Source organism: Xenopus tropicalis, chromosome 7 (assembly GCF_000004195.4).
Source record: "Xenopus tropicalis strain Nigerian chromosome 7, UCB_Xtro_10.0, whole genome shotgun sequence".
In the NCBI taxonomy this organism is placed as follows: Eukaryota; Metazoa; Chordata; class Amphibia; order Anura; family Pipidae; genus Xenopus; species Xenopus tropicalis.
In genome coordinates this window covers 74085044-74157132 of record NC_030683.2, presented here as the reverse complement: position 1 = coordinate 74157132, position 72089 = coordinate 74085044, and the positions used below count along the sequence as shown (strand labels likewise).

The window sequence follows — 72089 nt, the reverse complement described above, 5'->3', positions numbered from 1 at the left end:
GTGTTTAAAGGACCAGTAACACCAAAATATGAAAATGTATCAATGTAATTTGAATATAATGCACGGTTACCCTGCACTAGTAAAAGTTGTGTGTAATACCCTGCTGTGTAGCCAAAGGGCCAGCCATTCAAGCTGGAAAATGGGAGAAAAGGCACAGGTTACATAGCAGATAGCAGAAAAGTTCTGTAGACTACAATTGTATTTATTTGTTATCTGTAACCTATGCCTTTTCTCCTATTGAAGCTTGAATGGCTGGCCCCGTGGCTACACAGCAGGGTATTTTCTAAACTATACTAGTGTTTCTAACACAAACACACAACAGGCACACACAGGACAGCAGTACATTATACATTAATTACTTTGATACATTTTCATTTTTTGGTGTTACTGTTCATTTAAGTTTCACTTGAAACTGGGGGAAATAGAAAACAATGAGGGGATTAACTTCCCCCTTAAAAATGTGTTAAAAAGAAAACAATGAATTGATTAACTTCTCCTTGAAACTGGGTGAAACAGAAAACAATGAGGAGATTAACTTCCCCTTAAAAATGTGTAAAGGATAGGCTGTCACTGATTATTCTATTCGTCTACTATTCTAAGCCTTCATGGTACTCAATGGTACTCGACAGATCAAACCTGCCAAATGTTTTTTTGTACAAAAAAAATTAACTACACATTAATAAATCAGGAATTATGGGGTTATTTTCAAAAATCAAGTACTGGCAAAAACCCAATTTGTAAAGCTCAAAAATATAAAAAACAGAAAAAAAGACTTTTTCTCAAAATTGGTTAGTAATTGTGCCTCCTAGTGTCTGGCCGAAGCAAATCCAAATCCTTAAAATCACATGACTTTTGGTAACATGATTACAGAATTAACCCTTCCATAGCCTAATTTGCTTCGGTATTCAACTGAATCTTTCACTCAGCTGAACCCAAAAATAACAGATTCGGTGCATCCCTACTTCTTGGTCCTTTAACAAGATGGTTTGTCTGACTTGTGTTTTTACTCATTTCACCTGCCTTATCCCCTTGGCCTGACCTTGACTATGATACTCTTTCATCCAAATTTGTACCTTGCTGTAAAATATGATCTCTTAAGTGCACTAGGTTCTCTGTCAGTGCAGAAACAAAATGTTTGGGAGCCCTAAAAGTTAAAAGAGAACTTCACCCAAACACAGCTTAAACTTTTTGAAAAGTAAATATAATTCCAAGCAACTTCACAATACACATCAATTAAAAAATAAGCAGCCTTTTCATGATTTTTAATGTAATATGGTTTGGAACAGTCACCTAAGCCTAGCCCCCTGTGATATCTCTGACTACTTTGTGACTTAAATATGTCCGCAGCCTGCCTTCAGCATGCATCCTCCAAATTTCACAACTACCTGCACATGTGATGTCAGTAAGAAAAGTAACATCACAGTGCAATGCATTGTGGGTTATGTAGTCCCTGCAAGTTATTTGTAAATTGTGGAGAAGTTGTTACGATTTGTAACATCAATGTTAGTCTCTCCTCCCCTGCCAGAATTTTAAATTATGCAGACATAGAACTGTTATGCAGCTGGATTTCAGCATATAAAATGTTTTTTATTCATACTTTTTGAAGGAACAGTTTACAATGATAGGTATATTAGGGGTTTCTGTGTTGTGTGGGGCTCTTTAACAAATTTTGGTTAGGAAGCCATAGTTTCTCTTTTTCCTGGTCTCTGGAAGGCTAGGACTACCTCTAGTTGTCTCTAGGGTTCTACTGACAATAGAATCATTACACTGCCCCAACCGAAAGCTGGCTTGACAATCCAACTCCATTTTCCCCTTCATGTACCTTGGATACAGACCAAAGCCATGGCATTGTCTTAAAAATATGATCACAAGCCTGGAATAAATTCTCTCCATTGTTAGCTGCAGAAGTCTAAAGTGCCCTTGTCTATATTACACAGTAAGTAGGTACTGTGTGTTAGCTGAAAAGTGGACATACTACATATTGACTTGAATCTTCAATAAGGTATGAAGTCCAGCTATTTTAGATCTTCTCATCCAGAATATGGATATGTTAAAAGGTTTAAAATAATTTTAACTAATGAAAGGGTAAGATGTAGGCAGCATCACTGGTGTAAATCAGACCTATTGACAAAAATATCAGATAAAATGGCATGGAAATACATGGCTGCATTTAAATTGATCATTTATTTCTAGATACTTATTATCTATGGCTCCTATGTATCTCCCTTATACACCAAGATGTAATGCCTTATAAGCCTTTCAGGACTTTTTACAAAAACATTTTAGTCAGTATATATTCAGGTTTTATATATTGTGGTCACTGTGGCTCACTGCTAAAACATAAACAACAGTAGTCTCCAAACTACAGTTGCCTGATTGCTGTGTGATTTCTTCTATTGTTCCATTTTGACATTTCACTGTTTAATTTTGAAGGGAAGATAAATTGCTCTGTTTGATTTTCCTACAATGTGATGTGATCTCTTTCACAGACCCTCTCTGGTTGCCATGCTAATGCAGTTTCCATGGTTACCAAGATCCAGCATTTCCAAGGGTGTGAATAGACTTGAATGATTCTGTAAGTATGGTGGGAACAAAGATATATAAATAGCATTAAAGGGGTTGTTCATTTTCAATGTGCAAATCTTATGAAATCTCTAACAATGATCTCAATGTGTTAGAAAATCTGTTTTCGTAAAAAAAAGAAAAGGTCCAATGTAAAAGCTACTTTTTATATCTGTTAAATCAGTCATCCTTCTGTCTCTCTAATCAGTTTTCTGAAGGGATGGGAGTGGCTTTTTTTTGAACCTGACACATTGAGAACTTATATACTTAGATCATCACTCGCAGGCTTTGCCCTTACTTGTTTCCTATTGGACATTAATACTATCCTCCCTCTAGTAATTATGTTGGGTTGAAAATCCCAACATACTATTCTTTGACTTCAGCTTATTCTTCCGCTTTTTCTTCGTCTACCTCTTCTTATTCTAAGCGCCCCCCATTTTCTAACCGCTACTCCTCCGACAGTTTTAGGTCACTAAATATCGCATTAGGGGCCTTTCCTCGGGGGGACTTTTAGGACAACCTAAGCTTTTAAAATATGGTAGAATTTTTGTGTAATTCCAATTCTGTAACAAGATTTGGCTTCTAAATGTCTAAAAAATGAAAAAAAAAAATATTTTCCATAATATAAACACATACACCAGAAACAAAAATTATTTTATGCATGAAAATACAACTGATTTGGAAAGTCCCATGTCTCCTGAACGTGCTAATACCAAATATATATAGTTTTATGGAGATTTCTCACTTGTATAGGTCAAAAACTCCCTGCAGTACACTACCAAATTTCCAAAAATACAAAAATGATGAAAACATCAAAATTCCACTAACAGAAAGTTTATCCCAGAAAATTATATATTTTTAGAAAGAACAGATTCTGGGGAATCCAGAATAGGTAGAACTGCCTGTCTACTCCAAACTACTAAGTTGCAATGTTTTCCTAAAGTTATTGGTTTTTATCAAAATTTGTGAAATTTTTTAAAAATCGCTTCAAAGCTTTCAGTCTATAGTATCTTATCTCCTACAGGTCATAAAGTAACCAGATAAAACACCCTAAATATGAACGCCAGGGGTCCACTAAACAATTTGATGCCCAATATGTATAGCTTTACCTAAGTATGTGGCATGTAGGGGCCCCAATGGGAACATACCCCCATATGATCTATCATTTCTGTCATTTCAGCTTCTGCAAAATCAACACATTTACATCATTATATGTGGGATAACGCTAGTAAAAAGTACATTCCTCCGATAAAGTCATATATTTTTGGAAAGTACACATTCCCCCGAATCTAAAATGGTAACCCATGTCTTTCTACTCCAAAGTACCAAGCCGCAAAGCTTTCCTAAAGTTGGCAATTTTGATGAAATTTCCAAAAATCCTCTCAAAGCTTTCAGTTTGCAGCATCTTATCTCCCACATAGCATTAGGTACCAAGATAAAACACCCTAAATATGAACCCCAGAGGTCTACTGAACAGTTTGATGCCCACTGTACACAGTTTTACCAAAGCACATGGCACTTAGAGACCCCCCAAATATACCTTGTGCACACTAATTTTATGCTTACCTTAACCTAATTTATAAACACATGGCAGTTTTATAAGGGGTAGAAGCTGCAGAAATGTAGCATGACCCCTAAAAACCATATATTTTTAAAAAATACACATTCTGACAAATCCAACATGGGTTAAGAAGACTTTCTGCACCAAAGTACCAATCTGGAAAGCTTTCCTAAAGTTAATGGTTTTTATGACTTTACTGAAAAAGGCCTAAAATTGTTGCAATTTGCCATATTTATCTTACAACATTTCTTACGTATGTAGGGGTTTACCAAAAATGGGCCCTTAGGACAGAAACCCCTAGGACAGGCCACAGGGTGGTGCTGGGTAACAGGGACACTGGGATGACTGGGTTCTAAATAGTTAACAGGGAGTATACCTGTAGTTCGGGTTATGGCCACAGGGTGGTGCATAGGCCCATATAAGGGGTTGCAGCCATGTGCTGTGGGGCAGACATTTTGGGGACTGCTCCAGGTAGGAGTACCCCAGGTACAGCTTAGATAGAAGTTTGGTAATAGATCGCTCCAGGAGTGATATGTAGTACACCAGAGGTTAGAATGGGCAGACATCGCCCCTCCAGGAGTGGTAGTGAGGTTAAGACCTCCCAGCTTACATCTGCTGGAGTGCAGGGCCACAAGTGGCTAGGTAGGTGGAACAGGTCACCGCTAGTCCAGGAGCCCGGCTTTGAGGGTGCTTAGGCGAGAGTACCGGTGTGGGTCCCTGTGGTGATGCTTCTAGCGTGAGTACCGGGGAGGGCTCCAAGAGGGGGTGCCTCCTGGCGCGAGTACCGGGGAGATCACCTAGAAGGGAGCACGTGGCGTGAGTACCGTAATTGATCCAACGGAAAAAAGGGTCTCAATGAGTAGTAAGGAGAAATGCCCTGCATGCTGTATCAATAATATATGTGCCACTCCTGGAGAGGACTCTGCCTAATAAACCATTGCATTCATTTAACATACAATACTGTGTCTGCTGTGAATATCTGCCAAACCCAGAGGACCACTAACAAGCTGGTAAGGATTAACCCCAGGGTGGGGTATATCACCAGGAGTACGTGGGTCCCAAGAGGGGCATAGCAAGCTGATCGTTTTCCCAGGGGGTGGATTATAGTTCCACAACACCATCCCTGGGTGGAGGCACGCCATTAAAGGGAGGAATCCCTGTAAACCCCCATAGTAAGCGGGGGCTCAGGACTCCTGTAGCGCCAAGTACAAGTAAAACAGCAGGTAGTGCCACAAGTATTTATGAAGTGGGCTACGCGGATAATGACACATCACCCTAAATATGAATGTCAGCGGTCTACTAAACAGTTTGATGCCCAATATGCAAAGATTTACCAAAGTATGCGGTGTACAGAGGCACCCAGATGAAAATAGTGCATAGGAATTTTCTCAGCTGCCAACTCAATTTCTGCAAAAAAAGCCCAATGACCGTGTATTATGTGCCGTAAGACCCCCTAACTGTACAGAAGAACCCAGAAAACCATATATTTTTGGAAAGTACACATTCTGACAAATCCAACATGGGTAAAGAGTCCTTTCTAAATCAAAGTACCAATCTGCAAAGCTTTCCTAAAGTTAGTGGTTTTTATGACATTTCAGAAAATCGCATAAAAATGTTGCAGTTTGCCACATTTATCTCACACAATGTCTTGCGTACAAAGGCAAATCACCCTAAATAGGAACACTTAAGGTCTACTGAACAGTTTGATGCCCAATATGCATAGATATACCAAAGTCTGCGGTATGTACTGACCCCAAAATTAAAATAGCGCATATGGATTTCTCGCCTGCTAACTCAGCTTTTGCACACAGAGCCCCCTGTCAGCGTATTATGTGCAGTAACACCCCCTAACTATACAGAGACCCCCAGAAAACCATATATTTTTGGAAAGTACACATTCTGATGAATTCAAAATAGGTAAAGTCATTTTTCTACACCAAAGTTACACATGGCAAAGCTATGCTAAAAACTGATCAGGAACACTTATACAGGGATAAAAATGCAATAAAACCACAAAAATTTGTGTAATTAGTGGTCAGAATATCTAAGGCAATAGTCACGCTGTCAAAATAAACAGTATTTAGGGAAAAGAAACTAAAAACAAAGTGGTAAAAAAAAAAAAAGTGTTTGTGTACACATGTTTGTACATGTGTAAAAGTTGTGTGACAGTGTGTAAGTGTGTATATGAGTTTATATAAGTGTATATAGGTGTAGATAAGTGTGCAAAATGAAAAAAAAACTGCAAAATTGTGTGCTGTATGTGTGTGTAAATGTATGTAAGTGTGTGTAAGTGTGTATAAGTGTGTATAAATGCAAAATAAAACAGCCTTACCTGCCCTGAAGATTGCCTGGTCCTGGCGCTGCAGTCCACTTGCAGGAAATCCCCCTATGCAGTGGGCCGGCGCTGGGGGGGGGAGGCAGGAAGTGAGACCAAGCAGCAGACGCGATGCTGCTTGGGGGTCGGCCCTGCAACGATTGCTTTGCAGAGCTGACATGACAGCCCCCCTGGCTGGTTGCCCAGGGGTCTGTCATCTCTAAAAACTCTCTGCCGAATCGGCACTTGCCGCTTCTGCAGAGAGTAACCTTATCTGCCAAACAACGTACGGGGTTGGCAGATATAGCCTTTTACTGCAACGCCATACGTCGTTGGCAGTGAAAGGGTTAAAGGTAAAGAAAAGTGGGTGGAACCACCAACAGCCAATCTGTTTCCACCCATTAAATTTCATTGGTTTATATTTAAACTGATGCCACTATTTAAGTATTAAATCCAGGGTTGTTAAACATTGTAAAGTTAGAAAAAGTGGGCAGAGCCACCAACAGCTAATCACATTTTACCTATTTACTTTCAATGGTAAAATGCTGTCAGTCCCACAATTTGTACACCCCAAACTTTGAAGAGTTGGTCACTGGGGGATTGCAGTTTAAATTGGAAAAGTGGGTTGGGCCACTAACAGTCAAACAGATTTCATCCATTGAATTTGATTGGTTTAAATTTAAATGCTGTCATTCAAAAGGTTAAACATTTTGCAAAAAAAAAAAAATCACAAAATTTTAAACTTTCGTACGAATCAAATAACTTTCAGGAGTTTATGTGAGTTTCTAAAAACAGAAAATCCAATTTTTAGTAAATCTGCCCCTTAATCTCCAAATTAGACATTTCTATTGTGAATAGCATGTAAGTTAGTGTAAGAAAGGACTTCATTTGCCTAAAATGTTTTACTTCCTTAATATGACAAACACATTAATGAGCAGAGTGCATATAGATGGGTCTCTAAGGTCTGTCTCTTTGTGTCTCTCTCAGCTTCAGGTGAAACTAACACTTTAATATATTTTACATACATACATACAACAATACTGGCATGGAGTTCAGATAAGAAGCCTGATTTATGTGATACATGATGCAATATATTGACCAAATGGTTTTTACTTGCAATTCAGTTTTCACCCAAAAATCCAACATGCACACTAAAGTTAAGATTAATCAATGTTCAAATTTCAGTTTTTACAAGTATTTTTATTAATCAAAAAATAGGCTATGGAGATAGCCCACATGAATGTAACCAGCAGGTACATTAGTGTATTTTATATGCACTTAAAAAGTAAAAACCAGATATATAATGGAAAATGTCCTGGATAGATGAGAACAACTTGGTCACTGAGGGACATAGTCAGGGAGGGCATTCATTATGATAAACAGGGCAAATAGCAATGAGAAAACATAATGTAACCGTGCACGGAATATACAAACTATAATTATATAATCTCTTCTCATATAGATTGTAAGATCTCCCTCTACTGTTGCCTAAAGGGGTGGTTAAACTTCAGGTTAACTTTTAGAATGTTATTGAATAGACTATTCTTAGCAACTTTTCATTTGGTCTTCATTTTGTATTTGTATAGTTCTTAAATTATATTCCTTCCTCTTCTGACTCTTTTCACCTTTCAAATGGGGGTCACTGACCCCAGTAGCTAAAAACTATGCTAGGCTACAATTTTATTGTCATTGTTACTTGGTATTATTCTGTTTAGGACCTTCTTTAATCATATTCCTATCTCTATTCCAAACCACTGCCTGGTTGCTGGGTTAAAGTGTACCCTAGCAACCAGATAGCTACTGAAATTCCAAACCAGTTAGCTCCTGAACATAAAGCTAAACATTCAAAGAGCACAAATAGTAAAAAATGAAGACCAATTTCAAATTGTCTTAGAATAGCATTCTCTACATTATACAGGTATGGGATCTGTTTTACAGAAATCCATTATCCAGTAAGTTCCAATTAAAAAAGGCCATCTCTCATAGACTCAATTTGAATCAAATAATTCCAATTTTAAAAACTGATTTCCTTTTAATCTGTAATAATAAAATAAAACCTTGTACTTAATTCCAACTAAGATATACAGTAATTAATCCTTACTGGCCATAAAACAATAATAGAGTGGTGAATTACCCCTTTAACACTTTGCAGGTGCAACAGAACGTACAGCCTGTCTGTCTGTCCATCTATGGTTCCTGATAGAACTGACCATTGTGTTTGTTAAAGTGTCAGCACTTTATTAATAAAGGCTAATAATAGAATGGATATTTAAACTTAGAAAATTAAATTTAAAAAATGCACATTTTCTGCTAGACAAGGGCTTATATGATATCTCTTCAATAGAAAGTGCATACGAATAAATACATAAGTATAAATGTTTCCTATATCTCACATAAAGGAGAACTTAAATTCCCACATCATGATGTGTATAGACATTTTCAGATTATAAATAATTATTGAAAATTATAATTCTTAAAAATAATTATGTTTGTACAGGTATAGGAGCCGTTATCCGGAAACCCGTTATGCAGAAAGGAAAGGCTATCTCCTAAAGACTCCATTATAAGCAAATAATTCTAATTTTTAAAAATGATTTCCTCTTTATCCGTATAAATAAAACAGTATCTTGTACTTGTTTCCAACTAACATATAATTAATCCTTATTGGATGTAAAACAATCCTATAGGGTTTAATTAATGTTTAAATTATTTTTTGGCAGAATTAGGGGATGGAGATCTAAATTATGGAAAGACCCCTTATCTGGAAATCCCCAGGTTCTGAGCATTCTGGATAACAGGCACCATATCTGTATATCCAAACACTTACATAAACATGATTTTTCCTGCAGACCTCTTTAGAAGGGAACTTTTTACAAGTCTTGTCTTCTAGGTTATTCCTAATGCTGCTGTCATAATACAGGCTCTTGAGCTAAAATGCAACTGTCTTTCTACTAAAGGAGGCACAAAAACCTGAGTCAAAAATCTCACAAACTCCAGGGAAGGGACATATACCAATGACTTCTACATGACCTTGACTGGTTCTAGGTACCACCTAGGTTCTAGGTTCCACCAACCTTTCCCTATCTCTCTAATAACCAAACAGAGCCGATCAATGTCATACAACAATGGAACATTTATTGTATATTTGTTAGTGTTCTATTTGATGGTTGACTTCTATTTGATTTAGATCAGATGCACTTACATACTGTGGCAAGTGTTTTCTGAATTCCATATTTCTTTCCTTTGTTGTAGAAGAGGCTATTGTGGGGCCCAAGGATGACAAATGGGCCCCTATGCCTCTACCCTACCCCCCTACGGCTGCCCTGTAGTAGAATTAAGTCTAAAACAATTGGACATTTCTGAGTTTATCTTGGAAACATTTCAACTCATCCGAGTGGCTTCTTCAGTTTAACCCTTTCACTGCCAGCTATTTTGAACAAAGCGGAACTTCTACTTCCAGACAATTTTTGAACATTTTACACTGTTTCACTTTAGGGGCCTTTCCTTGGGGGGACTTTTAGTTTACCCAGGAAAACAATATATCGTTTTTTTCAGGACAACCTAAGCTTTTAAAATATGGTAGAATTTTTGTGTAATTCCAATTTTGTAACAAGATATAGGCTTCTAAATTTCTAAAAAATGAAAAAAATTTATATTTTCCATAATATAAACACACATACCAGAAACAAAAATTATTTTATGCATGAAAATACACCTGATTTGGAAAGTCCCATGTCTCTTGAACGTGCCAATACCAAATATATATAGTTTTATGGAGATTTCTCACTTGTATAGGTCACAAACTCCCAGCAGTACACTACCAAATTTCCAAAGCACTGCTCCAGAAAGCTGCATACTTTAGATTTTAAGGCCAAAAATTCCGCTAACAGAAAGTTTATCCCAGAAAATTTTACATTTTTAGAAAGAAGAGATTCTGGGGAATCCAGAATAGGCACAACTGTCTGTCTACTCCAAACTATCAAGTCGCAATGCTTTCCTAAAGTTATTGGTTTTTATCAAAATTTGTGAAATTTTTTTAAAATCGCTTCAAAGCTTCCAGTCTATAGTATCTTATCTCCTACAGGTCATAAAGTAACCAAATAAAACACCCTAAATATGAATGCCAGGGGTCCACTGAACAGTTTGATGCCCAATATGTATATGTTTAGCTAAGTATGTGGCATGTAGGGGCCCCAATGTGAACATACACCCATATGTACTGTCATTTCTGTCATTTCAGCTTCTGCAAAATCAACATTTACATCATTACATGTGGGATAATGCTAGTAAAAAGTACATTCACCCCAGAAAGCCATATATTTTTGGAAAGTACACATTCCCCCGAATCTAAAATGGGTACCCATGTCTTTCTACTCCACAGTACCAAGCCGCAAAGCTTTCCTAAAGTTGGCAATTTTGATAACATTTCCAAAAATTCACTCAAAGCTTCCAGTTTCCAGCATCTTATCTCCCATATAGCATTAGGAACCAAGATAAAACACCCTAAATATGAACGCCAGGGGCCCACTTAACAGTTTGATGCCCAATATGTATAGGTTTACCTAAGTATGTGGAATGTAGGGGCCCCAATGAGAACATACCCCCATATGATCTATCATTTCAGCTTCTGCAAAATCAATAAATTTACATCATTATATGTGGGATAATGCTAGTAAAAAGTACATTCACCCCATTCAGAAAGTCATATATTTTTGGAAAGTACACATTCCCCCGAATCTAAAATGGGTACCCATGTCTTTCTACTCCACAGTACCAAGCCACAAAGCTTTCCTAAGTTTGACGATTTTTATGGCATTTCCAAAAATCACCTCAAAACTTCCACTATGCAGCATCTTATTTTCTACAGGTCATTAGGTACCAAGACAAAACACCCTAAATATGAACCCCAGAGGTCTACTGAACAGTTTGATGCCCAATATGTATAGGTTTACCTAAGTATGTGGCATGTAGGGGCCCCAATGTGAACATATACCCATATGTACTGTCATTTCTGTCATTTCAGCTTCTGCAAAATCAACATTTACATCATTACATGTGGGATAAAGCTAGTAAAAAGTACATTCACCCAAGAAAGCCATATATTTTTGGAAAGTACACATTCCCCCGAATCTAAAATGGGTACCCATGTCTTTCTACTCCAAAGTACCAAGCCGCAAAGCTTTCCTAAATTTGGCAATTTTGATAACATTTCCAAAAATCCACTCAAAGCTTCCACTATGCAGCATCTTATTTTCTACAGGTCATTAGGTACCAAGACAAAACACCCTAAATATGAACCCCAGAGGTCTACTGAACAGTTTGATGCCCAATATGTATAGGTTTACCTAAGTATGTGGCATGTAGGGGCCCCAATGTGAACATATACCCATATGTACTGTCATTTCTGTCATTTCAGCTTCTGCACAATCAACATTTACAACATTACATGTGGGATAAAGCTAGTAAAAAGTACATTCACCCCAGAAAGTCATATATTTTTGGAAAGTACACATTCCCCCGAATCTAAAATGGGTACCCATGTCTTTCTACTCCACAGTACCAAGCCGCAAAGCTTTCCTAAAGTTGGCAATTTTGATAACATTTCCAAAAATCCACTCAAAGCTTCCACTATGCAGCATCTTATTTTCTACAGGTCATTAGGTACCAAGACAAAACACCCTAAATATGAACCCCAGAGGTCTACTGAACAGTTTGATGCCCAATATGTATAGGTTTACCTAAGTATGTGGCATGTAGGGGCCCCAATGTGAACATATACCCATATGTACTGTCATTTCTGTCATTTCAGCTTCTGCAAAATCAACATTTACATCATTACATGTGGGATAAAGCTAGTAAAAAGTACATTCACCCAAGAAAGCCATATATTTTTGGAAAGTACACATTCCCCCGAATCTAAAATGGGTACCCATGTCTTTCTACTCCAAAGTACCAAGCCGCAAAGCTTTCCTAAAGTTGGCAATTTTGATAACATTTCCAAAAATCCACTCAAAGCTTCCACTATGCAGCATCTTATTTTCTACAGGTCATTAGGTACCAAGACAAAACACCCTAAATATGAACCCCAGAGGTCTACTGAACAGTTTGATGCCCAATATGTATAGGTTTACCTAAGTATGTGGCATGTAGGGGCCCCAATGAAAACATACCCCCCTATGATCTATCATTTCTGTCATTTCAGCTCCTGCAAAATCAACACATTTACATCATTATATGTGGGATAATGCTAGTAAAAAGTACATTCACCCCAGAAAGTCATATATTTCTGGAAAGTACACATCCCCCCGAATCTAAAATGGGTACCCATGTCTTTCTACACCAAAGTACCAAGCCATAAAGCTTTCCTAAGTTTGATGATTTTTATGGAATTTCCAAAAATCACCTTAAAACTTCCACTATACAGCATCTTATTTTCTACAGGTCATTAGGTACCAAGATAAAACACCCTAAATATGAACCCCAGAGGTCTTCTGAACAGTTTGATGCTCACTGTACATAGGTTTATCAAAGCACATGGCACTTAGAGACCCCCAAATATACCTTGTGCACACTAATTTCATGGCTTATCTTTACCTAATTCATAAACACATGGCAGTTTTATGAGGGGTAGAAGCTGCAGAAATGTAGGGTGACCCCTAAAATCCCTATATTTTTGGAAAGTACACATTCTGACAAATCCAACAAGGGTAAAGAGTCCTTTCTAGACCAAAGTACCAATCTGCAAAGCTTTCCTAAAACTAGCGGTTTTTATGACATTTCAGAAAATCACATAAAAATATTGCAGTTTGCCGCATTTATCTCACACAATTTCTTGCATACAATGGCAAATATCCCCAAATAGGAACACCAGAGGCCTACTGAACAGTTTGATGCCCAATATGCATAGATATACCAAAGTCTGCGGTATGTACTGACCCCAAAATGAAAATAGCGCATAAGGATTTCTCGCCTGCCACCTCAGCTTTTGCACACAGAGCCCCCTGACAGCATATTATATGCAGTAAGGCCCCCAAACTACACAGGGACCCCCAGAAAACCATATATTTTTGGAAAGTACACATTCTGACAAATCCAACAAGGGTAAAGAGTCCTTTCTACAGCAAAGTACCAATCTGCAAAGCTTTCCTAAAGCTAGCGGTTTTTATGACATTTCAGAAAATCACATAAAAATATTGCAGTTTGCCGCATTTATCTCACACAATTTCTTGCATACAATGGCAAATCACCCCAAATAGGAACACCAGAGGCCTACTGAACAGTTTGATGCCCAATATGCAGAGATATACCAAAGTCTGCGGTATGTACTGACCCCAAAATGAAAATAGCGCATAAGGATTTCTCGCCTGCCAGCTCAGCTTTTGCACACAGAGCTCCCTGACAGCCTATTATATGCAGTAAGACCCCCAAACTACACAGGGACCCCCAGAAAACCACATATTTTTGGAAAGTACACATTCTGACAAATCCAACAAGGGTAAAGAGTCCTTTCTACACCAAAGTACCAATCTGCAAAGCTTTCCTAAAGTTAGCGGTTTTTATGACATTTCAGAAAATTACATAAAAATATTGCAGTTTGCCGCATTTATCTCACACAATTTCTTGCATAAAATGGCAAATCACCCCAAATAGGAACACCAGAGGCCTACTGAACAGTTTGATGCCCAATATGCATAGATATACCAAAGTCTGCTGTATGTACTGACCCCAAAATGAAAATAGCGCATAAGGATTTCTCGCCTGCCAGCTCAGCTTTTGCACACAGAGCCCCCTGACAGCCTATTATATGCAGTAAGACCCCCAAACTACACAGGGACCCCCAGAAAACCATATATTTTTGGAAAGTACACATTCTGACAAATCCAACAAGGGTAAAGAGTCCTTTCTACACTAAAGTACCAATCTGCAAAGCTTTCCTAAAGCTAGCGGTTTTTATGACATTTCAGAAAATCACATAAAAATATTGCAGTTTGCCGCATTTATCTCACACAATTTCTTGCATACAATGGCAAATCACCCCAAATAGGAACACCAGAGGCCTACTAAACAGTTTGATGCCCAATATGCATAGATATACCAAAGTCTGCGGTATGTACTGACCCCAAAATGAAAATAGCGCATAAGGATTTCTCGCCTGCCAGCTCAGCTTTTGCACACAGAGCCCCCTGACAGCATATTATATGCAGTAAGGCCCCCAAACTACACAGGGACCCCCAGAAAACCATATATTTTTGGAAAGTACACATTCTGACAAATCCAACAAGGGTAAAGAGTCCTTTCTACAGCAAAGTACCAATCTGCAAAGCTTTCCTAAAGCTAGCGGTTTTTATGACATTTCAGAAAATCACATAAAAATATTGCAGTTTGCCGCATTTATCTCACACAATTTCTTGCATACAATGGCAAATCACCCCAAATAGGAACACCAGAGGCCTACTGAACAGTTTGATACCCAATATGCAGAGATATACCAAAGTCTGCGGTATGTACTGACCCCAAAATGAAAATAGCGCATAAGGATTTCTCGCCTGCCAGCTCAGCTTTTGCACACAGAGCCCCCTGACAGCCTATTATATGCAGTAAGACCCCCAAACTACACAGGGACCCCCAGAAAACCACATATTTTTGGAAAGTACACATTCTGACAAATCCAACAAGGGTAAAGAGTCCTTTCTACACCAAAGTACCAATCTGCAAAGCTTTCCTAAAGCTAGCGGTTTTTATGACATTTCAGAAAATCACATAAAAATATTGCAGTTTGCCGCATTTATCTCACACAATTTCTTGCATACAATGGCAAATCACCCCAAATAGGAACACCAGAGGCCTACTGAACAGTTTGATGCCCAATATGCATAGATATACCAAAGTCTGCTGTATGTACTGACCCCAAAATGAAAATAGCGCATAAGGATTTCTCGCCTGCCAGCTCAGCTTTTGCACACAGAGCCCCCTGACAGCCTATTATATGCAGTAAGACCCCCAAACTACACAGGGACCCCCAGAAAACCATATATTTTTGGAAAGTACACATTCTGACAAATCCAACAAGGGTAAAGAGTCCTTTCTACACTAAAGTACCAATCTGCAAAGCTTTCCTAAAGCTAGCGGTTTTTATGACATTTCAGAAAATCACATAAAAATATTGCAGTTTGCCGCATTTATCTCACACAATTTCTTGCATACAATGGCAAATATCCCCAAATAGGAACACCAGAGGCCTACTGAACAGTTTGATGCCCAATATGCATAGATATACCAAAGTCTGCGGTATGTACTGACCCCAAAATGAAAATAGCGCATAAGGATTTCTCGCCTGCCAGCTCAGCTTTTGCACACAGAGCCCCCTGACAGCCTATTATATGCAGTAAGACCCCCAAACTACACAGGGACCCCCAGAAAACCATATATTTTTGGAAAGTACACATTCTGACAAATCCAACAAGGGTAAAGAGTCCTTTCTACAGCAAAGTACCAATCTGCAAAGCTTTCCTAAAGTTAGTAGTTTTTATGACATTTGAGAAAATCGCATAAAAATGTTGCAGTTTGCCACATTTATCTCACACAATTTCTTGCATACAAAGGCAGCTCACCCCAAATAGGAACACCAGAGGCCTACTGAACAGATTGATGCCCAATATGCATAGATATACCAAAGTCTGCGGTATGTACTGACCCCAAAATGAAAATAGCGCATAAGGATTTCTCGCCTGCCAGCTCAGCTTTTGCACACAGAGCCCCCTGACGGCCTATTATATGCAGTAAGACCCCCAAACTACACAGGGACCCCCAGAAAACCATATATTTTTGGAAAGTACACATTCTGACAAATCCAACAAGGGTAAAGAGTCCTTTCTACACCAAAGTACCCATCTGCAAAGCTTTCCTAAAGTTAGTGGTTTTTATGACTATTGAGAAAATCGCATAAAAATGTTGCAGTTTGCCGCATTTATCCCACACAATTTCTTGCGTACAAAGGCAGCTCACCCCAAATAGGAACACCAGAGGCCTACTGAACAGATTGATGCCCAATATGCATAGATATACCAAAGTCTGCGGTATGTACTGACCCCAAAATGAAAATAGCGCATAAGGATTTCTCGCCTACCAGCTCAGCTTTTGCACACAGAGCCCCCTGACAGCCTACTATATGCAGTAAGACCGCCAAACTACACAGGGACCCCCAGAAAACCACATATTTTTGGAAAGTACACATTCTGACAAATCTAACAAGGGTAAAGAGTCCTTTCTACACCAAAGTACCCATCTGCAAAGCTTTCCTAAAATTAGTGGTTTTTATGACATTTGAGAAAATCGCATAAAAATATATTTTTGGAAAGTACACATTCTGATGAATTCAAAATAGGTAAAGTTATTTTTGTACACCAAAGTTACACATGGCAAAGCTACGCTAAAAACAGATCAGGAATACTAATATAGGGATAAAAATGTGCAAATCAATGAAACAACAAAATAAGTCACACAACAGCATAATTAGTGGTCAGAATATCTGATCCAATAGTCACGCTGTCAAAATAAACAGTTTTTGGGGGAAATAAAAAAAAAAAAAAGTAAAATGAAAAAAAAATAAAAAAAATTTTAAAAAGTTTTTGGGAGTTTGTGTATACATGTGCACATGTAAAAGTTGTGTGACAGTGTGTATATGAGTGTATATGAGTGTATATAAGTGTGCAAAGTGGGGAAAATAAAAAAAAAACCTGTGCTAAATTGTGTTGTATGTGTGTATAAATGTGTATAAATGTATGTAAGTGTGTGTAAAAGTGTGTATAAACAAAAATAAAGTCACACTTACCTGTCCTGAAGATCAGATCGTTTCCCAGCTCCTCCATGCTGCAGCCGTCTGAAGGAAGTAGGTAGGAGGCGGCTCAGGGGGGAAGCAGGAAGCAGTACAAGCAGCAGATGCGATGCGATCGATGCGATTGACGCAGGACCATCCCCCCCAACCCCCTCGGCTCATTGCCGATGGGGTTTGGGGTACTTCTATCTCTCTGCACCGGCGGCTTTTGCCGCCGATGCAGAGAGAATGGCACAGGGAGGGAAAACGTAGGTACCTACGTGCGTGGCAGGGAAAGGGTTAAATGACTGGTAGGGAATTCCCTGGCACTTAAACCCTTGAGGGTATTACAGTCACAGACATTCAATCATAATGGTTCCATTGAACTTGTTCAGTTAGGTGTTGGCTGAAACTAACAGGTGTAAGATCCAGTCACAATGGTACCATGATTCTCATTGATGCAGGTGTTAATCCTTCAAAATACATGCCTGAAAGTGTGAACTGTTTTGAAACTGCCGGGGACAAGTTTTCAGAGCTCTTTTTAGATGTTTGTATTCCTTCTCTTTAGCCTCTGCATTGGATGCCACAGTTTCAGCCCGATGATGTAGAGTCCTAATAACACCAAGTTTATGTTCCAAAGGGTGGTGGGAAGCAAACAGCAAGTACTGATCTGTGTGGGTGGGTTTCCTGTAAACTTCAATATTCATGATGTTTTTGTCCACCGAGTTAAAATTTTTTAAAAATTTAATTTAAATGAGAAGAAAAGGCTAATAAAGAGTTAATCCCAAGCTGCAGGCATACCTTCAGTTCTCTCAATAGTGCCCTTAAGTCTCCCCATATTTCACCTGTTCAGATGATCAGAAGCCAAACAGGAAAAAAAAATGCTGAGCTGTGTAAAAAAAGTTCCCATAATGCCTTGCTCCTGCACTGACACCCAGACCAAGTGAACATGCTCAGTTAGTAAGACTATGGGGCAGATTTATCAAAACACGAGTTTGAATCCCGAATGGGAAAAATTCGGATCGGAAACGAAAATTTCTGAAGATCGCAAATATCACGAAAATGCTTACGAAAAAATCATATTAGTCACAATAATAACGTATTGGCAATCCGAAAGTCACAAAATGTTCGTACCGAACGATTGTAAACAGCGGCAAAATCGATCCGATTTTTTCGCGCTAAAAATACAGAAAAGTCGCGGAAAATACGATTGGACTGATCAAACGAACACTCGGAGTGTTCGTGGATAAGTAAATGTGTCCCCATGAGTCAGCTTCCTGCTGATTGGCTCAAATCCACATTCCTAAAGGGGGGGGGAGTGAGTTGTTAGCATTCTTGAGGGAGGGGGGGAGCAGGAGAGAGGAGACAGCAGAGAGCTGGGTGTCTCTGGCAGAGGAATTACAGACACAAGAAATCTTTTCACATAGAAGTCAGTGCAACGTTTCTGTGAGTGCTTATGGCTGTATTTACATAGACCTTTCTGATAAAGCTTGCTTAGTTTTTACCTTTCCTTCTCCTTTAAGGCATATTTTCATGATGTAATTACCCCTGTTTATTCCATATCTTGGATTTAGGAATTTCAGTCTTGTTGAAAGTTCAGATTTAAAACATGCATGTATGTGAATTGTTTATTAGCTCTTTTTTTCAAAATCCACCTGACTATGGACTACATTAGTCTGTGGGTGTCCTCTCTGAAATCCTATCATTAGAACAAGAGCCAAATATTTTGGTTGCCCAATGTGGCCACAGAGTTAGGATGAAAAATTATAACAATCTAGTTATTGACTTGTGAGCACAGCAATCACGCATGCAGTCATATCCAGTGTCGGACTGGCCTGTAAGTTTTCCTGGTGGGCCCTGACCTGAATGGGCCCTTTGCCCTTTCTGGAGCAGAGAGCATTGACTCTTTTCTACCTTTTCCAGGTTTTGCTTAATTTATTGCCGCAGAGAGAGATAAGAAAGAGTAAATTTAGAGAGGTGGCAGACAGGAAGATTAGTTGTGAGGCAAACCAAAGCAGACACATATACCATTCCACTGGTGATTTACATTCTAGTCTAGTGGTGGGCAAACTTTAAGGCTCAGGGGTCACATTGACAGACGTGCCGGGCTGCTTACCTGCAGTCTTGAAGCCAAGTCTCGCGTGATGAGACTTGCGGAGTCGGTTTGCTGTTAACTTTTCTGAAGGCATGAGTAGCGAATTGGGACTGCGGTCTGTTAGGAAAAGCGAGACACACCAATCCTCGACGGGCCGGATTAAAAACACCAACGGGCCGGACGTGGCCCGCGGGCCGTAGTTTGCCCACCCCTGTTATAGTCGGTGGGATGGCATTTCAGGGAGTTTAATTGTCTCCCCCCTTGCAGTAATGGAGATTTATCGCGGGTGACTAATCTTCTCGTCTTCCACCTCCCTTAGAAGTCTGATAGGGTCGCAGAAATAACTGAGGCCAAATTTAATCTATATAATGACACATATAATCTGGGCTATAAACAGTCTGCAATCTCTCTGTACCCATTCCATTTCTGTGTGCTTACACCGGGATCCACTACATCAGTCTTGCAGTTTCATGCCAAATTCCACTTACTGTACCCTTAAAGATTTATTCTTGCAGAGAACCACGCTGGTCACGTCAGGCCCATTTGTGCACAACACCATGTAATCCAATGGATGCACAGTACAAGTGATTTTTTTTTTTGCCTGTAAAATTACAAGTTTACTGATGAAAGGTGTCCTGAGCAATTTAAATTATTTTGAGTATATTTTCAGTTAGCATAAATTATGGAATAATGATTCACAATTGGCAGCTTTTATAGTCTCAAATCACTTTATTAAAATATGACTCGTCAATTTCTCTTTATTTTATGTTTGACACACTTCCTCCAGTGGTGCTCTTTTCTGTAACATCAACCCCCTGAAAGTGAAAACAACCCACACTTGCTGCCCAAAAGTGATAGACCTTTCCTTCTACCTCCTTCAAGCCTGACAAACCCATTCATAAGCCAACAATATGACAGCCTTCACCCTCCTCACAAGCCACCTCATCAGCACATGCCACCAGCCCATAAATGACTGACGTCTCCCTCTGCACAAGGCTATTTACCTGCACCCCGGCCCCCATGCACCAAAATTACAGTTCTTTCTGCACAAAACCATCCAACCTACAGCCCCAAGACAAATGACAGCCTTAGGAGTTGAAAGACAAGGTTACTCATTTCGGATTCAGTAGGATGTACTTTTCAAAAATATATGGTTTCCTGGGATAAACCTAATGTTCCAGGATTTTTGGCTTTGGAATGTAAAGTATGTCGTATTCTGCTGTAATGCTTCGAAAATTTGGTAATTTACTGCTGGGAGTTTTTGATCTATAGAAGTCAGAAATCTCCATAAAACTATACATATCAGGTATTGGCACGTTCGGGAGACATGAGGCTTTCCAAACCAGTTGATTTTGTGTCCATAATATGTTTCTGGTATAAATCACTATAAAATATTTTCTTTTTTTTTTTTTTGTATTTAGAGCTCTAAATCTTGTTCCAGAAGTGGAAATACCACAAAAACTCAGGCAGATTTCGAGTTCAGGTTGTACTGAAAAAAAGGATATATAGTTTTCCTACCTAAATTAACACCCCCCCCCCCCCCCCCCAGTAAATTCCCCTAAAATGAGAAAGCACAGAATGTTTACAAAACATCTGGCACTAAGGGGAACCGAAATGTGAAATTTGCAAATCTATCCTCAATTTAACTTTTGTTTTGTAATTCAAGGCAACAGAAAATTCACAAAACAGACTGTTAAAACAGTTGTGTTTTACAGCTATATGTACTTTCATTACAGATAACTGCTATAGCAGTGCAAAGTAAGGATGCCTTCTGGCCACCAATTCTTAAAGACATAATTTCAGAATAGTATATATTTTGTTACATTCTCTTACAGAATGGCCAGGACTTCAGCATACAGCATGAGTATTGATTTTCCAAAGAAATCCTTCCAAAATACTATAAGCACAATAATTTGTCTAGCTACATTCGGCAGCTAAGTATATGTAAATGGTTAATTAACGGAAGTCTATACATGTAGGCAATAAAAACATCCAAGCTTCTTTAGAAATCAGTTATAAAGTATTGTGTCCAAAAATGAATGACTATGAAGGTTTTCAGTCATCCAGGTCATGGTATATTTAGATGGTATAAAAGACTCGCGAGTCTTTTTCGGCGATTTCCCGAAATCGCCCCGCCGCGTCTGCCATCCCGCCGGCGACTTACATGTTCGCCGGTGGGATGGCAGGGGAAGGCAACTCGGGGAGATTAGTCGCCCGCGAACAGGGAGTTTTGCCGCGGGCGACTAATCTCCCCGTGTGCCAGAGCCCTAAAGCAATTGGACTTGATGAGTAATCACTGCATTCTTATGCAGGAAGCTCAATTATACTACAAAATTCTTGTAATGAAGATACCCATAAAGTCTGGAACAATTTTTGTTCCATAGAACTAATAAAAAGTTACAAATAAAAGAAATTATGTCTTTCTTTGTTTCAATATTGAAACTGCACTTAAATCTGAATCATTGTAAGCCATTAAACAGTTTTAAGAACCTTATTCCTGCAAAACAAAATGGTAAGACTAACAGCTAGATGAAAGCTGCCAGCAGCCAAGTCAGTGGTTTCCTATAAAGATATAAGTAGCACCACTTTGTAAATTGTTTTAAATTTGGAGAGCAGCAAGTTAGCTTTTTAATATTCCCACATAATGAAAGCGTCGGAATTCACACTACATGTTCCCACGTCATGCCAAAAGCTGTTAATCACTTCAGTATTTTACCAAAATAAATTCCCACAAAAGACAATAAAAGAAATGCTTAAATAATATAATAAAATAACATAACGTCAGTGCACTACACTGTAATCACAGGCCTGATATATACCGAGGGGTTCTACGTTACATAACTGCTTCAACCCAGCTTCAGAAGAATGTCATACATGTTCTTACAGATATACAGGGCCGCTATCAGGGGGGCACAGGGGAACAGTTGTCTCGGGCCCGGACAATCGCGGCTTTAGAGGGGTCCGGCCGTGATACATTCTTTAAGCACTGGCCCCCTTTAAAGAGTTACAGGCACTTGCTTCATTGGCGGTCAGCGGGTAATTTTATTGGTTGCGCCCCGTGCGTACGCGTGACGTCAGCACGCACGGGGCGCAACCTAATAAAAAAGTAGCTGCAGCGGCGAGCCGGGGGGACATAAGAAGAGACGGGGGACGCATCTGGACTCAGGTGGACGAAGCCGGAGGAAGCAGGCGAGCGAGAGGTGTGGGGAGGACTCTGTGGGGAGCTGAAGGATGTCGGGGAGGACGCTGGGGGGGGAGAACTGACGGATGTTGGGGAGGACGCTGGGGGAGCTGGAAGATGATTGGGAGGACGCTGGGGGGAGCTGCAGGATGTTAGGGGGGAACTGGAGGATGTTGGGGAGGACGCTGGGGAGAGCTGGAGGATGTTGGGAAGGGCGCTCTGGGGGAGCTGAAGGATGTTGGGGAGGACACTGGGGGAGCTGAAGGATGCTAGGGGGAGCTGGAGGATGTGGTGGAGGAAGCTGGGGGGAGCTGAAGGATGTTGGGGAGGACGTGGGGGGAGCTGAAGGATGCTAGGGGGAGCTGGAGGATGTGGTGGAGGAAGCTGGGGGGAGCTGAAGGATGTTGGGGAGGACGTGGGGGGAGCTGAAGGATGCTAGGGGGGAGCTGGAGGATGTTGTGGAGGGTGTTCCAGGGGAGCTGGAGGATGTTGGGGAGGACTCCTGGGGGAGCTGGAGGATGTTGGGGAGGACTCTTGGGGGAGCTGAAGGATGTTGGGGAGGACGCTCCGGGGGAGCTGAAGGATGTTGGGGAGGACGCTCCGGGGGAGCTGGAGGATGTTGGGGAGGACGCTGGGGAGAGCTGGAGGATGTTGGGAAGGGCGCTCTGGGGGAGCTGAAGGATGCTAGGGGGAGCTGGAGGATGTTGGGGAGGACGCTGGGGGGAGCTGAAGGATGTTGGGGAGGACGTGGGGGGGCTGGAGGATGTTGTGGAGGGTGTTCCGGGGGAGCTGAAGGATGTTGGGGAGGACTCTTGGGGGAGCTGGAGGATGTTGGGGAGGACTCTTGGGGGAGCTGGAGGATGTTGGGGAGGACTCTTGGGGGAGCTGGAGGATGTTGGGGAGGACTCTTGGGGGAGCTGGAGGATGTTGGGGAGGACTCTTGGGGGAGCTGGAGGATGTTGGGGAGGATGCTCCGGGGGAGCTGGAGGATGCTAAGGGGGAACTGGAGAATGTTGGGGAGGACGCTGGGGGGAGGTGAAGGATGTTGGGGAGGACACTCTGGGGGAGCTGAAGGATGCTAGGGGGCAGCTGGAGGATGTTGGGGAGGACGCTGGGGGGAGCTGAAGGATGTTGGGGAGGACGTGGGGGGGCTGGAGGATGTTGTGGAGGGTGTTCCGGGGGAGCTGAAGGATGTTGGGGAGGACTCTTGGGGGAGCTGGAGGATGTTGGGGAGGACTCTTGGGGGAGCTGAAGGATGTTGGGGAGGACTCTTGGGGGAGCTGGAGGATGTTGGGGAGGACTCTTGGGGGAGCTGAAGGATGTTGGGGAGGATGCTAAGGGGGAACTGGAGAATGTTGGGGAGGACGCTGGGGGGAGGTGAAGGATGTTGGGGAGGACACTCTGGGGGAGCTGAAGGATGCTAGGGGGCAGCTGGAGGATGTTGGGGAGGACGCTGGGGGAGCTGGAGGATGTTGGGGAGGACACTGCTTGGGAACTGGAGGATGCTGGGGTGGAGCTGAAGGATGTTGTGGAGGATGCTGCAGTGGGGACCAGCAATGTTTTAGGGGGTTCACTCTATTTCTCTAACCCTCTCTTGTTCTCCAGGGGCCTCATTCATGAAGTAAAGGGCAGGGTGCTAAGTTCCATGTTTTTTTTAAAAACTCGCCTTGTGGGTTATACCCTTAGGCTTAGGCACCTGACAGCACTTTGCTCTGCACATTGCCTGGTTTTTGCCTTCCTTACACAGTTACATGGTGGTCACTGGATGCATAGTTAAAATATACAGGCGTATAAAAAAATCAGTTTGTGTGGCTGGCAGGATCACAAGACTGTTGGCAGTGGGTTGTACTAAGGGTAAACACATACAGAGCTACTAGTAGCAGCTAGTTTTTCATGACTACTAAACTCCAGAAAATACCCTGCCATAGACAATTCTGAGAATTGCGTATGCTAAAACACACGTAGAGACAATTATCAGTAAATGATCAACATTGTCTATTTTTGCTGTGACAAGTAGCTGCTACTAGCAGCTCTGTGTGTCTTCACCCTTAGGGGTCAGAGATCCAGTCATGGTTTCAGTATATAAGCACAGATACTAAGGGTGTCCCCTTTGCAGCCATTATTACAGCTCTCCTATTAGAAAGTTCTCATCCATCTTGTATCTCCACCTGTATTATGTCACCGAAGTCACTGGACTCTCAAATGAAGTCTATCACACTCCATAGCAATCCACAGGCCATTCCAGTGTCTCATTCTATACAAAAAAAAATATATATATTGGTTCCAGTGTTTACAGTGAGGAACATAAGTATTTCAACAACCTGCAGTTTTGCAAGTTCTTCACTTAGAAATCATGGAGGGGTCTGAAATTCACATTGTAGGTGCATTCCCACTGTGAGAGACAGCATTTAAAAAGAAAAAATCCAGAAATCACATTGTATGATTTTTAAAGAATGTATTTGTATTGCACTGCTGCAGATAAGTATTTGAACACCTGAGAAAATCTGTTAATATTTGGTATAGAAGTCTTTGTTTGCAATTACAGAGGTCAAATGTTTCCTGTAGTTCTTGACCAGGTTTGCACACTCTGCAACAGGGATTTTGGCCCACTCCTCCACACAGATTTCCTCTAGATCTGTCAGGTTTCCGGGCTGTCGCTGAGCAACATGGAGTTTCAGCTCCCTCCAAAGATTTTCTATTGGATTTAGGTCTGGAGACTGGCTAGGCCACTCCAGAACCTTGATATGCCTTTTACGGAGCCACTCCTTGGTTATCCTGGCTGTGTGCTTTTTGTCATTGTCATGGTGGAAGACCCAGCCATGACCCATCTTCAATGCTCTGACTGAGGGAAGGAGGTTGTTGTTCAAAATACATGGGCCCCATTCATCCTCTCCTTAATACAGTGCAGTCATCTTGTCCCCTTCGCAGAAAAGCACCCCCCAAAGCATGATGTTACCACCCCCATGCTTCACAGTAGGGATGGTGTTCTTGGGATGCAACTCATCCTTATTTTTCCTCCAAACACGGTGAGTGAAATTTAGACCAAAAAGTTCTACTTTGGCCTCATCTGATCACATGACTTTCTCCCATGCCTCCTCTGGATCATCCAGATGGTCATTGGCAAACTTCAGACGGCCCTGGACATGTGATGACTTGAGCAGGGGAACCTTCCGTGCAATGCATGATTTGAAACCATGACGGCGTAGTGTTCTACCGACAGATCTTTGAAACTGTGGTCCCAGCTCTCTTCATGTCATTGACCAGCTCCTCCCTTGTAGTTCTGGGCTGATTCCTCGCCTTTCTTCTCATAAGTGATACCCCACAAGGTGCAATCTTGCATGGAGCCCCAGTCCTAGGGAGACTGACGGTCGTCTGTAGCCTCTTCCATTTTCTAACAATTGCTCCAACAGTTGATCTATTTTCACCAAGCTGCTTGGCAATTGCCCCGTAGCCCTTTCCAGCCTTGTGGAGGTCCAAAATGTTGTCTATGGTGTCTTTTGACAGCTCTTTGGTCTTGCCCATGGTAGTAGTTTGAATCTGACTGACTGTGGGGTGACAGGTGTCTTTAAAGAGCTCAGACAGGTGCTACTAATTTAGATTACTGAGTGGAGTAGAGGTGGACTATTTAAAGGCAGAGTAACAGGTCTTTGAGAGCCAGAATTCTTGCTGATTGCCGGGTGTTTAATACTTATGTGCAGCAGTGCAATACAAATAAATTCTTTAAAAATCATACAATGTCATTCAATCATTCTTTAAAAATCATACAATGTCATACAATCATACATTCCTGAATTTTTTTTTAAAATGCTGTCTCTCACAGAGGGAATGCACCTACAATGTGAATTTCAGACCCCTCCATGATTTCTAAGTGGGAGCACTTGCAACATCGCAGGGTGTTCAAATACTTATGTTCCTCACTGTATAGCTATAGTCAGGGCTATTTCTGCCCTCCCCACCGCCTTGAGATGGTGCCTTTTTACCACTCAACTTTTTAACAGTTCAGCAGTCTGAGTGGGGTCCGAATAGCTAGTGCTGAGATTGCAAATGTGCTCACTACACTATTAGAGCTGAAATTCTGTTTTAAATGTCTGAGTTACCAGGAGCAGCTCTTTGCTGCTTGGGGGTCACTGCCACCTCCAAGGCAAGTTTTGCCTCATGGCTGGAGCTCCCTATAAGCTGAAGATCCAGACTGAGAAACTATGGGCAACAAAAAAAAAAGCCTTTTTATATATGGTTTGTTTCTGCTTTAATTTTCAAACTTCACCTGGCCCTAGTTCACACAAAAACTCTCCTTTTTGTCAAATTGGGAGAAAAAGTGCTTATGGTGGAAGGTACTGTTCCAACCACAGAATTGGAAAATCCTATCATACTTACCGAGATTTTCTGTTCCTGGACTGTAACATGGCAGTGGGCACTAATGGGTTAACACCCCCGTCACGCGAAGGACAGGAAATGACAACTAATAATTTGCGCCCCTGAACCTGTCTCCTTTTTTTCCACTGAACGAGTCCAAGCTCTCACTCCAAGGGCAGGGGAAGTTACCCACTGCCATGTTACAGTCCAGGAAAAGAAAATCTCTGTAAGTATGATAGGATTTTCCAATTTCCTGGTCCTTCACATGGCAGTGGGCACTAATGGGACCTTACCAAGCAGTAAAAAACATCACCAGTTGGGGTGCAAAAAAAAAAAAATACTTCCTTGGAAGCCAAAACTGACTGTAAGATGGCTTTCCCAAAATTAGCTCTATTAGCAGACTCCATGTCAAGCTTGTAAAATTTTATGAAGGTAAAAGATGACCAAACAGCTGCATAATTCCTCTGGAGAAACCTGAGCCTGAAAAGCCCAGGAGGCCGCCACTGCACGAGTAGAGTGGGCTCTAATGACGGAAGGGACAGGCACTGTACTAGCACTGCAAGCCTTAATGATGCAGGATTTGATCCCATGACCAATGGTAGCTTTAGCAGCTTTGTCCCGTTTTTGGACCTGAAGGAATGATCAGGATATTTTTGTCAATTCTGATGTCCTTAACTCTATCAAGATACATCTTACAACATCCAAGTTGTGCCAAAGTTTCTCTTCCTCCTTTTCAGGATGTGGAAAGAACACTGGGAGGATCATATCTTGATTAAGGTGAAACTCAGTTGTAACTTTAGGAAGGAATTCGCCTGGCCGCCTAATTATCAGTATCAATAAGAGCCTGAATCTCTCCTATCCATCTGGCTGACGTGATAGCCAGAAGAAAAGCCATTTTCCAAGTGACCCATTTCAAGTCAACCCACTCCAGTGGCTCAAATGGTGCCTTAGTCAGGGCCTAAGGAGGCACCCTAGGTTTGGATTTTGGATTAATTCTTTGAAGAGCCTGGGAAAACCGAATGATCAGGGGGTGTTGAGCCCATGTTTCTTCAAACAAAACTGATAGTGCTGAAACTTTTAGAGTGGAAGTCCTCAATCCACTCTCTAATCCTTGCTGTAAAGGCCTGTTGTTTGAGGTACACTTAAATACACTTCCCAGATCTTATAATATTTACCTGAGGTGGAAGGCTTCCTGGCAGCCAACAGTGTGTCAATGGTCTTATCCGAAAGGCCCTTATTTCTCATGTTCAGCCTTTCAGTAGCCAGGCCGTCCATTTCCAGTCTTCTGGATTTGGATGGACCAGAGGACCTTGACTGAGAATCATGGGTATCTTGGGTATCCTGAATGGCGGAGCAACCGCCAACTTGAACAGCTGAGGGAACCAAAAACCTCCTCGGCCACCATGGTACAATCAGAATTACCTTGGCTTTGTCCTCTCTCACTTTTTTGAGACATTTGGGAATGAGAGGAACTGGTAGGAACAGGTATGCCAGAGAAAAATTCCATTTGATCCTGAAACAATTCTGGCACAGTGCTTTCTTGTCTTTGAACCTGGAACAGAAACTCTGACACTTGCTGTTCAAGGATTCCATGTGGTATATGACTGGTTGAACTGCTTTGCCTGTGACTTCTGCTTTGAACCTCAGGAGAGCCAGTTTCACTGCCATAAGCTCCTTCCAATTGGATGAATATCTCATTTGGGACAACTTCCATTTGCCCCAAACTGACTGTCCCTAAGTGAGCTCCCCAACCAGTTTTGCTCACATTGGTGGTCAGATTCATTCTGGTTGCTGAATGTTCTTCTCTGATAAAAGATTCTTTTCTGTCATCCACCAACGCAAAGTTTTCCTTACTACTTGGCTGATAAAGATCATCCGAGTTTGACTTGACCGTTTCTTGTCCCATTGATTCAGGTACTCTGATTGTAACGGTCTGATATGATGCATAGCCCACTTGACCGCATCCAATGTGGCTACCAATTTTCCCACCAGCTGCTGGCATACCATTGCTGATGATGCTGGAAACTTGATGAAATTCTTCACTAGACCTCTTTTTATTTCTATCACTTTCTCCTCTGGTAACTGCACCAGAATCATTCCCAGAAACTTCAGTCTCTGAGTGTTCTCCAGCAAAGTCTTTTGAAAATATATAATCCAACCTTGTTCTTGTAACGATCTTAGGACTATTTGAGCATGTAGAACCAGCACCTGACAACTTGATGCTTTTATAAGAATGTTGTCCAGGTAGGCATGGACCTCTATTCCTTGGAGTCTTATGTCCTAAGAGAGGTGCCAGAATCTTTGTAAATGTTCATGGGGAAGTTGAAAGGCCAAAATGAAGTGCAGTGTACTGGAAATGGTACCCTAGTAGATAAAACCTGAGAAATTTTTGGTGAGGACCTATCACTGGTACATGTAAGTGTCTTTGATGTTGATGTTCACCATCCAACACCTGAACAAAGTGTTTGAGTTATGGACTGAATGGATTCTATATGAAAATATCTCACATGGAGGGACCTGTTTAACCTTTTTAAGTTTAGGATTACTCTGAATTCCCCTGATAGCTTCTTCCTCAGGAACAGTGGAGAGTACACCCCCATACCTGCTGTTCCACAGGAACTGGCAAAATAACTTTCTTGTCTAGTAGCTCTGAGATAATTACCCTTAGAGCCCTTAGTAGCTCTGAGATAATTACCCTTTCAATTCCTGAATCCACAACTTATTAGCTATAGCTAACAAGGTAATAGCAATAGCAGGTTTAAAAGCTGCACCAGCTACCACATAGGATTTCCTTTAGATCGAATCTTGCCTCCTCTCCATAGCATCTTTAAGCGAAACTCCTTCATCCACTGGCATGGTAGTCCACTCGAATAATAGATGCATCCACTTTTGGTGTTACATCCCAGTCTTTTATCTCTTCTTTCTTAAAGGGATACATTTTCAGTAACCTTTTGGACAAACAGAATTTTTAAGTAGTCTTGAACATGAGGTCCTGCTGATCTTCCACTTCAACAGCTGTCTCGAGCTTCAATGATTCCCTCATGGTTTTAATCCGTGGTTCCACTAAGTGTAAATTGAGAAAAGCATCTTCTCTATCTGTGAACTCCTCTTGAAAAACATCTGAGTCACTTGACATAGTTGAATCTGACAGTTATTCCAATTTTGTGTAGAAGGTCAGGCCAGTTCATTAGCGGGTCCCAATTTGGCCAACACATTTTCTGTGACCTTATCCACCATAAAGGCCCTGGATTTATCCAAACTATTTTTCATCTAGTCAACAAGGGAAGACATCTGCTGTATTGATGAACCACTAGCTGCTTGATCAATGCAATCTTGGCACAATTTTTTAGAGTGCAAAGCAGGATTGTTGCAGGACAGACACTCTTTTCTTGCAGACTTGGTCATGGAATCCTCATCCCTTCCTCTATGTGGAGAGTTCCTGCAATAATAATAATGGTAAAAAGAACCATTCACGCTTAATTTATGGTTTTTAGATGTACTTTTCATAGAAGCGATTTTTAGCAGAAAATACATTCTGGATTGTCATTACATGCAATATACATATTTGCAGTCCAAAGCAATCATTCATCTTTCAATACAGTTTCCAAAAATAAATTTTATGTGTACTGGTATTGGACCGCTTATCTGGAAACCCATTATCCATAAAGTTCCGAATTACGGAAAGGTCCTCTCCCATAGACAACATTTTAATCAAATAGTTCAGGTTTTTAAAAATTATCTCCTTTTCTCTGTAATAATAAAACAGTACCTTGTAATTGATCCCAACTAAGATATCATTAATCCTCACTGGAGCCAAAACTATCTTATTGAGTTTAATTACTGTTTAAATAATTTTTTCAGTAGACTTAAGGTAAGAGATATGAAAATATGGAATATGGAAAATATGGAAAACACCAGGTCCCGAGCATACTGGATAACCGTTTCCACACCTGTACCATTATTTCTAATTGTATATGTGATTTTGTTATCCAGAAATCTTACATCCAGAAAGCTCCAAATTACAGGAGGAGCATCTCCTGCGAACTTCTTAAGCACGTAATCTTTTTTTCCTTTTATTTCCCATTTCTCTAAAATAAAAATTAGTAATTCTTAATAAAAATGATTTGTACTTCATCCTAACTAAGCTAGGATAAACCCATACTGGTTCAAATTATGAAAAATCCCCCAGGTATAACCAATCCAGGTAATATATACCATTCCTGCATTTGCATTAAAGTCATTAATTAATTAAGACATTAAAGTCTTTATTACTTATATCCTGTTGTTCCTAGACAAACGCCCAGCTTAGCGGCAGTACAGATGTACTTTTATTTGTTACCCTCAGGCTCCTTATTTAACTTTGTTATGCATTTTGCTCCTGATTAGATGCAGCCCATCTTGATGATGTGTTGCGATGAGCAAAGTTTTTGCCAGGTTTTGTTGTGGGGAAAAAAAGCCCATAGACTCCAGTGTATTGTGCATTGAAAAAAAATTGCTGAGAAAATATGCCTTTTGACTTCAATGGATTTCGCATTTTTTTTTTTTCCGAAACAGGACATATTTTCCCATCACTCACCATGAGCAATAGTTTGCTGTGTATTAGTTATATAGTAATGTAGGGATATATATGACTTCTAATATATAGTAAAATAAAGTTTTGAGTTATGTGGCACAAATTACATCTCTGTGCAAAGATTATAACTGATGACATGACTAAGCACCATTTATAAGGATATATTTTACAGGATGTTCATGGCTTGTATATAAATATATACATTGTGGTTAAAGATATCAATAGAAAGTTCCCCTCTTAAGGAACAGTTAGCATTGGCTTAAAGATTAACAGTGTTACTGGATAAAGGGTTTCAATTTTTTTTTAACTAATGCTGGCAGGGAGGATCACTGGTTTTGATCAGACTTTTAGAGACCTGTTATCAAGAGTATCAGAAAATAGCACAGATATGCCATTTTTATTACCCCATTTACATCAAACATGTATTTATAAAAGTCTTATATTTACGGGCTGCTCTATTACAAATAGGTTCTTATCTATCTCCCTAATACACCATGATGTAATGCCTTATGAACTTTTCAGGACTGCAATTGCGTTTCTGAGTAAAGAAACTTTTAAGTTGCTATATATTCAAGTTTTAATTTATTTTTGCTCACTGTGAAAACATAAACAGTAGTCTTTAAACTGCCATTGCTTGATTGTTGTGCTGGTTCCTCCATTGTTCCATTTTGGCTTTTCATTGTTGAATTTTGAAAGAAAGATAAATTGCTCTGTTTGATTTTCCTACTCTGTGATGTGATCTCTTTCACGGACCCTCTCTGGTTGCCATGCTAATGTAGTTTCCATGGTTACCAAGATCCAGCATTCCCAAGGGTGTGAATGGACTTGAATGATTCTGTAAGTATGGTGGAAACAAAGATACATAAATAGCATTTATGTGTGCTTGTGTTTCGGAGAGGGATATCATGATAGGGAAAATACATTCATTATTTCAATTAAAACAACCATAAAGGGGTGATGGTTTAATTAAATGAAACAAGTGGACAGGACTATACATTGTAGTAAAGTGGTTTGGTCCTGTTACTCCATGTATGATCTCAAGCTTCTTAGCTAATGTGAAGCTCTTAATTCTTTAATGCTGCAGGACAGTGAGGCTTTCATTAGATGGATGAGGCCATTTTGAAAACTTGATTTTTTTTCCATTTATGATACACACCTTAACTTTACAAAAAAAGACTAAGCCATACTTATTATCTTTTATGTATAGCATTGGCATATCCCACAGCTATAAGTTATTCAAGAGTTAGAGATCATAATTACTTATCATTTTCTATCTCTTATCAGTCCCTTCCCTATCCTTTCTGATCATATCAGATGAAAAGGATTAGGTGATGGTTGGTGTGAAAGGAAGTTATATAGGGTGTTGTATGTTAGATCATTGCTAGCATGAAAGGAATTGAGGTCATACGCATGTCATATATCTGTAACCAAGCATTACCTAATTGAGGGTGCAATGAATTACAGACACAAGAAATCTTTTGACAGAGAAGTCAGTGCAGCATTTCTGTGAGTGCTTATGGCTGTATTTACATAGACCTTTCTGATAAAGCTTACTTAGTTTTTACCTTTCTTTCTCCTTTAAAGCTGTATTGTAAGATAATCACTGTGATAACTCTATATGTATCTCTAGAGTTAGGGCTCTGGCACATGGGGAGATTAGTCGCCCGTGGCAAAACTCCCTGTTCGCGACTAATCTCCCCGAGTTGCCTTCCCCTTACATGTTCGCCGGTGGGATGGCAGGGGGAAGGCAACTCGGGGAGATTAGTCGCCCGCGAACAGGGAGTTTTGCCGCGGGCGACTAATCTCCCCGTGTGCCAGAGCCCTTAGACCCACTGAACTATTTCCTTATCTCAGGGCAGCTCTGAAGCAGTTCACTTAATCAGACACGGCACCAGCAGCAAGATAAGCAAGTGTGATTCAAACTCTGGATTAATAACCATAATAACAAATAAAGTAAATTGATCTGATTCCTAATAACAACATTCACACATTGATTGTTGTTTATGAGCTGTCCCTGGTCTGTCAGCAAATAAAAAATGTTGAAAAGCTGACTAGGTAAATCTTTCCTATTTCTCTATATAAGATGCCCGCGACTAATCTCCCCGAAAATGTAAATTGCCGGTGGGATGGCATACGCGGTGGCACGATTTCAGTGAAAGAGCGGAAGTTTCCTCTCAAGGCAACGTCCGCGATTTCACTGAAATCGCACCGCCGCGTATGCCATCCCACCGGCGATTTAAATTTTTGCCGGTGGGATGGCATTTCGGGGAGATTAGTCGCCCGCGAACAGGGGGATTTGTCGCGGGCGACTAATTTCCCCGTGTGCCAGAGCCCTTAAGCTACAGCAAAAACAAAACACTGCCACCATTGTGAGCAACAAAGGCCTGACCCATGAGTACACCCATGGGTCTCTAGGTGATTAATTGTGATTAGCTGTTAATCAATCACAGACAAATACCTGGAATCGCACCTTGTGGCAAAAGTGCTTAGGAACAGTGGAAACTAAGGGGGAGATTTACTAATCCACGAATGGAACTTTTTTGTCGCTGTCGCGAAACAATCGTATTGTCGCAATGAGTACGAAAGTTTCAGATTCATTCAAGCTTCGGTATTGTGGCTTCCACAGTACCTTCCTATAAAGAGGTTGTCAATTTTACAAGAAAATAATGAATATTTGTTTTTTTTATAGAATAATATGAATGAACTGTTGGTTTTTTACCTTGGCTGATATTTGATAAACTTATATTTTACATTAGAAGGTATATTTTTCTTTCATTTAGACCTTTATATCTTTTTCAGGTTGCATTTCTACATTGCTCTTTTTCTTTCTCTGTTTTAATTATTTTCTTTCTTCAGCAGGTTCTTTTATGAGCTGTATCTGTCCATGATGAGCAATTGTAGGAAATTACATATGCTGTCCTGCTGCAGTTGATAATTTGGTTACCCAACGCAGTATTCCAGAGAAGATGGCTGACAGCTTAAGAAACTTTCTTAATGATCTTACCCGTGTAAGTTTAGATTTAGAAACGTGTGCACAAGTTCAGTCTTTTCGCATGCTTTGTTTTCTGCCATTATATATCGGACATTTACAATGTGGGGTTTTTTTGTCTGGTGGTTTTCCTGTACTGTACAAGCTAATAATATTGACAGACATAAACATTAAGGAATTGTATCTTGATATCTGCAATCCTAGTATCTGCAAACTTAGTATCAAGAACTAAGCTAAGATGCCTGCGTGCCATATCACACTCCAAAGCCTGATTTTTTTTTTTTTTTGTAGCTCTCTAAATCCATCAAAACTACTTATCTAAAAAGTATACACTGTGGGGAAATGCAAATAACAGAAACTCCTGGTGCAGAATTTTCAGGTGTGTTAAGTACTCAATTTAAGGACAAAGACACACAGGTGAAAAAAAGGGCTCTGGCACACGGAGAGATTAGTCGTCCGCGACAAATCTCCCTGTTTGCAGGCGACTGATCTCCCCGAGTTGCCATCATAATTTTTTTTGAACACTAAATACATAATGAATTATCTCTGTTTTGTCTGCAATAGGGATGCACCAAATCCAAGATTTGTTTCTGTTGTGAAGCAGATTTTGTGCTTTCACTATATATGTCATGTGCTTTTAAACCCTGCATACTATAACATTTCATTTTGGATGATAAGTTTTTTAAATACTACTATTTACAAAGGGCTTACTTTTCACGGTGGTCTTTTTCACAGGGGATTAAAGACTCCATTTGGGGAATATGCACAATCTCAAAGCTGGATGCCAGAATTCAGCAGAAGAGGGAGGAGCAGAGAAAGAGGCGAGCTAGCAGTGCTCTTGCACAGAGGAGAGCACAAAGTGAGGAAAGAAAGCCAGAAAGGTAAGTGCAGTGAAATTATATTCTTAGCATATGCCTCTTTCAGTTTCACAACATTGTAATGAAACTCATGAGCTTGCATACTGCAGTGCATAACATCCATATAAATATTCAAATTAGTGCCTTAGATACGTTGCTGTGAAGCCAAAATCACAAACTGTTTAGAATCAGGCTATTGCTTTATAATATGTATACGTTACAGCACCACTTTTTGCTGTTACTGGTAAACCTATAAGCATCACCAGCAGACAGGCTCTTCACAGCCAGCACCATAGATTCTACTATCTGTCGGGTGAGCAATTAAAAAAGAAGGAAATGCATTTTGGCAATTTAATGCCAACAGATTAGTCACAATCGTGCAGGCTAGAACGCTATATTTATTCTGCAGAAAGCTTTAGGGCTGTGACACACAGGGAGATTAGTTGCCGTGCGACAAATCTTCCTTGTCGCGGGTGACTAATCTCCCCTAAATACCATCCCACCGGCTAGAATGTAAATCGCCGGTGGGAGGGCATACACGGCGCTGCGATTTGCCTAAGTCGCCCGAAGTTTCCTCTCAAGGCGACTTCGGCAAAAAGCTTATGCCATCCCACTGGCGATTTACATTCTAGCCAGTGGGATTGGCATTTCAGGGAGATCTCCCCGTGTCACAGCCCTTACCATACCCGAGTAAACAGACATTGAAGCTCCCTGTGTTTGTTTAAGATAGCAGCTGCTATTTTAGTTGGTCTCTGTAACTTATGTTCTCCAGCTCTGGCTGCTGGTAGCTCAGATTTCAGCAGAGATGAGAGGGGGAGAGATGAGAGGTGCAAACTGAGCAGACTTTTTCTGAGACATAGATCATGTATACAGAATAAAAGGAAAGAAATGCGGTGTTCCTTTTCACTGAGAACTAAGAGCAGCCTTTCTGATAAAGCTTACGTAGTATTTACTTTTCCTCTCCTTTAATAAACTGTTATATGTGTGCTTGCCGATGAGTTTTATTTTTCATAACTAGCAATAATAAGAAATGTATTCTTCGTTGTTATATCTAAATATTAATGCAGAGTCCTTGAAATACTGCATTATTTTGAGTAAAAGCAAATTTAATATTTTAACATTTATCTGCCCCTAGTGAACCACGAATTGTTACCAGGATATTTCAGTGCTGTGCATGGAATGGTGGTGTCTTCTGGGTAAGATCTTTAATGTTGCTTATAAGGAGGTTAATTGCTGCTACAAAACTATACTGTTACGAAAGAGTTTATGCCTACCTGTCTATTGATTACCAACAGAGTTAATAACATCTGTGTTTCTGCTTTTAATACAAAATTATCCTATCTACAGCCTAATATTTGTCAATTTTAATGTAGAACTCTGAAGCCTTTGTTCCGTTCTTTTATTTAAGTTGAGCCTCTTCTTGTTTTACCGAATGTTCATCCCACTTCTTCAAACTGTTACAGCACGGATAATTGGTAAGCACACTGACTAATCATCTCTAATCATCTCTAAGGGCAGTGACAGATGGGGAGATTAGTCGCCCCGCAACAAATCGTCGTTGCCACGGGCAACTAATCTCCCCGCACTGCCATCCCACTGGCAAGAATGTAAATCGCCGGTGGGATGACATATGTGCCACTACGATTTTTGGAAGTCGACCGAAGTTTCCTCTCAAGGCAACTTCGTGTGACTTCTGTAAATCATAGCAACACGTATGCCATCCCACCGGCGATTTTACATTCTTGCGTGGGATGGTAGTGTGGGGAGATTAGTCGCCCACGGCAGCAAGATATTTAACTTGGTATAGTCTTACTTTCTAAAATGATATCCAATCCTTTCTTGAAAATATACTTCTGTGTTTGATGTGTCAGTGGTTCTCAGGTCCTGTGTATGAAGTGTCACTCGCAGGATGCATTTATAGATTAAATAGTTCTATTAAATGAGTGGCATTATAGATACCTCATGAGAATTAGATTTTTTTGTCAGGACAATTATGTTAAATAAAAAAAAAAAAAAAAAACATTACTTTTTTCAATGACCGTGATCTTGACATGCTAACCTTCTGTTCTTAGGAGATCCTTCCTTACATGGAGATGTCTGGTCTTGGCTTGAGTTTATCCTCACTTCTGTTTTTAGTGCCCTATGGGTTCTACCTCTATTCGTCCTCAGTAAAGTTGTTAATGCCATCTGGTTCCAGGTATGTCATTATTAGGTGACCGATGCAGTAACAATAGCTGACCAACCAAACATAACTGTTTTAGAATGATTTCTCGTCATCAAAAGATATTCTTTATAAACAAAAGAATTGTTGCCCAAAATTATTTTAAAAAGACTAATCAACCCTTTTAGAATTTTGATTTGTTAGAAAAATCTTTCTTCTTTTAATTGTTTTTAACATTGGTTGTTTACTTGAGGCTGTAGTTTGTGTACTAGCAAAAAAGGGAGCACCTTCACCATTGCACAGTTTGTCCTAACTGAAACATTACATGAAGATATATGTTGAGTGTGAACTTTATGAAATCGCAAGAAGCTTTCATATGCACTAAAATATGGCAGAATAGCAACTGGGGAAGATGTAGTGAAATGCCTTGCCTTGTATGTTTGTATTGGAGGTAAATTGTATTTGCTTACTGAACACCAATACCAGTCCTCTTATAGTAAACATATTGAGCCATCACTTTTAAACATTGTGTTATAAACATAGCCTTTTTGGGCCTATTTCTACTCCTGCAAACAACATGCAAGTGCCAACCAGATTTACTCATAAGGGCTTACTGTCATAGAAACATGGTTGTTTATACCAATGGTTGGCATGTCTGTCCTTTTCCTAGCATTTGCCACCTCTTAGCCAGACGGTGACTGCTAGGTTATAATTCTAATAGTGGCTGAAATTATGCAACAGTCTTATAAGGATATCTGCAGATGCACCACAATCAGGTTTTTTTGTACTTGTAAAACTGTAAAAACCTGTTAAGCGCATTTACTCCTGTGTTCCTCAGTCAGCTGACAGATGGTGAAGGTGTCTAGAATCAGCCTGCAGTCTAAGTCTGTTTTTGGAGATAGTCTTCCACCAACCATGTGTTTAAACAGCTTGGTGGTTATTACTTTAGTAAGGTTTGAGCACTACAGGTGGGATAAATATTGTATGGTTAGTAACAAAGATTTGATGTTCAGACTTTCCCAAGCTGCTAGCATGCCACACCAGGCGTATACAGCCTTTAGTGTTCCCCAGTGAGTATTTGTTCAGCTAGCTCTAGACTTGCTACACATATATAGAGGGAACCTGTTTTTAGAGATAGTCCATAGGCTTAGTAACTAGCCATTGCAAGACAAATCATGAACTGTTTATATAAACTGAAGACTTCCAGTCAGAAATAATTTGAACTGACTATAATAGTTAGTGGGCTTTTTTAAACATATATATTTGCACAATACTAAACCTCAGTGGTGGTTTTGCATTGTGGAAATAGGACAGGGTTAAATAGATATATAACGGTGTGTGTGCATATATATATATTATAATAATAATATATAATATTTTGGGTGTGTTTTGCAAGTGATTTTCTGTCCTTAATTTTGTCATTTCATGGGATCACGTGTTAGCATAAAAATAAACAGCATCTCTCTCACGCCGTAGGATATTGCAGATTTGGCATTTGAGATGTCGGGAAGAAAACCTCAGCCCTTTCCAAGTGTCAGTAAAATTATAGCTGACATGCTGTTCAACCTCCTTCTACAAGCACTTTTCCTGATCCAGGTACATACAATCATTTCTATTGTAATATTAATTATTGCTACAGCTGGTATTACATGTCAAATTTGTGTATTTGTGGAAGACCGCTGGTAGGATTTTTATTTTATGAAAATAAACAGAGAATATATAAACAAAATTATTACCAGGAGAGTGGTCACGTCTAGAGTAGACTTGACTTACCTGGGTGCAGGTGAAAAACTAAAAATTAATATTAAAAAAAAAAAAAAGTCCCAACATTTTAGATCACAGTTGGGGACTTCCTTAGGAGAAGTTGCAGTACGAAAAAAGGTTTATCAAAAAAACTCCAATGTTTCGAGTACCAACCGTACTCTTCTTCAGGGACAAACCAGTGTGTGTGTGTGTGTGTATGTATGTATGTATGTAATGTATGTATGTATGTACAGGTATGGGATCCCTTATCCGGAAACCCGTTATCCAGAAAGCTCTGAATTACGGAATGCCCGTTGCCCAGAGACTCCATTTTAATCAAATAATTCAGAATTATTAAACTGATTCCCTTTTTCTCCGTAGTAATAAAACAGTACCTTGTAATTGATCCCAACCAAGATATAAATAATCCTTATTGAATGCAAAACAATCCTATTGGGTTTAATTAATGTTTTATTGATTTTTTTAGTAGACTTCTGCAGTGCTGAGGGAGGAAATTTCTCTAGCATACATGGTGTAGGGCGCTAATGGAAGCCAGTTTTGACCACTCCCCTTTTTTTAATCAAACCCACTTCAAACCACACCCATTTTATCACAATGGTAGTGCAGCAAAACCCCAAATACTTGGTCCTCCTGCGGGGATATCAACCGTTATTCATATATGAAAGAATTATATTATGTCATATTAAGACACACCCTTAAATGCATATGCCTCCTCCTCCCCTGTGGATAGCACAGCAACCCCCAGCAACATATTAACACACCTTAGGGACCATTTAATGGCTGTTTCCAACTACTAACAAACTCCCAGAACAAATCCCTGCCAGGTTCACCTCTCACAGGCAGCATAGGGCAGGCAGAGTATGGCACACACAGGCAATACTCTGCCTGCCCTATGATGCCTATGTTCCATACTCTGCCTGCGCTATGCTGCCTATGTTCCATACTATGCCTACCCTATGCTGCCTGTGTGTGCCATTCTCTGCCTACCCTATGCTGTCTGTGTGTGCCATCCTCTGCCTACCCTACCCTGCCTGTGTGTTCCATACCCTCCCTGCCCACCATACTCTGCACTACATACAATGTCTGAGGTGTGAACAGGTGAACAATGTGGGTGATTACAGCCTGAGCCTGAGGTGTGAACACTGCAGGGGGTGAACAATGCAGAAACTAAAAGGTGTGAAAACCACAGGGGAATACATGTTTAAACAATACAGGGGGGATTACAGCCTGAATATGAGGTGACAACCATGCAGGGGGCCAGTTAATCTCAATACTGATACCATTTAAATCTTGCACAAAGGTAAGCCATCAAAGCAGCCAGACAGGTGGGGGGCCACACAGAGGGGGGTCGCGGGCCGCCAGTTGGACAGCACTGACTTAAGGTATGGAGATCCAAATTACGGAAAGACCCCTTATCCAGAATACCCTTGGTCCCGAGCATTCTGGGTAACGGATCCTATACCTGTATATATAATGTATATGTTATGTGTGTGTATAAAATACACCGACCGAAACGTCGGATTGCGATGTGTTTCACCATGTAAAATAAATCACAAGTTTTTTCAAAATAGAGGGTGCTGATCCATCTCTAACTGCATCAATACTGCCTTTTTGATCCTGTACCTCTGCGGATAAAGTGCTTGCAGATACATACAAACGTGTGTTGCCATAAACAGCCATAATAAGAAAATGTATTCTTGTTTTAATTATATATTTTGTATTTTGGTGACTTTTTAATACAGTATAATTATTGAATGCTGAGCCAGAAATTTTCACGGGGTATAATGGTTTACTTCATTTCCCAATAAGGAAACCTCTAACTGGGTTCCTTGGATATCTTAGAGCAGTTGGGCAACTGGACACTCGAGCATTCACTTGTGTCGTTCTGCAAGGGGGCACCACTCATCTTTTTTTACACCGCATGGCCTTAGACAGAGTTTGGGTGCAAATTGGGTGGCTGTGTAGATTGTATTTTTGGAGATAGTGGCTATAGTTGCACTCTTTTTCCTACTCTTTTACTTTGAATATAAACCTTGGTGCTGTTATTAGCTGTACATATTTAGTAATTCTTTTTCTTTTTAGCAAAATTATTAAAAGTTAAGTTTTAGGATCCATTGCCAAAGAAACCCTGTTCAGCATGTTGGAGAAATGATGCAATAGAACTGAGTTCTTTTTGAGCTTCTGCACTTTAAATTGTTATCTCACAAATATTTACAGGTCAGGGAGAAATAGCCTTATGTGAAGACATGCCTACCATCTGCTAACATCTGCTATCCCCTTTTTTTTAACCTTAGGGAATGTTTGTGAGCCTGTTTCCCATTGATGTAATTGGTCAGCTCATTAGTCTTCTTCACATGTCTTTGCTCTACTCACTGTACTGCTTTGAGTATCGGTGGTTCAATAAAGGTAAATAATAATGCTTTACTATTTCAGAAATTAAGTTATTTGTACATATTATGCAGTATCTCAGCAGGGTGTAGTTTGTGCATATACCAGGGTCATTATCCAGAAAATAATGTACAGCAGCGCAGAGACCCTAAACAATTCTCCTGTTGTCCGCATGTATATTTTTTTTTCCATATTTTTGAAGACATTATTGTTTAGAATTCCTAAACCACTATATTCTGTAAACTAAACTAAACTATGAATGAAGGCATTTTCACAATAACTCTAATGCTTCTTTAAAAACACACTGTCTATTTATAGACATATGCACAATATCTTCTTTCAAATGATAACCATGGTTACAGCTGTATAACAAAATTATCAGGCAACAATTTCTTTTCCTAGCTGGATCTGTTTGCTCCTCCTGTGGTTAAGTCAGAATCCTGTTTCACTGCATGTGATACATACCAGGGAAATGTGATAGTGTTCACGATGAAGCGGTGGCGAATACTACCACTCCATAGAACATATCAAACATTCTTTCGAACTGACATGTCTGTTTTTATTTGATAAGCATGAATATATTTATGGCAAAGTTTTGGTACATTTTTAAGCATATTGAACTGCTGGGAAACCTTTTGAATTCCCAAAGTCCTTTTTTTGCCAATTCAGCTTTGCAGTTTTCAAATAAACCTACTAAGCTGGAAAAGGAAATTGGACACAGAGAATGTGTTTAATTGATTTAAAGGAGAAGGAAAGGTAAAAACTAAGTAAGCTTTAGCAGAATGGTCTATGTAAATCCAGCCATTAACACTCACAGAAAGGCTGCACTGAGTCCTTTATCAATGGAAACATGGGATTGTATTTCTTCTTTTGTGTATACATGTTTTTCTGTGTCAGACTTCCTTCTCTCAGAAAAATCCTTAAGGGCATGGCACAAGTCTGCTCAGTTTGCTTTTCTCTCCCCCTCCCTTCTCCCCCCCCCCCCTTCTCCCCCCCATCATCTCTTGCTCTCAACTGTGCTGTGTAATCTGAGCTACCAGCAACCAGAGCTGCAGCACAGAAGTTACAGAGACCAAACTGAAATGGCAGCTGCTATCTTTAAAAAAAAAAAAAAAAAAAAAAAAGGGAGCTTCTAGGGCTGTTTAATCGGGTATTGTAAAGCTTTCTACAGAATAAATATAGTGATCTAGCTTGCACTAATGTGACTGTTACATTTGCAGGAATAGAAATGCATCAGCGGTTATCCAACATTGAAAGGAACTGGCCCTACTACTTTGGATTTGGTTTACCCTTGGCTTCACTAACTGCCATGCAGTCATCTTATATTATTAGGTAATCATTTATTGTTGACGCTAACTGACATTGCAAAATCTATTATCAAGCTTAATTTCTCACATTGGTGACAACCAATTAAAACCAGAAGTCCCCGTAACAAGGCCTGGCGTAGACTTCTAGGTAAGGGACCTGTTATCTGTAAACTACTAGGGCACTACATATTATTATGCATATTGTGAGTGCAAAATGCCCATTTTCTCCATCTTTGCATTTATATATCTTTGGGCACATTCTCTTTTGCTTTGTCACAACAAGGCATACAGCTGTTCAATATTTGTTATATAAATGCAAACATATTCTCTTAAAGGAGACATATTGCATCATACTCATTTTTTGGTAATATATACCCCTTTCTCTAAAATGTATAGTGCTTCTGTAAAGGAAGGTTTTAAAAACGTTTTACCTGTTAAAAATGTAATTATACTAAAGCAGCAGAGAGATCCTTTTTCCTCTGTGTCTAAGCTGAAATGAGAACTGGGCGTGTCCTCTCATGCTGCCTCAGGAAGTGATCATAACTTGAGTGACATTTAGAACTCTAAACTATTAACGTTTTTTCACATAAATAAAAGGAGTTTGTCCCCCTGCCTGCATCCCCCTCAGCTAATTGTGTCCTTCTCCCCCAGAGCCTTTCTGTTCTGCTTCCCCCAAGAGCCTCCTTCTCCCCTGTGAGGGCCGCCCTGTACTGCTTCCCGGAGAGCCGTTCGTAACTTCAGACAGCTGCCCCTGCGCTACTTATAAGAAAGCCGTTCGTAACTTCAGACAGCTGCCCCTGCGCTACTTATAAGAAAGCCGTTCGTAACTTCTGGCAGCTGCCCCTGCGCTACTTATAAGGAATGTTCGGCTCTGTGCTTCTTTCTGATAAAGAAGCACAGAGCCGAACATTCCTTATAAATAGCGCAGGGGCAGCTGTCAGAAGTTACGAATGGCTCTCAGGGAAGCAGGACAGAGAAGGATGGAATGGCTCTCTGGGTGGGGGAAAAGATGGAATGTCTCTCAGGTGCAGCAGGGTACAGCACAGCGGTGGCAGGTAAGAGGCAATCAGGGTTGGCTAGCTGGCAGGAGGGTGATTGAGGGTGGGGATCTATGTGCGAGTAAATGTTGATTGCTCTCAGCCAAACTGACGTCACTACAAACACCTCCCTCCCCTCACAGCTCAAGCCCTCAGTAACTGGACCGCTGTAGCTAATGAAGCTGTGAGAGCCGGCGACTCTGTAGAAAACTGTACAGAGTCTTAAACCGGAAGTCAGGGAAAGGGACGTAACGAGCAGTTTTTGGCCAGTTTCATGAAAGTTTGACCTGAAATGCACCAAAAAAAGCCAATTCCTTCAATTTTACACTACAAAACATCCATTAATGTACTCTGAAAAATGATGGTATATTGTCCCCTTTAAGACATTATTAGCATGCCATATCCTCTTACTGTATGTTTTTCCTTTATACATATGTGTAGTTAAAGGAGAAGGATGTTAGGCACCCCCAAGTGACTTAAATTACCTACCTTTTACCCCGGGCGGGTAGCAGTGATCGCTTCCTCCTTCCTGTTCGCTTGCGCACGCATGCGCAGTAAAGTGAAAAGCCGAACTTAAACAAGAAAGTTGGCTTTTCACTCTACTGCGCGTGTGCCAGCCCACAGATTTTGCCGGCAGAAGAAAAAGGAAGGAGGAAGCGTTCGCTGCAGGTACCCCGGGCTGGTGCAGTTGGGGGTGCCTAAAATTTTCCTTCTCCTTTAAGAGACAGCTTTTCCGAATTCTAATTGTCATGCTTCTTTTACAGTGGCTGTTTGTTCTCTATTCTCTTCCCACTGTTTATTATCAGTGCTAATGAAGCTAAAACACCTGTGAAAGTTTAGTAAGTAAATTACTTATTTATCTCAGTATTTTTATGCATATAGTAACCATATTGTTGAGCTTGTAAACAGTGCTCAGTAAATGTTCCTCCAATGCCAAATGCTCATATTTGTGATAGTTGTTTAGACTAAGCCCTTGCCTCACTCCAGTCCTTCAGTAAATACCTGTCCTTGACTGTAGCAGCAATTTTCCAGTTGCTGTCACATTGCGACTTCAGGCATGTGGGTGAGGTTGGCAGATTCATCATTATACACAGTGGGGCTCATTTATCCACACTGGGCAAAATTGCACCTGGGCAGTAACCCATAGCAACCAATACAATTTTTGTTTTGTTGTTCTACATGCAGCAGATGCATTGCCATTAGTTACTGTGCAAGAGCAAATTTGTCCTGTATTAATAAATGAGGCCCATTGTGTCAATTTCATGGGATCTTTTCACACACCCCTCAGCCCAGAGAACTGTTGGCAGTGCAGGGTGAAAGGCTGTTAAAATCTGGGACCATGAGGGTAGGAATAGCAACACATTTCATATGACTAGATTACTGGCTATGTACCATAACTTTTACATCGGCAATACTGTCTGAGTTAGAGATCATCAATGGCAACTTTTCACCATGCAGCTAATAATATACCCATCTACTAACACTGCTAAAAGAATCTTAAGAGCTGTGAAAGGCTGTATGGCTGCAAGTTTGGATTTTAAGAAAAGAACTGTCCTTACCAAAAGTGACATTATCAGGTCCAGGGGAGGACAATAGTATTACTTCTAACAATGTGTTTATCATTCCAGCACCACACACCTAATTAGGTCTGCCCTTTACTTTGTATTTACAGCATGTATAATATTGACAAAAAATTATAGAACAATCTACCCATGTTAACATGTGTAGCAGTAGTAAGTAGGACTTAGACTGTAGCATATTCTTCCACTTGTAACTATATTTAGACCAAAGGGTTCTACAAATGGCTTCTGTGACTGGTGACTGCTGTACTAATACATTTTAAAAATATCCTGTTTTTTCAGCCACTTCCAGCTCCGTCTCTTCTCATTGGTGGTCTTCCTAAGCAACAGACTCTTTCACAAGACTGTCTATCTTCAGTCTACGCTGAGCAGCTCTGGTTCATCTGAAAAACTGCCCAGCCCACACCCATCTCCTGCCAAACAGAGAGCCTCTTTGGGGCACTGAGGTAGAACTAAAAGTATCCGTCCCACTGCATCACTGCACTCACCAATTATCATTTTCTGTAAATGACAAGACACCTCATGCTTCCTGTTCACAGAGCCCTGAGACTTCTTTGTCCTAATGGCACCAATGTCATTTTTTTTATGTTTGGAGTACTGAGAAGCTGTAAGTGCCATGTTTGTGAGTTAACTGAGATATCTGCCTCTAACAATATAAGAAATATAATGAAACCAAACTCCTCCTGGAACTATAGCAGTCTGGCTTTTTCTAAGAACAGTTATCGATAAAATCAAGAAATATGCCTTTTCTCTGTTATGACTATGACACAAGTCATAAAGTTTAAGTAATTTACTACCCTTTTTTTTCACCTTTTTTTTTGCACTAAAACTCAAAATTTTCATGCAAAGAAACACACATTTTTTTTCATGATTTATTAAGCGCCAAATACCACTAATACAAAATCTGCCATCTAAAAGCTGTCAAGGTCATATAGAAGTTAGTTGAAGATGTCCTAGGCAAATTATAACAATCTTTATTTAAGTTGTGCTTTTAGAGGTTTTCAGGGTTTCTTTCATTTGAAAGTCCGTGACGATTCATGGAAAAATATAAAAACCAGGAGACATTTGTGGTTTTTAAAAAAAAAAAAAAAAAATCGCTTTGTGGTTTAAGAAAATATTAGGTTTTTTTTGTGGTTTCAAAAACCTCTAGAACCAAGAAAATGAAAATGTTGATGGGCCTCTTAAAATTTAAAAAATGGCTCAATAGTATTGTGTAAAGCAAAGAGCATAAGCACTATTATTCTGTTTATTACCAATAGCACTTCTGTAAATATGACCGGTTTATTTCTTACAGAAGAAGCAAATTCTTAATCAGTATTTTTTTAAGTTAGAGATTTTTTTTTTTATATAATTCCTAGTTTTTGAAGAGCAGGCTTAAACATTATGCTCAATTGCATCAAATGTAATACACAATTTAACTAGAATTCTAAAGTATGAGGATGTGAGGTTTCTCATTTTTAATTAGTGCGCCAGTACTTCTCTTTTTTTCATGGTCGAAATGTAAGCAGTTATAGCAGTTGTGCTAATCTTCAAAATGGTTAGGGATCGTACTAACGAGTGTTTCTTTCTGCGTTTCCCTGTGGTGTGTTCCTCTGTTTTACCGCAGGGAAGTGCATGAAGGAATGCATTCTGTTCTTCCCTATTTGCCTTTACTCACCCAGGTCCATGTAAGCGCCAAAGCGCAGGTGGAACACAACATGCTGTGTCCAGCCTGTGTTTGGCGCTTACATGCACCTATACAGGCACATAGGATGTGTTCCTTCCTGCGTTTCCCTGCGGAGGAATGCAGAGGAACACATTGCAGGGAAACACAGAAATGAATGCTCATGAGCAGGGCCGCCATCAGAAATTTTGGGGCCCCACACAAGTTATTTATATTGGGCCCTGCACAAGTTATTTATATGGGGCCCCCCATGAAAACAAGTGCGCAGTACCACAATATTGGCCACATGTCCCTTATGTGTGCAATATAAACAGCTGATGTTACTCTTTAATAAGCAGTTCATATAAAGAGTTCAGTTGATTAATGTGCTAATAATTCAGTCAGTTTATTAGGGGTCAGTGGGGGTTGCCCTAAGTTTAACCCTTTCCCACCTACCTGCCCCTGCTTTGTGCTGTCATTGCTTGATATGGATGTTACGTAAACTGCATAAGTTTAGGGGCCCAATGATCTTTCTGTGAGGCCAAATAACTAGTCAGTAGTAGTTAATAAAAATAATGCGCTAATAAGTCAGTATTTTAATTGGGAGGGTTAAGCTTCGTAAATTGTGTAAGCATAAGGGCCCAATGATGTTGCTTTGGGGTCCAATAACCATTTTCCCTGTTGGAAAGTTCATGTAGAAGACTTTGATATAATTCAGTAAATAGATCCCAATATAAACAGCTGGTGTAACTCTATAATAAGCAGTACATATAAATAGTCAAAATGAATAACAAAGTGCTAATAAGTCAGTCAGTTCATTGGGGGCAGTGAAATTTTTTTAATTCATTGGGTGTCAGTCGAGTTTGTCCCTGCAAAGCTTCCCTGCATTATCTTTTGCTTGATACACAAGTTACTTAAGATTTTAGGCAAGTTACATAGCTTTCTAAGCAGTTTTTGCAGAAGTTAGGTAAATTGCAAATTGTGTAACTTTTGCGACGCAATGGGGCCCCTCTAAGAAAGAAGATTTCACGGGTCCCGGTACAGTTGTACCCCCTCTAGCCCCTGATGGCGGCCCTGCTCATGAGTACAAACCCTTATAGAGTTTGTCAGAGCACTGTCCTAAAAACTTTAAAGGTGAAGAACACAAACTTTAAAGGTGCGCAAGTTTATGCACCAAACAGAAAAAGAATGATTTATACTGTTCTATTACTATTGTTTATGTTCTTGTAATTTCTAAGCTTTATCAGTGGCACACTGACATGAGAACATTTTGGGGGTAATGAAACAGATGCAAAGTTTGCTTGGTAACTAGTAACCAAGGGCACTTAATCAGCAGGTAGTATTTATAAGTAGTCTGCTATTTGAAACAACTAATGTATTGCTACAGGCAACTACAGAGCAAACTTTGTGCCTAATTTGCTCTACATTTACTTCTTAGAATACATAACTGCTGAAGGTGGCCATACACAGTCAGATTTCAGCTGGGATTAGAGTCTTTTAGACCGATTCAGCATCTTATCTGTCCATGTATGGGCATCCCCGAGGGGACCTATCCTACCGACATCTGGCTTTAAATTGGCCAGATCTCGATCGGCAGGTATGCCCTCGGGAGAAGATCTGTTCGTTTCACAAGCATTTGGTAGTTTGCCAAGCATTTGGTCCCCAGTCCGACTGGAAAATCAAACCTGACCAAATTGGTCTAAAGGACTTGAATCGGCAGCTTAAATCTGCCCATGTATGGCTACCTTTTAGATCAAGCTAAAATTTGTTTTTTACAGAGTTAAGGGAAAGCCCAGCTATAGGAATATCCTTATGTATTTACCTATTAATATTTACTTTACACATGAACATCTTTACATCCTTATTTTAACTTTATCAGTGCAATTAAAATTATATGTTATGTTAAAATAAATATTTATAGTAAAAAATTCATTTTAGGGAAGGCATTTGAGAAGCATGCATTGTCTTCCTTTTATTACCACATTTGGACCTTAATATACCCTTATTTCTATGCCCACATTAAAACAATTTAGATAACTTTTCACGATTTTGCATACTTTAGTGCCATCACTTTTAGGCTTTTTAGAGCCATTCGTATGCTCCTTGATACTGGTGTTTTTCCGCACAGTGTTAGAACTAAGATTTGTTAGTGCTTTCTGTTAGTGAGGAGTCATAAGTCATTACACAGCAAAATCCTTGGGCTGTAACTCACACTGCGTGCATAGATGTGCTTTAGGAATTAAGTATTTTGTTAGTGTAGTATTGACAATACCATTTCAGCAATGCTTCCTGCTAGAAAATATATTGTTGGTTCTACTATATTTATGAGAATAGACAAAGATCACTACATTCTATAAAGTCCTTTACAAATGTTTGGCAAAAAGACTTTCTTTACAAAATAAATACATAAGCACACAGCCAGTCAAAAAGGAAACCAGAACCTGAGATTGAAACAATATACAGTACTTAGCAAAGGTTAACTTATTCAAGTAATCAAAATAACTGATTGCTGGCTAGTGCCAAGATGGAAATTACCGATTACCATGAGATCTATAGACTCTCTGAGCAATTCTGTTTTAGTAATTAATAGCTGTAGTTTTCTGGCCACACGAATATGGTAAAATTTTGCCAAAATACTCATTTTGTGATGGTGGAAATTAAACTCTATAAAGATAAAGGTGCCAGTTTGCATTTGCTGGCATCACTAGAGATGCCGAGTTCTTTATCACATGGTCCTATCAGTACAAATGATAAGCCCCTTAACCTGTCATCAAACCAAGAAAAATAAAGGTACTCTAAAACTCACTGAGCAGCAATGCTAGAGCACTCAGGGAAGCAGGGGTAACCTATGGTTTTTAAAAATTTTCAAGTACATTTGTGTTGTATAAAATGTTATGGTTAATCTTTTTAAAAAAAAAAAAATTCACTTTTTGTGATTGATTGATTTTAAAGGATAAAATGCACAGTTTTTATGTAAACATTTTGTATAGAGTGAAATGTGATGGATTTGTTTCTGTGTCTTGTTTTGTTTTTGTAATTACAGTTTAGTATACATGAATTTTGCATTTAAATTCATTTTGTATTCCTTCTACAGCGCTGGAAAAAAGACTTTATGGTTCTGATCTAAAATGTTACATTGATGACCGAAATTTATTTATTTAAAATATTCTGTTTAATGAAACTAGATGGTTTATTATTAACATTGTCCAGCAGTTATATTGCAGAAGGTCTTCTGTTATGAGCTTCTGTTATTTCAACTATTAAAAGCTGACCATACTGTGGCCGGTTGTTTGGACCTGTGGATCAGGTTGGGTTGAATTTGACAACCAGTGTAGATGGCCTGATTTCGGTAATATAATGAAATTAAAAGGTAAGCTGGAAGTTCTACCCCTGCTTTGATAGGAGTGTTTATTGGTCATTTAGTAATTTTGTGGGAGCGCATGCAATTGCACATTGGTTTTCAAGAACTCTTTACACATACACAGAGTGATGTTTTGTTGCAACACACATACAGGATTTGAGCAGTGATCAAGGTATTTTATAATATACACACTACTGTAAATTATAAGGGTATTAGAAGTCATCAAAGCGTGACCATAATGAAAGGGTTGTATGAAATATTAAACTGACTTCTAATATCTTTATAAATTTTATTCGGTGCTACATTACCAGATGTAATACAAAGTGATTTTTTTTATTTTAAACGTTAATAAAATATGCACCCAAATTTCCCTGCCGTGTAAGCATTTTGTGTGTACACCCTCTACCTTTTGTAGGGTCTGCTGCCATTGAATCACTTAAAGGAGAAGGAAAGGCTAAGTCACTTGGGGGTGCCAAAATGTTAGGCACCCCCAAGTGACTTTAATCGCTTACCTTGTACCCCGGGCTGGTGCCCCTGTTAGGAGCAAACAGTACCAGCCCGGGGTACCTGTAGCGATCGCTTCCTCCTTCCTGCTTCGTTTTGCCGGCAAATTCCCGGGCACCGGCGCATGCGCATTAGAGTGAAAAGCCAACTTCACTATTAAAGTTCGGCTTTTTAACTCTACTGCGCATGCGAGCGAAGCAGGAAGAAGGAAGCGCTGCAGCTACCCGGGCTGGTGCTGTTCTCTCAGAACAGGGGCACCAGCCCGGGGTAAAAAGTAGGCTATTTAAGTCACTTGGGGGTGCCTAACATTTTGGCATCCCCAAGTGACTTTGCCTTTCCTTCTCCTTTAACTGTTGTGTCCGGAGGTTGACTTTGCAGCTGTGAGAGCCAGCTTATGGTGTCGTCATGAAATTTGATTTATTGCCATGTTTGTCCTACAAACTGGTCATATAAAAAAAAAAAAGATTCCAGAAACTATAATGCACAGTGAAATCCTCACGCTTACATTTTAAACTACCTCTTATATCAGAAGTAGTCATTAGAATGTTAGAGGCAGTATACCTCCTTGTCCAACATGAGATCACTGAATTGTTCTGAACCATACCATTTGCCTTGTTTTAAACCTATAGCTTTTGTTTTTCCTTGGTACTGCAAGAGCAATGCTGATGCCTCATGTTTTTTTATTTTTATTATTCTCCTTGGCTATTCTGGCATCAAGTGCCCCTTGGAAGTTATGTTTTCTTGTCATGTGCTGTACAGCACTGCTTACGTAAATCATGTAATATAAATAAAAATATAGAAGCATGACATTAGAATTCCTATGAACACTTGATTGTATATTTTTTTTTTTTTTTTAATTAAAAATTACATTTTAGTCTTTTTTTTTTTTTTTTTGGCTGTGTACCTTTCTTAGTAGTTTTCAGATGCTTTATAGGCTAATCCCTTTTTCTGTAAACGTGCCTAACAAATCCTACCTCATTGGGTCAGTGTTAAATCCTGAACACCGGGTGAGTAAGTGCATTATGATTTAGGCATGTTTTTCTGTCAGTCAACCACCCTTGACTTTGGGCCTGGCCCTTAGCTACTCAAGAGCTGCCAGGTCTAACTGCAGGATATAGGGAAGGTATCTGTAGAGGAAGAACAATGTGTTATCAGATGGACTGAGTCTGATCCAGATAAACAACTACAGACTGATTTGTGAAGCAAAACTGAAACTGGAAACGGGCCAAGATCAAAACTAGGAGATTATTTCTAGGACAATGACCAGGGCAGGAATCAAGAACCAGAATATAGTGATCAGTGCACCTAGGTTCAAACAGCCTTGACCTACATTGGGCAGTGAATAAAATCAGACCTGCGTATTTATAGAGAAGCTGATGAGGAAACTCAGAATAACTATGCCCAGATTAAAAGTGTGTGTGTGTTTGCCCCCCCATTATCCAGGTACTGTGATTACTGGTGGGTTCTGGCAGGATGAGGAAGTGAAGTGGATCCACAGCTTCTCTCTACTTCATGCCATTACATTTCTTCATGTACTTTGCACGAACAATCGTTGGTCCCTTGTACATGCGCAGTCTGCTTGACATGTGTATGGTCATCTAAGGTACAAACAATATTTCTGGGCACTGCCTAGAACTTTTCACCCAGTCTTAACGTCCCCAAAAGGAAAGGCTGTTTCATATAAATTACATACAATATACACATAATATATCTATAGTGTGTGTGTATATATTATATTATATATATATATATATATATGTATGTATTTGTAAAAAAAAAAAACTAGTATATAATTGGGTGCACAGTCAGAAAAAATATAAAAAAAAATATATTGTAAGACTGGCACACGCTAAAAAAGCAATCACAACTTTATTGTGAATCTTTAAATAGAAGCCCAATAGGGAAGTGCTCAATCCCTATCAATATACAAATATGTGATGTTTAAATTCACTCACACTGATTGGATAATCACATAATTGTATATGTACAGATATACAGTCATATGAAAAAGTTTGGGAACCCCTCTTAATTCTTTGGAGTTTTGTTTGTCATTATGTGTCTAGTTCAGGGACTTGGGGCCCTTGCTAAAGTCGAGGGTTGGATAAATTCAACCCAACAAATTCTTCAGGATAATGTTCAAGCATCAGTTACAAAGTTGAAGTTACGCAGGGGTTGGATATTCCAACAAGACAATGACCCTAAACATAGTTCGAGAAGTACAATATTCTAGAATGGCTGTCACAGTCCCCCGACTTGAATATCATCGAAAATATGGGATGATTAACTGAACCATTAACTGATTAACATCCATTAACTGAACTGGAGAGATTTTGTATGGACGAATGGTCAAAAATACTGCCATCCAGAATCCAGACACTCATCAAAGGCTATAGGAGGCGTCTAGAGGCTGTTACATTTGCAAAAGGAGGCTCAACAAGTTTTGATGTAATATCTCTGTTGGGGTGGCCAAATTTATGCACCTGTCTAATTTTATGATGCAAATTTCTGTTAATCCAATAAACTTTGTCACTGCTGAATACTACTGTTTCCATAAGGGATGTTATATATTAAAAGGAAGTTGCTACTGTCTCTGGAAAAGAGGCGCTTAGAGGGGATTATAGGCAGATGGGGGATGTTCTTTTTTCCTATAAAAACGATCAACGCACCAGTGGTCACAACTTTAGATTAGAGGAACAGAGCTTCCATTTGAAGCAGCGTAGGTGGTTTTTCACGGTGAGGGCAGTGAGGTTGTGGAATGCCCTTCCTAGTGATGTTGTAATGGCAGATTCTGTTAATGCCTTTAAGAGGGGCCTGGATAAGTTTTTGAACAATTAGAATATCCAAGGCTATTGTGATACTAATATCTACAGTTAGTATCAGTGGTTGTATATATAGTTTATGTATGTGAGTGTATAGATTAGTAAGTATAGGTTGTGTGTGCTGGGTTTACTTGGATGGGTTGAACTTGATGGACTCTGGTCTTTTTTCAACCCTATGTAACTATGAAAGCTCAGCCAATGATAAACAAAACTCCAAAGAATTAAGAGGATTCCCAAACTTTTCCATATGCATGAGTGCATATACACATACAGCTGAATATATGTACACAAAATGCATAACCCATGCTGTGGCAATAACCAGCTGCTAGACACACCCTTGTGACAGCGCTAAGTCCAACCCACATTGTGAGGTGGACCAGTAATGATGGAACGCCATTATTTGTACACAAAAAGAATAAGAAAGATTACCAGCACTCTGTTCAACTTTAAAAATAATTCTTTATAAAAAATGAGGTGTTAGTACCACACCAAAATATGTAAGCTCACATGCCACCAGGCCCATCATTGTACACTGCCTATTAGCATTCTGTAGTGCAATTCAAATCAATTCCCCCAGCAAACAGTGTGACTGAGTAGTAAGGCCTTGTTGCACCACCCCTTAACTCAGGAGTTCTAGTGAGCAAGCAGGGAGCTTTTAAGCCCCAGCTAATTATCCTACACCTGTAAGTAGTTCTAAAGGCAAAATGGCAGCTAGAAACAATATTTGACTACAATTTGTATACAAAACACAGAAACAAATTGTAAGTTCTGTGGTGTTGACCAGCTATCGGCTCCAATGAAAAACAGTTAATCTATATAGTGATAATATGTGAGAACGGATTTACCCTAGAGAGGTATAATATGTGCAGTTTTAGCTGTTACATATAGAGATTGGCATATAAAGGTGCCAGGGCACTGCTCATAGTGGTCCCATATTTAGAAAATTTTCAAAAAGAAAAAAATCTATTTTCGCTATACAGATGATATGTTTTTCATTTAGACCAATAGTCAGGAGTCTTTAATAGAGTTCCACCAACAGCTGAATGCACTTGATTTCCATATGGAACGTCTTACCATGAGCAGGATTTTGATTTCTTAATCTAAATATATAAAAACATTGGGGTGGTTTGGGAAGCAGACTGTTTAGGCTGGCCCACTGACCGTAACTTTGTCCTGGATGCAGCAAGTAACCACCCACCAGCTACCATCAGGGTGATTCCTTACTATCATTTTTTAAGATTAATTAGAAACAATCGTGACCCCTTCACTGCCCATCTGCAATTACAGGAAATATTTAATAAATTCCTTAAAAGTGGTTATGCAAAAAACCTTGACACAAATACAAATTAACAAAATCTGCATCCAAAGCACTGGCATCATTTATATTTACTACCACCTTGACAGCAACCTTAAATAGGTTTTTTTAAAAAAATTAAGTTGAGTTTGCCCATGATTAATATGGATGAAACATTATCACTCTTCCCTGCCCCCCTGCCAATGATGGGATAAAGGAGGGACAGAAATCTGAGGGACATTCTGACAGGAGCAGACTTAAAAGGACAGACATAGAACACCATAAATTGGTTGTCCACACAGAGAAAACTGGACTGCCCAGTGCCTATTGAACAGTCTGGATTTTCCTGATCTACATGCCAACAAATAGTTTAAGATCAATCACAAACTGAGCTGCACCTCATCTTATGTAGTCTATATACTTACTTGCCCATGAGGCCTATATTATCTAGGCAAGACTGTTACCATATTGGTAATCATTGGCTGGCCATAAGTAAAGCCCTTAAGGAGGGTAAGGCACTATTGCCAGTTGCCATTTTTTTCCACACTCTTTCTTCAAATGCATGGAGATCGACTACCAGCCACTTCTAGATAAGGTGGCGACAGGGAAACTGCCATATTATGCAGGGAATCCTGGGGATACGCAGACTCTACAGGGCTTTAAAGAAATGCTGCATTTTGGTTACTTTATATAATCTGATCTATTTGAAGAATATGAACTTTGATTGATAACCACTCATTGTTGAATACTTTGTGATGTGGATGTTACCTAATTTTGAAAAGGTTACTTTGTATTGAATTCAGATGACACTCCACACTGAATGGGTTCTGCTGTACGGTCTCATTTACACATAAGTGGTTCCTTGTGAAAGTATAGGACTAAGCGCTTGACGCATTACCTATAACCCTCGTAATGTAGTCGGCTGTCCTCCAGACTCAGGTTTGGGTACCAGGTTGGATAAGTGGACTATAGCAGCAGGCAAGCAAGCTCCCTACTTCTCTCTACACCCAGCACTAGATTGGCCTGTGAATCAATTTCACATTTTTTAAACAATAAACTCTCACTTTCCCCTCTTGGTACATATGCCCTTAATATTCTTTTAATTACTCAATGAAGTCCTGGGGATGGCTGGCATTTAGCCAATAGGCCTCCAGCTGGATAACCCTGATACAAACATTAGATTCAGTACCAAACCGTGCCACAGAGCTTTTAATGCCAATAAATTCTGCCCATAGCTACACAATAGGCTGCTCTCTGTTTCTGGGAGGGGGAGCTTTTTAATTGCTTATTACAGGAACAATTTGAATCGCAGGATTGATTTATTTTACACAGTGATATTCAGATCTAGGTAGTTCATACGTGTTTCTTATTTGAATTCCAAAGCCCTACTTTCGGCTGCATCGTATATACTGTACAGAACGGCCGTTTTCAGTCAGAAAGCAGCAAATACTTTGAAGGCCTATACAGCAACTCATTCAGTTTTGCCATAAATGAAAGATATATTAAGAAATTGTAATGAAAATTATAAAAGAACACACTCCTCCTGGACTCCAGAGGGAGATAATAATATTAAGGCACTCCTACAAGAATCGCGCCTTGCTGGAACGGACACGTCACTGCTTGCACCTCAACCTAATCTGCTGTGGAAGCACACTACGCTCTGACAGTATTCGGAAAGACCAAGCCTTTATGTGCGCCTGCCGTAACCAATGGGCAAATGCCCCTTATCCTTCCTTCTAACCATCCCCGTTTGTTTTAGCCAATAGTAATGCGGCAAGCTCGGCCAGGAAGTGAATTCCGCCAATCATCTGTGCCAGGTTAGCTCGAAGGTGGGGCTGTGGTGGCGCCAGGTTAGGGTGAGAAAGTGTGGGGAGTTTGATGGGGAGAGCAGAGGGAGAGGAGCGGCTGCCAGGTAAGAGAAAGAAATTGCTGGGTGTTGAATGAACTTACAGTGGTGGAAGGGACGCGAGGCAAAGGCATTAGTGCCAGTAAGCTTTGCTTGACTATAGCAGGGAGAAAGGGCATTGAGACAACACAGGTAGCAGCCTAATGATAGTTATAACAGCAGAGTAGAACTTCCTTCATTTATGTTATATAGAGTATTTTTTTTCTCACAAGTAACATAACCTAATCACTTCTGTCCTGTTTGCCTATGTCTGTAACTTGCTTCTGCCTTTATTCCTGCCCGCTCTGTGCTGTAGCTGCTTAACTGCCAATGCATTTCTCTTCTCTAAGTGTAAGAGCCAAGGCCCAACGTGCTTTCCTCTGATTTTACCTTATATCATCATCTCTTGTTGTAGGGAAATCAGTATTGACGCGAATAGTGCAGAAACCAGCAGATGCCCTGCTGTTTGCTTCTGCTAAGGATATAAGTGCTGCAGACTGCTAGACTGGAATATTTCCTCCTATAGTTGCCATAGATAAAAAAAAACACACACACTGGCATGGTATAAGTGTACAGTGGCACTTGGTTACATAGAAAAAGTAACCAGCATCATTCTCATTTTTGAGAATAAAGCCCATTGGGATGTGTCCTGGGTCCAACCGCTGACAACATTTGGCATAAGTAACTGTGGAACTGAGTAAAACATTTGTGTGGAGACAGTCCCATTGGCATTCAGAAAAAAATTGTTTGTCAGTATTCATATTCAAGAGGCAGCAGGTACAGCTCACAGTAGTTCTATTGTAATGACAGCAAATATCCGCAATCTAGGTTGACCTATTTGGACACCTTCTGCAAGTAAATGGTCATTGCTCTGAAAGTACTTGAACCTATGGCACTACCATTTACATTTGTAAAAGTACACGTTCTTGGGAATGTTTACAAGAGTAAAGTGTATATTTGTCAGGCATACAAATGTGTTGTATGTAGGAGTAGGGATGCAAAAAATAAAATCAGAAATAACTGATACAACAGAGATGATGAATTTCTAGAATAAGGTCACAAAGGGAATATTGGAAAGAATCTCAAATTTGTTTCTTGGCACCACAGTGCTTTGTGCTGTTATTGTTGATGTTGGCAGCAATAAAAACATCAGAAAAATTGTTGCGCAAAATCATATTTTGGTTTGTAAAATAAACTTTGCCAACTGTGAACGTATTTAGGTTTAAAAAATGAATGCATTTTTATTTTTCTCCCTATCAAAAAAAGCACTTCAAAAGTGTTACAGTTTACTACTTTTCTAAGTTGCATTAGAGAAATACCAGCAACTAATGTATCAGTTGTCAGTCGATCTGTGACAGCTCAGGAAACATGTTTATAAGGAACTGGATTTGTTTCTAATAAACAATGCCTTACATAATGTATCAGAATTTTTTTTAAAGTTAGCAATCTGGTTTATTGAGCTGCTACTGGGAAACAAACTAACAAAAAAATAATCTTGATGTTTAACCAGTAGCTAAAAATTGCACTGGTGGCAAAATGTTTAGTGTGCAATTACCTTAAGATGTCCTATATGGCCTCCAAGGGATCCTATTATTTGAGTGGGAAACTCCAGGAAGTGCAGATTAGAGCTCTTTCCATGGAAAAAGCTTACACCTGCTTCCCATTCAATTGCATATGAGCCATGGGAAGCGATCTTTGGCGCTTTTCAGCCTGGTGTGTCAGGTAACATGACAAGATGGGCAGTGTTTGCAGAAAGAACATGGATGAAAGATAAAGGCAAAAAAAGTTTTCTTGTGCTCAGAGTTGAATTGAAGCCATGGGGTGTGTCAGTGTGCTTTAGGACAATTATGTTTTTAAATACCCCTATGCATAAAGTGCAACAAAGCAGCAATAACATAATGCTTGTAAAAATGCTAATAATATATGTGCTTCAGGAAATTTGATTTGATGTAAATATGCAATTATCCTGCAAAGGAAGTTTATTAGTTCTTTTTTTTCACAAAATGGTTTTATTATTTTGTCTTATAGTAACTCAGCTTGTTTTCTTTTCCGATTTAAGACAACTCAACCATGCTGTTTGTCAGTGCTGCATCGCTAATTTAAGAGTCAAATGAGACAATAAGATAAGGGGCAATCTGTTAGTGACTTACAGCAGGGGTATTGAAGCCAGAAAAAAAATGTTAGGTTGAACAAGTTACAGATTATTAACTGTACAAATACATAGTACTTATTTACCATTTATACAATTTGTTAAACATTTTTAACCCTTTACTTGCTGGCGGACCTTGCTGGAACCATGCTTTCTAGGCATTGTGATTTTTCCATTGTGCAGACGAACCCTGGAAAATGTACAGTCTGTTGCATTGTATTGTAGATTCTACAGTGTGCTATACCTAAAATATTTGCTAATGTTTAGTGGATTTCTATAATTGTGATGGTTCCACTTTAATGCCTTTCACACTTCTAAAATGGTGTAAACATTAAAGAAGAAGAAAAATAATTGAAATCCTGCACCACCACTCTAGAATTTGCATCACAGAAAAAACAAGAATGTGAGCGGTCAAATTAATATTGTATGATTAACCAAAACAGAGCATCAATATGATGCAAGTGTCCTGTTAAAGAAGCTGTAGTGTTCACTTAAATTGTACATAAAGTAATGCTGGCCTTGTAAATTTGTACTCAGTATTTAGCAAACTAGCTTTTAATTTCCTTTGTTCCAGAAGTGTTTTATACTGAGGTTTTTTCTCCTTAGAACTAGAATAGTCTTTCTGTATCTGTATATTATCTTATTCTGTGCCATTCCTTTTCACACGCTAAGGGCAATGACAAACACAGCTACTTGTAGCGGCTACAAACTAGAATATATTAATAATTGTCTTTGTGTGTTGTAGCAAAGACAGTTTTCAGTACTTCAGAGTATATTTTGGCATAGTTGGCTACAAGTAGCTCATGTGTCATAGCCCTAACCTCTTGAAGACACAATAACTGTCAAACCTCATGTACATATCTGTTTAGTACAGGTATAGAACCGGTTATCCAGAATTCTTGGGACCAAGGGTATTCTGGATAAGGGGTCTTTCCGTAATTTAGATCTCCATACCTTAAGTCTACTAAAAAAATCAAAAATCATTAATTAAACCCAATAAGATTGTTTTGCATCCAATAAGGATTCATTATATCTAAGTTGGGATCAATTACAAGGTACTGTTTTATTACTACAGAGAAAAAGGAAATCGGTTTTAAAATTCTGAATTATTTGATTAAAATGGAGTCTATGGGAGGCTTTCCGTAATTCGGAGCTTTCTGGATAATAGGTTTCCGGATAAGGGATCCCATACCTGTATATACATTGTGACCTTAACTGATTTAGAAAGCCTGCTCTACACTGCCTTGTCATGAATGAAAAAAAGATTTGCAGATTAGCCTCTGATACTTCACAGGTATGGGCCCAGCAGAATGCGTGGTTTTACCTGTACTGTTTTTTTGAGCAGTATCTGGTGGTTGCCTATTGAAGGCTCGGAAATTGATATAGCTCCTAGAGAGACAATTGCTTCTCACTGTAATATTCAGAGAAAAGCATCATAGCTGATAGTCACCCAAGTATAATGCCAAACAGAGCCTTCTGTAGGCTGCCAGTCCACATAGGGGCTATTAAGTAGCCAAGTATAGCTCTTATTGGCACCCCCAGGAACCCTTTTCATGCTTGTGTTGCTCCCCAAGACATTTTCCATTTAAATGTGGCTCACTGGTATAAAAGGTTGGGGATCCCTGATGTAGAGTAACACTATATGGCCAAAGTTTCCTAGACACCCGTATAACAATTTATTTGGAACCCATTTTTATTAATATGAAGTCTGCCCCCTCCCTGGGTTGTAGTTGGTGTTCCATCAGTGTTCCAAGTCATAAAAATTAACGAAAAAGTCTGCCACCCTGCACAGGCTTAAATAGGGATATCTTTATATGCAGTTATGAGCTCTAACCTCTGAACTAACACAGTACAACATTCTACTCCTGTTCCAAATCATCCCACAGGTGTTCTAGTGGGTTGGTCCTTGTGTGAAACAGGTAATGGAAACCTACCCTAAAATGTTGCGGCAAATAATAAGCAAGAAAAAGTGCACAGACATGTTGTTGGATCATTTTTTTTTATTAAATACATGATCAAATAAATATTTTTTTCCTTTGTTTTCTTCATCTACTTTTAGAACTCACTTGAAAATCTGAGGTTTTAGGTCACATTCATATAAAAATATAGAACATTTTAAAGGGTTCACAAACTTTCAAGCGTCGCTATACTTCACCAGTTCTAAATGGCTGGCACCAGTGTCCAAAGTACTCTGTAGACAATAAGCATGGATGAGTTGTTAGCAGTAGGAAAAAAGTTTTTTTGAGAAGCACGCTAATATATCTAAAACTAAATGAAAACTATTTATGAAAATTAAATGCTTCTTATTGACTACATTTCAGTGGATTTTTTTTTGTTATTTAGGGAAGGCCTCTTGCCTCCTCCACAGCAAACCCCAAATACTGCACTGGGCTGTATTATATGATATTATATATTTTGATCCCCCCTCCACTCTGACAAAAATTACTGCCTTTCTTTCTTGCAATATAATGACTGCATTTCCACTTAACGTTACTAAACACTGTCCCATATAAATCAGATTAGATGTTCTTTCTTTGACGTTGTACAAAGTTGTGTTTGCAAGACCAAGGTTGCTACATATACTAATAACATAACATAATAATGATGGATATTTCTCCATATAATATGTATTATAATTTTTGTAATTCCTGTTTTTGAATGTATTATTAACTGCATTATTTTTGTATTATTTACAGGTTTCTAGTGTTTTCTGTCCCTTCCCTTTATGTAAAATGACTAAATTAGGATTTTTGCGTCTGTCCTATGAGAAGCAGGACACTCTCCTCAAGCTCCTCATCCTGTCTATGGCAGCAATTCTCTGTGAGTATAACTTTAGACATCTCACTCTGCGTCTACTTTTAGCGTCTTCTCAACAACCTTAAAACATAGGTTTTTAAAACTATATAGAGTCATATACAGCAGCACAGTTTTAACATGAAGTACCTGATTGGTCCACATGTGCTGCTTTGTGGCTATATAGAAGGCCTGCTTTAAAGTTTAACTGTGTTTTTGGGCTGATTGGTGCTCTGTGGCTGTAGTGTGTGTGAAATACAGTCTCTACAACTCTGGTTTTATGTTTCCAGGGGATTAGGGGAAAAATGTGAAATAGAAGTATGTAAATTCAGGGTTTTATTGTAAAACTAAAATAAATGAAAATGCAGGAAATTTTTCATGAAAATTAATATTCATTTGTTTGTATTTTTTTGTTTATTTGTTTTACAGAAAATGGGCCAAAAAATGTAAAATTAGCGTTTGTACAATAACAGTCTGGTATAGTGCAGGCGCACAGATCCTAAGGCTATTGCCAGACATGGCTGATTCTTGGCCTGTGGATAAACACAAGCTGAGAATTCGTCCCTATGCTGGCTTTAGCCTCCCCTTGTGCCATTGCATTGACCCAGGTGCAGGCGCACAGAGTGGATTTTGGTTTCGAAATGCACACTCCCTTGTTTCGCCACAGAAATCCACCATTGTTCCTGTACCTGGGTCATACAATGGCTCCTGGCACAGGGAAAGGCTGATGCCAGAGGATGAATGGAGGCTGAGGATAACCCCCCCTCTGGCATTTGCCTAAAACTATACACTACAGTCCTCCACTGCTAATGTAATTGCAATTTTTGAGAGAGCAAAAACCCATGAGTTGATGGTTTACATTTTTTTCATAGCTTTAGTATTTTCTGCTTCTGCATAAACGCTACTTTAATACTTTCATTGCTCCTTATTTTACAGGTAGGCTATGTAAAGCAATTTTGTCTGTCAAGCATGTTTAGTGTGCCTGGAAATTGTTGTTTTTCTCATTGTGAAATGCCTTCTCCCTGCTCATTTCAGCCTTCTCTACCAGATTGTTCTCGGTTTTGAGATTTGAAAGTGTCATTCATGAGTTTGATCCGTAAGTAAATGCTATTCTTAACCCATGAAAATGGTTATATATTTGCCTGCTTTAGTTTTTGTTCAAACTGCCTATACCTACAAAAAGATATTCCACTCCTACCTAATTATGGATTACTTACTATTTTTCCCCATGTTTTAGCTATATAAATAAATGATGATGATTTAGTTTTTATGTAAAGTGTTTAAAAAAAACTTTAATAATTTGCCTTTCTTAATGTAGTTTCTCGTTTCATTTCTACAAGGTATTTCAATTATCGAACAACAAGGTTTCTTGCCGAGGAAGGATTTTATAATTTCCATAACTGGTTTGATGATCGAGCATGGTATCCATTGGGAAGAATTATAGGAGGAACAATCTATCCAGGCATGTTTAATAAATTCTCAGCATGTTTCTGTGCAAATTTTTTATGCAAACCCGTGTGGTGAGCTTCTTTTCACTAAACAATATTAAGGGGTGGCTAAAAATCAAAGGAACAAAGTTTATTTTATTGACCGTGGCTACTTAAAAGAGTAGTTCACATTTAGATACATTTTTAGTATGATGTAGAGTGATATTCTGAGAATTTGTCTTCATTAATTTTTTTGGTTTTTGAATTATTTAGCTTTTTGTTCAGCAGCTCTCCAGTTGCTAGAATCCAGTTTACTCTAGGTAGTGGTTTGAATGAGAGAATAAGGTGTATAGAGGAAAATAATAACAGTAAAATTGTAGTATCACAGAGCAATATATACGTATATATCTTTTTTTCTTTAGTTTCTGGGTCAGTTAACCCCATTTGAAAGCTGGAAAGCTGGTATTTAAAACTATAAATAATGCAGACCAATTGAAAATTTGCTAAAGCAGAACATTCTACAACATAAATAAAAGTGAACTATCCTTTTATCAATTGTCTTCAGATACAGCCCATGTAACAGTAAGTTTCTGCTCTTCTTTTATGATCCCTTTTCTTCTGGCAACTCTAAACCTCAGTGTTTTAGACACCCTGTAGAAATGCAGGCCTGCATAAAGGTTTTAAATGGCAGTAGAATATTTGTCTTGTTTTACTACTTGGTCTGCTATCTTACACACTTTATCTACACTATAATTGTGTTTTTTTTTAGATTGTCATCGAGCATTACATTTTGAAACTAAGCTCCATATAAACAACATTATTAAGACTTAAAGGGGTTGTCCATCTTTGAGCTAACTTTTTTTGATGTAGAGAGTAATATTCTGAGACAGTTTGCAATTGGTCTTTATTTTGTATTTGTAGTTTTTTTTAATTATTTCGGTTTTTGTTGGCAGTTCTCCAGCTTGGAGTTTCAGCAGCCATTTGTTTGCTAGGATGCAAATTACCTTAGCAACCAGGGTGTGGTTTGAATAAAATACTAATATATTCTAATATAAGACTATAATAGAAAAATAAGTAATATAAAGTAGCAATAACAATTAAACTGTAGTTTCACAGAGCAATAGATTTTGACTGTTAGTTTTCAGTGACCCCCATTTGAAAGCTGCAAAGAGTTAGAAGAAGAAGAAGGCAAATAATTTGAAAACTATTAAAAACAAATAATGAAGACTAATTGAAAAGTTGCTTAGAATTGGCCTCTCTATAACATAGTAAAAGTTAACTAAAAGTTAAAAATGAGCCAAAACATGTTCATTAAACTGTGCATTGCTGTTTCTGATTTTTACCTTTATCCTTTTGCCCCTTCAGGTCTGATGATAACCTCTGCAGCATTCTACCATATTCTACACTTTTTCCACATCACTATTGACATCCGAAATGTTTGTGTATTCCTTGCTCCACTCTTCTCGTCTTTCACCACCATAGTCACTTACCATCTGACAAAAGAGCTGAAAGTAAGACTTTTATTTCTAACTTTATTTGCTTAATGAGCAATTGTTTTCTTCATTAAATACTAAATCCTGAGTTTATTCATCTCAAAAATGCTAATCCTATCAAGGCAGTATCCTTTTTTTTCAAATACAGGTATCGGACCCCTTATCCGGAAACCCGTTATCCAGAAAGCTCCGAATTACGGAAACCCCGTCTTCTATAGACTCCATTTTAATCAAATAATTCAGAATTTTAAAACTGATTTCCTTTTTCTCTGTAGAAATAAAACAGTACCTTGTAACTGATCCCAACTAAGATATAAATAATCCTTATTGGATGCAAAACAATCCTATTGGGTTTAATTAATGTTTTATTGATTTTTTAGTAGACTTGAGGTATTGAGATCCAAATTACGGAAAGACCCCTTATCTGGAAAACCCTTGGTCCCGAGCATTCTGGATAATGGGTCCTATACCTGTACCTACTTAATGTCTGGAAATCTATTTTTTTGAGGCTGAGTTGCACATTTCATAGCAGTGGCTTAAATCTATAGATATATGCTCTTATGCTTTGCTTGTAAATGTCTTGTTCCTGTAATGTCTACTGTTTCTCAAGTCAATCTGTACTTTTGGTTTGAATGCTGTTACTAGTGCTGTGCTTTTGTATAAATTGTTTTAGAAATGGGTAACTTTGTCTTTTGTCTGTCATGTATCTCGGAGCCCAGCAGGCGAGGTGAAAATGCTAGAAATCCTCCCCCCTATTGCCTTCTATGTAAAGAAGCACACATATTTGTTTTATATAGCAGGTGTGGACATTTTGCTGAAAATTTTGTGCTTCATTATATAATATGATTATTGTGAATCCACTGATTTGTGGTGGAAAAATTACCGATTAGTCTTGTGTAAAGAAAATGGCCACAAGTTTAATTGTTTTTATTCTGCTGGGTTAATTTCACATTCTTATAGACAACAATATGACTTCATGTACATCTTCATGTTAAATACAACTGCTGTTTTTTTTTTTAACAGCTCACATTTAAATGATTGACTTAAACTTGAAATCGGGTGGGCTATTCTCAATCTGACTCCAGCTTGCCCAAAGTAATTGTAAGCAGGGTTAAAATACTCTGATTTCAATGTATATCTATGGATGCAAAAAGTCAGAATGTCTGAAATTACATATAAAGCACAAGTACATAAGGCCTTTAACTGACTGATACAATTTGTCTTCTTCTGCAGGATGCTGGTGCAGGCCTTTTGGCAGCAGCAATGATAGCAGTGGTGCCTGGCTATATATCACGTTCTGTGGCTGGATCCTATGATAATGAAGGTAAGTAAAGTTTGGTGTAGTTAAAAGTAATAATTAAAATCATATGTCTACCCAGGGAAGAGCTTCCATGTTTAGCAACACGTTTGTTATTTTATGATGTAAAAGATTTTAAATGTGGCAGGTGTACAGAATAGATGGCAAGTAATAGGGTTGTTGCTTTAAATTATTACCTACTATATTCCTGTTTAATACATGTCTAATAGAATAAGTAAGTGTTCAAGGAGTTTTTATGGTAGCATCAAACGTTCTTTCCTTAACAGCAGTGATTGAGGGCAAATGCATGTTCTCTTTAGAGAGTTTAGGCTAGTGTGGGGCTGCCACACCTGTAGGGGTCTGTCTAAAGGTGCCCATACATGCACAAATATAATCTTACGAAACAAGGTTTCATACAGTATTTAGTGTTTTTATGGTGGGTTGATGAGGCGACCTATGTCAGCAAAAACCTTGGGTAAGGTCTAAAACTTTGATTGGGAGCCTTTGAAGCCCAAACATCAGCTGTACGTTAATTCTGAATTGTCCACTAGAGGTAGAATTCTGTTGTTTAAAAAAATAACTACTCTGTGAAACATGCCATGGAATTCCTTTTTTTGATGTTTACTACCAGATAATTCTTAATTTTTGCGTGCTTTTACCATTGATACTGATGTCTACCCCTATTTGAAACTACTTTCAGGTATTGCCATTTTCTGTATGCTTCTAACTTACTACATGTGGATTAAGGCAGTAAAGACTGGTTCAATCTATTGGGCAGCCATGTGCGCTCTAGCATATTTCTATATGGTAAGTGCAACTGTATTCTTTAGTTGTTCAAATCTTGGAAAATCTTTCTTTATCTGCAAAGCAGGTAAAATATAACCGGGGGGCCCTAGGCATGGGCAAAAATGTATATAATATATATTTTTTTTGAAAGGTGTTTTTTATATATATATATATATATATATCTATATATATCTATATATATCTATATATATCTATATATATCTATATATATATATAATATATATATATATATATATATATATATATATATATATATATATATATATATCTTTGCTTCAACATCGGTAACATATGCTGAACATTTCATTTTTCCTATTCTTTTATGTAAATTCTATATTTTTGTAAGTTTTCTACTGTAAAGTAATAATGGAAAATTGATTTTGTTTGTTTTTCATAAACACCAGCCCCTCTCCCTAGTTAGTTGGGTACTTTGTTTAAATGTAGAGCTCTGTATAAACAATCCTCCTCCCAACCATAAGCTGCAGCATTTGTTAGACTTTGAGATTAGGACCAGTTGACAACTACAAAGGGTTTATCCACTGGCTGGTAATATAGTTTACTACTTACTATAGTGCAAATAGTGACTTAGCAGAACCAGAAATTGATTAACTACAAATCTGAGTCATACTTAGTACTTGTAGAAAGTATAGCTGCATATCCAAGGGTGCCTGAGTAGCACCCTCAACAAAACAAAGGAATCCTCTTAATGGCAGTAATTTATACTGAAGCAGTAAAGGCACACTTAATGTTTCAAGACTAGCCCTTTGAACCAGAAAGTAAAACAGATTATATTATACAAAAATTGTGGTTTCAGTTTCTTAAGGCAAGAAATACAAAGACCTTATATTTTATAGATATTTTTTTTTAATGTAAACAATAGGCAAAAATTTGTTCAGCACATATTCAGTCCTGTTCATTGAGCTCATGTTGAAAAGGTAGTATACTGCCCCTTTAACCTGTAAAATAAGCAGTACTGTCATGAGGTTTTATATGCTGCTACATATTTTGACCCCTTTCTGAGTCAAATGCTATCCATGTAAATAATACTTAACTCCTCACCAGAGGCAGCATAATCTTTTTAAACCATGCCAGATGACTATGTGACTATGTAAGCTATGTGCTCTGGCCTTAGTAGAATCTCAACCATAATGCATGACAGGACTGAAGACTTTTAAGAGACAGGAAGTAAACAAGCTCCTAAAACTGGCCAGCATAAATTCAGTTGTCTGCTTTTCCAGGCAACTATCATCTAACAAACCCTTGCTACTGCTTCAGTGGAAGTGAATTGGCACCCAGTATGCATCATGCAATAGCCCTAAGATCTATGGCACACATGGTGTTTCTCGGCAGCAGCACTCTCTTACTTGTCACTGCTTCCTATTCTAAATCTTTGCCTGTGGCAGATGCTTGCCTTGACGGGTAATCTGCTTGGTAATTTTTGCTATGCATGTGTACATATATTTACTTAAAAGTATATATTGATGCATTTAAAGGAGTGGATAGAAGTGTTACTTCCAGATGAAAGGTTTACCTTCCTGTAGGATACAAAAGAAATGATGTTTGTCAAAAAATGCTACTAATGTGCCAATTATTTATTAGTTTGTATCTACATTAAACCAAATGCTGTCGGAGGCTGTGTATTTGTAACTTCCATCTTGAATGGCTTTCCTTTTTGCATTTGTTAGTCAGTTATTTTTATTGTTATTAAATCTAGGTCTCCTCGTGGGGAGGATACGTGTTTCTGATCAACCTTATACCACTTCATGTCCTGGTTTTGATGCTTACCGGAAGATTCTCTCATCGAATTTATGTGGCTTACTGCACAGTTTATTGTTTGGGCACCATCCTCTCCATGCAGATCTCCTTTGTTGGATTTCAGGTAACCATTCTCTGCTAGAGAACAAGAACCCAGTTGCATAAATATAGGTATTATTATTAATTATTAATATTATAAACTAAAATGAGCTTTTGCTTTAGATAGCTACATACTCTTTGTACTAATTTGTAAAACTTGGACCATCCTAAATATCATTGCCTGTTAAAGTAAGTCACAGGGGAGAATAAAATGCAGTAACTACTGTGTACAGGGTAGAAATAGAGAGAGTGTGGGTATAATTTGTACTTTTTTACAGTTGAGTCAGAAGCTGGTAGTGTAAACCAATTTGGTATACTTATGTTTAGGCTGGTGTCATTAAAATGGAGGCAGAATGAGCATGTAATTGTACCATCACAATATACCTACTATGAATTTTGCCGGTATTTTTGCTCTTTTCCCATACCATTTCTAATCTAATTGTTAGGCTAGTTTGTTAAAATTAATAATTAAACAAATATTCCAGCACTGACATAAAGGTAAGATGTAGATTTTTAGTGTACAATTGTACAGCAGTTAAAGGAACAGTAACACCAAAAAATTAAAGTGTTTTAAAGTAATTAAAATATAATGTACAGTTGCCCTGCGCTGGTAAAACTGGCAAGTTTGCAACAGAAACGCTACTATAGTTTATATAAATGAGCTGCTATGTCAACACGGGGGCAGCCATTGAAGCTGGGAAAAAGGAGAAAAGGCTCGGGCACATAGCAGATAACAGATAAGCTTTGTAGAATATAATGGGGTTTTATCTGTTATCTGCTAAGTAACCTGTGCCTTTTCTCCTGTAAATGGCTGCCCCCGTGGCTACACAGAAGCTTTATTATATAAACTATAGTAGTCTTTCTAAGGAAAACACACCAGTTGTACCAGTACAGGGCAGCATTACATTATATAGTAATTACTTTTATACACTTTCATTTTTTGGTGTTACTGTCCCTTTAAGCACATTGTAATTACTTTAAATGAAATTATTTTTTTTAATATAGCAGAGCTTATAGCCCAAGCTACAAGGCATAGGATGAATTTTACCCTGTACCCACGTGGTGTCTTCTAAATCAACTGAGCCATTGTTTTTCCTTTACAAATGCATTCACACGGTACAATATTTAGTAATACCTTAGAAACCATTTATAGAAGTATTAATTCATATTATTATTAATTCTTTGCTCTGATCAGTACCTGTATATTTCTTCACAGCCTGTCTTGTCATCTGAGCACATGGCCGCCTTAGGAGTTTTTGGCCTGTGTCAGATCCATGCTTTTGTAGACTACCTGCGGAGCAAGCTCAATCCTCAGCAATTTGAAATTCTTTTTAGGAGTGTGATTTCACTGGTTGGATTTGTTCTTCTCACTGTCGGAGCTGTCCTCATGCTGACCGGTATGCTTAAAGAAATTAAATATGACTCTACAATGAAAGGCCCTCTTGTATGTTTTAATTCCTTTATTTACTATGGGTTGTGGGGGGGGGGGGGGGGGGGGTCTCTTTTGAGACACGTTTCATCACACGGAAAGAAGGTAGGTGGAACGGGGTCGGATGGGTTTGCTTATCTGTGCCAGGCCCTGTTGAAGATTTTTTTTTTTTTTTTTGCACGGGGGGCTTGGCGCAGAGTTCTTACACCACTGTACTTATTTCTGAAATATTAATTTAAATTTAAAATTAATTGTTGAATTGTGCTTTCTCTACAAGGCAAAATATCCCCATGGACTGGTCGTTTCTATTCCCTTTTGGATCCTTCTTATGCAAAGAACAATATTCCAATCATTGCTTCTGTATCTGAGCATCAGCCCACGACATGGTCTTCTTATTATTTTGATTTGCAGTTACTTGTCTTCATGTTTCCAGGTTTGTTATAGCATTGTCACTCCTATTTTTGCTTTTTCAGATACCAGTTTATATTTATTATAAGCATAGTTTCAGCTCAAAGATCCCCCCAGACACCAGTTGTCCAGTTGAAAAATCTGGTTTAGTGAGGGCTGTGGCAGCTCATTGGTGGTGTCTTTTCCTGATTGGTCTGCCTAATCCCACATAATGATCCAATCTTTGGCCTGAGTGCTAAATGATCGGATGAGCCCTATTTGGCACAGCATAGTAGCACATCTTTACATGTACTCCAAGCTTAAATTATGTTTTATTTTTCTCAAGTCAGCTAACACAGGGTGAATTATTTTGCTTAAATTAATCTTGTACAGTATATTTAAGATCCATATCAATCACAATCCTTGCAAGTCTGTCATATTAGTTTTAATATTTAGAACTACATTTATTATGAGTGTAAAAATATTTATTGTGAGTGTGATAGTTTAAACCAAACTTTTTTTTTTTCTTGTTATACAGTTGGTCTGTATTATTGCTTCAGTAATCTATCTGATGCCAGAATTTTCATTATCATGTACGGTGTGACCAGTATGTACTTTTCTGCAGTCATGGTAAGATCTTTATTCAGTTAAGCAGTAATAAGAGCAGTAGGAAGCATTACAAGCAGTTTGTTAACCCCTCTATGTGTAGTTTGTTGTTCTGTACAAGTTTTTCTGCATGGTAAAGAAGATACTTTTAATTTAAGGAGAATGTGTAATAAGACTGTCAACTAAATGACTTGGTATACAATGTGTACCATTAAAGCTGTAAGCGGGGTAGGGAATACTTGTCCTTATCATAGACATCTTGGTTATTCTTAATCTGTGGAATTGGTTATGTCTTTGTTTAAAAAAATAAATAAAAAAAAATGAGCTTATGTTGAAAAGTATATTTAAGGTATATTTTTCCTACTATGGATAAAATAGAGGGTTATTCTTTTCATCCTCCTTATCAGGTGCGTCTGATGCTGGTTCTTGCCCCTGTTATGTGTATTCTTTCTGGCATTGGGGTTTCTCAGGTATTATCCACTTACATGAAGAATCTTGACATTAGCCGTCCTGATAAAAAAACAAAAAAGCAACAGGATTCTACATATCCCATCAAAAACGAAGTAAGTAATAAAGCAGGCTACGAGAAATAGTAATCTAGTGTTATAATGGAGTGTTGTCCGTAATTAAGTGTGTAGGGTTCTTAATAATTCATTCATTCCACAAACTTGAAAAACAATTATCTAAGTGGCTGGCCAGCCTACTAATCACAATTCAATAAAACCACAAATATATAATAAATATAAGCAACAATTAATAATTTACAGTATAAGTAAAACATTGATTGTAGATGGATTATTTTATAGG

At 39.0% G+C, this 72089-nt stretch overlaps 2 protein-coding genes across 4 annotated transcripts in view; both read left to right on the top strand.

Annotated features, from left to right (window-relative positions):
• Positions 1–22428: 22428 nt before the first annotated feature.
• Positions 22429–46629, top strand: ei24 (etoposide induced 2.4). Of its 2 annotated transcripts, none has more exons than XM_031905112.1 (11): positions 22429–22545; positions 34309–34460; positions 35177–35322; positions 36434–36494; positions 36707–36773; positions 37371–37495; positions 38936–39055; positions 41518–41629; positions 42832–42943; positions 44720–44794; positions 45818–46629. In XM_031905112.1, exons 2-11 carry the CDS (start codon positions 34419–34421, stop codon positions 45978–45980), a joined length of 1023 nt encoding a protein of 340 aa, XP_031760972.1. In that variant the 5' UTR covers positions 22429–22545; positions 34309–34418; the 3' UTR covers positions 45981–46629.
• A 10218-nt stretch (positions 46630–56847) lies between these two features.
• The window catches only part of stt3a (STT3A, subunit of the oligosaccharyltransferase complex (catalytic)), a 22407-nt gene continuing 7165 nt past the window's right edge, over positions 56848–72089 (top strand). The window contains exons 1-12 of one of the 2 annotated variants that reach the window (XM_012966320.3): positions 56848–56972; positions 61886–62009; positions 63018–63078; positions 63323–63444; positions 64775–64920; positions 66136–66226; positions 66900–67006; positions 68721–68885; positions 70077–70257; positions 70567–70722; positions 71215–71306; positions 71690–71845. In XM_012966320.3, the coding sequence (XP_012821774.1) occupies positions 61922–62009; positions 63018–63078; positions 63323–63444; positions 64775–64920; positions 66136–66226; positions 66900–67006; positions 68721–68885; positions 70077–70257; positions 70567–70722; positions 71215–71306; positions 71690–71845 (1365 nt within the window). In that variant the 5' untranslated portion in view covers positions 56848–56972; positions 61886–61921. Of the gene's footprint in view, positions 56973–57035; positions 57068–61885; positions 62010–63017; positions 63079–63322; positions 63445–64774; positions 64921–66135; positions 66227–66899; positions 67007–68720; positions 68886–70076; positions 70258–70566; positions 70723–71214; positions 71307–71689; positions 71846–72089 lie in introns of those variants that run through there. The other variant, NM_001001202.1, reaches the window with a different exon arrangement.

Bases quoted from the DNA above. Each gene is read 5' to 3' on its own strand.
- ei24 (XM_031905112.1), top strand. From the start codon at position 34,419: ATGGCTGACAGCTTAAGAAACTTTCTTAATGATCTTACCCGT. The intron at 39,056-41,517 runs GTACATACAATC...TTTTAACCTTAG, and splicing joins AAGCACTTTTCCTGATCCAG to GGAATGTTTGTGAGCCTGTT. The intron at 41,630-42,831 runs GTAAATAATAAT...TTACATTTGCAG, and splicing joins GTATCGGTGGTTCAATAAAG to GAATAGAAATGCATCAGCGG.